This window comes from Rissa tridactyla, chromosome Z (genome assembly GCF_028500815.1).
Source record: "Rissa tridactyla isolate bRisTri1 chromosome Z, bRisTri1.patW.cur.20221130, whole genome shotgun sequence".
NCBI lineage: Eukaryota > Metazoa > Chordata > Aves > Charadriiformes > Laridae > Rissa > Rissa tridactyla.
Window position 1 is genome coordinate 12,876,034 of NC_071497.1, and position 72,089 is coordinate 12,948,122.

General features: G+C 41.9%; 2 protein-coding genes across 2 annotated transcripts; one reads left to right on the top strand and one right to left on the bottom strand.

Moving 5' to 3' along the window:
- The first annotated feature begins 1,304 nt into the window (after positions 1–1,304).
- LOC128902672 (atrial natriuretic peptide receptor 2-like) lies at positions 1,305–40,031 on the top strand. The gene is made up of 23 exons (XM_054186069.1): positions 1,305–1,458; positions 4,606–4,702; positions 7,409–7,541; positions 9,929–10,052; positions 11,933–12,037; positions 12,601–12,703; positions 14,239–14,384; positions 16,864–16,936; positions 19,195–19,342; positions 20,794–20,880; positions 21,148–21,291; positions 22,129–22,250; positions 23,864–24,005; positions 27,602–27,650; positions 28,458–28,562; positions 29,563–29,682; positions 30,263–30,356; positions 31,149–31,236; positions 32,814–32,953; positions 34,017–34,169; positions 35,081–35,179; positions 37,420–37,511; positions 37,943–40,031. Exons 2-23 carry the CDS (start codon positions 4,687–4,689, stop codon positions 38,105–38,107), a joined length of 2,448 nt encoding a protein of 815 aa, XP_054042044.1. The 5' UTR covers positions 1,305–1,458; positions 4,606–4,686; the 3' UTR covers positions 38,108–40,031.
- Positions 40,032–48,721: 8,690 nt separating this feature from the next.
- On the bottom strand, positions 48,722–49,650 carry TMEM215 (transmembrane protein 215). Its single transcript, XM_054186657.1, has one exon. The coding sequence runs from the start codon at positions 49,648–49,650 to the stop codon at positions 48,931–48,933; it is 720 nt and encodes a 239-aa protein (XP_054042632.1). The 3' UTR covers positions 48,722–48,930.
- Positions 49,651–72,089: the final 22,439 nt, after the last annotated feature.

Below are 72,089 nucleotides of genomic sequence, written 5' to 3' on the forward strand. Positions count from 1 at the left end.
GTTATAATCCCAGTAAGAAAGAGACTCAGACTCTGTGCCATTGAAAATGCTTTTTATTAGACCTCACACTATAAAATGAGAATAGGATAGATAATCTTACATCCTTTTGATACTAGGAGCCCAGAGCGGTGTAGCATTGAGCAGGATGCCAACCCACGTACAGGATGAACATATTCTGCATAGTGGAGTTTTGTATTTCAAGAACTTAAGTTTTAACTACTAATTTCACAAATGACAACACAATTCTGATAAATGGTATCTTTGGAATGCCATCATTTTAAATTTCAAATGAGCCCAGGTAGTGATTTTACTTTAGATTGGTTTTTTTTGTTGTTGAAAATAAGTGTCTTGATAGAAAATTTAATCTAATTAAAAATGAATTAGTTTAAACATCTCTATCTGAACTTCAGCTTGTTAGTAAGACAAGAATTACCCGGAAAGTTTGAATGCCAGAATAAATAAATATTTTCAAGGACATTTGAAGCTTTCATCACAGTAATTTTTTTTTTTTCAGTATATTGCTGGAAATTGCTTTCCCATAATACTTGAAACCACATAATTAGCAAGTTTTATTCAGCAATATTTTAACCATTGTTATTATTTTCTACAAATATTGCATATGTGTATTTTAGTTATAAGATTATTATAAAAACATTAATAAAACTGCATGTTTTTACCAACATGTATGATGATATTACTTTGAAATATCTTTAGTTTCCCTCTTTGGTAGTAGAAGTTGTTATTGAGTTAACAAATGGAACGGAAACCATGTAGCTTGAGGGACCATCTGAGCACAGCCAACACAACAGAAATAAATCTGCAAACATAAAGGTATTTGATAAACTTCATTTCAGTCAGTAGACATTACCTTTTTTTTTTTTTCAGGTTAAGAGATACTTCTAAGAGAAGAAGCCAAAAAACTGTGTTATTGCACTAAACCAGTCAAGTGGAAGTAGGCAGAATTCAGTTAATCTGTGCTGACTGAGTCTGACTGTGTTAATAAACTCATTCATAGTACGATGCACTGTTAAGATGTTAATGCAAATTATGTGACTGCATATAACTTACAAACAGAAAAAGAAGCAAACATAAAGCAAAGATTGTTAGGTTCGAGATGACCATGTCACTTTATTCAAATCTGTTTCTGGTTTCCTTTATATACAGAGAATTACAGATAGACCTGAAGAATGTATTACTAAGATGTTAATCCTTTCTTTTTACCACGGTTCATAAATTTATATTGCTAAATACTCCTCACTGGTTTTCTTTTTAAAATTTCCAGCACTGGAATGAAGAGGTGGTAATGTGCTTCTCAAATAGCTGGGGTAGATTGTTAAATCAGATAATCACCAACCATTCCAATCCACCCATCTTTAATTCAGGATTCCGAGACCAGCTTCATGTACATGGCCACTCTCCAGGAATTCTGAACTTGGTGATAGACAAGTAGCTATAAAGGTAATGTATGATCTTTACAGTCTTTGAATCATGATATTAATGTCATGTGAGTATTTGACAGTCCTATTAAAGAAAATAGGATCAGCCTGGTAATCTTTTGGCTGCTGTAGGGTCTAACAAGTTGTAATCCTTAGCTTCCCTGCCAGCAAATTCCTCATTAAGCACAAGATATCCTAAACCAAATCACCAGTAAAACTTCTCCAAGATGGTAATATATGTAGAGTTCTTTTAAGCAGATAATTCAAGCCAAAAAAAAGGCATTGTTTTTTCTTTTTCTTGCATGTAGCCAAACTGAAATACTCTAAAGGCTTCCATATATTGAAACCTATGATTTGGGTGAAATGGTCGTAGTGAAGCACAGGAAGACACAACACAAATGAGGTTTAGGATTTCACTACAAACATAAAATTCCAACCCAAAATGTTTGTATTAGTTTATACAAACATCTCTCTTATGAATGAATCCAAAGAGATTTTTTAATTGATCTACAACCCCTTTCAAGATGAACTGGGCACACATTACATTTTTTCATGCAATTTTGATGCAATAAATAGTGAAGTCCAAGCATTTTGACTGAGATTAGTAATGTCAGTTTGGGCTGAGAGCCAGAAGTCCAGAGAAAACACATGGAAATACTCAGGAGAGCTGAATCACAACTGAAGTTCTGTGTTGGCAATGACTTCAGAGAACAGAAATAGTCATGGATACATCTATGTCTTTATCACACCAGCATAGCTAGGCAGAGGTCTTTTTCACGTGTGTTGTAGCAGGACACTTCTCAGGTACAAGTTGTCCTATGCCTCCAGGGACTGAGAAATTGAAGTTACTGGGTCTAATACAATTCAGGTTAGAAGGGACCTCAGGATATCACCTAGTCCAGCCTCTAATCTTACAGTTTATAGGTGGCCTTTTCTTCCCCTAGACAGGGTGCTGCACCTGGGGAGGAATAACCCCATGCACCAGGACAGGTTGGGGGCTGACCTGCTGGAGAACAGCTCAGTGGAAAGAGACCTGGGAGTCCTGGTGGACAACAGGATGACCATGAGCCAGCAATGTGCCCTCGTGGCCAAGAAGGCCAATGGCATCCTGGGGTGCATCAAGAAGAGTGTGGCCAGCAGGTGGAGGGAGGTCATCCTCCCCCTCTACTCTGCCCTGGTGAGGCCACATCTGGAGTACTGTGTCCAGTTCTGGGCTCCCCGGTTCAAGAAGGACAGGGAACTGCTGGAGAGGGTACAGCAAAGGGCTACCAAGATGATTAGGGGACCAGAACACCTCTCTTAGGAAGAAAGGCTGAGGGACTTGGGTCTTTTCAGTCTGGAAAAAAGACAGCTGAGGGGGGATCTTATCAATGCTTATGAATACTTAAAGGATGGGTGTCAGGAGGATGGGGCCAGGATCTTTTCAGTGGTGCCCGGGGACAGGACAAGAGGTAATGGGCACAAACTTGAGCACAGGAAGTTCCACCTAAACATGAGGAGGAACTTCTTCACTTTGAGGGTGGCAGAGCCCTGGCACAGGCTGCCCAGAGAGGTGTGGAGTCTCTGTCTCTGGAGACATTCAAAACCCGCCTGGACGCGTTCCCATGCAACCTGCTCTGGGTGACCCTGCTCTGGCAGGAGGTTGGGCTAGATGATCTCCAGAGGTCCCTTCCAACCCCTACCATCCTGTGATTCTGTGACTTTATACACCTCCTCCCCCAGGCCCAGCTATGTCTCCATGTTTATTTCCACCACATTGATTCATCTGCCTAAGGGCCATATACTGCCCAAATTGGACAAGGTGGTGAAATATAATCCTCCCATTGCTTTTCCAGCTTAGAGCTGACAGGGACACAAAATGCATTGGTCTGAGAGTGGGGCTGCCCCTAACATCAGTGGTGGTTTTTCAGAGAGGTTCAGCAGACATGCAGAGGGGTGTTTCTACCCTGCACCAAGAAGCAGCAGCGTAGGGGAGATGAGGGAAGGAGGAGGCAGAACAGCTGCAGCAGCTGGAGATGCCAGGATCAGTTTGCCTAGCAACCCCCCTTCTTAGGCAAGGGCATCAAATTCAGTAACAATAGCAACATCAGAAGCAGCCCTGACACTTGGTGAGCTGGGTGCATGGTAGTGAGCATGAGAGCTGACAAAACATCAGCCTTAGGGCTCCGAAGCCTTCTCAGTTCATTGGTAGGTAAACTACATAGATCCGCTTGCCAGAATTTATTCCTGTGGTCTGTGCATACGGAAAGAACTGTATATGGCTTATTGCAGTGAGACAGCTATTTATACCGGGCAATTGTTGAATGTTATTTTAGGGATGTGGAAAACAAGAGTAAAGGAAGGATATAATGGAAAAATCAGTTATATAATTCTGTCTTATTCCATGAATATTGTGATAAGTAATTGTATAAACCAGTAGATTATTATCTTCCAATAATATATAGAAAAATAATAGCAGATTATATGAATACAAACTATTATCTTTTGCTAAAAGTGTAATAAGATCAGGGTGCATTATCATAACATATTCTGTTCTGTTTATATATACCCTACAGTGCTTATTTTATTACATGATTAATATATCTATTATAATGTATAATATATATACAACTATAGTGTATATTCTGCTCCTGTTGCAACTCAATCTGCATGTTATTACTATGCTGTATTCTACATGTAATAGGCTTATGCAATCTTAGTAATATCTATTTTAATGTGTCTATAATGAACAGTTGTATTGTGTTATTAAATGTATAACAAAAAATGACTCATTCAAAGAGTTTAGGTGTAAAAGATTAACAGAAACTGAGTAGTTTGGAGCGGGGGGGACATTTCAAAAGCAAAAACTCTCTTTGAATCCAATGTCCCTTTGTGTATGATCTTAGAACCACCCGCTCTTTCTAGAGAAAACCTTCCGCAAGAGAAGGATTAGTTGTCCCCTCATTGTTTCATGGTTAATTTCTGGACAGATCACAACAATATACTGATCGTGTTTGCATACCCCTAGAAAGCTAACGTTTTTTGCTCTAGGAGGTGAAAAGAGCGAAATATGCCAGGCTATGTGTCTGCATTTGGTTTGCTTTCTTTAGAAGAAATATAAACTTTGGAGATGGAACTCCCGTGTTCCGTCTCTTTTTCGGAGTCTATTCATATGCTTTTTTTCTGGCAGGTGATATTAGTGGAGGGGTGGCATGATTTAGATAACAAAGACTATGACTGTTGGCCCCTGGAAAAACCAGATGAGTATAACATGCTGGACTGTGGAGGTGAGTGAGTCCTCAACTTGCTAAAGAAAGATCATCTCTTGCTTGGGGAATGGTTGAAAACCCAAAATTGAAGTACTCAGAATACTACCTAACTCATGACGAATCTTATGCATGATGGAAAGCATCTGAATCAGTGACAACTCTCTTTCTAGAGAAGTGAAAGAAAATAACAAAAAGATACTTCAGAGGAATTATTTGTCCAATAGTCATTGGTTCTAAAAGAAAAAGTAATAGCAACAGCTGAATCCCTTCCCCCAGAAAGAAACTGAAAACATTTTATTTCTCATTAGAAAACCAAATGCAACTTAATCCAAACAAAACAGGCAGACAGCTCTGCATTGCAGCAAATTCTGTTGAGTCATTGCTGAAATTTTGTAGTATCAGTTCAAAAGTTGACTGTGTTTAAGCCCTCCATCCGGTAAGCAAAATCAGTGATTCTACATGTCATGCTTTTCCATCTTGCTCAAAACATGTTCCATGAGTACTTACAAAAAATCTGAGATCTTTAACCGCTTATTCCAGTCAGTTTTGCAAATGAATTTACATGATAAGATAATAAAAAATAGAATAATTTTTTTATGTTGGAAATTGATTGATTGAGATTGAAAAATAATTAAAGAGTAACTGAAATATGAGAAATTTAATTTAAATACAAGAAAAATCTTTTATACTGTAAGGGTGATCAAACAGTAGAACAGGTTGCCCGGAAGGGTTGTGGCTTTTCCATCCATGGAGGTTTTCAAAACCGAACTAGACAAAATCTAGAGCAACCTGCTTGACCTTGCCTTGAGCAACACAGGATTGGACCAAAAGATTTCCAGAGGTGCCTTCCAATTTCAATTATTCTGTGATTTTGTGACTCTATAACTGATAAATAACTGCTGTAAAGGAACACTTTTGTTCATGTTGTAGAAGATAAGACCAGAGACAGTGTGTTTCAGTAAGTTTTTTTATAAAAAAACAAGAACGCCTGGGAAACTAATATTGATGAAACACTCCAGAAAGTATACTGCTGGGTCACACTCTGAACTCAGTATTACAGTTAAGCATTTTCCAAAGAGTTCTGTCGGAACAGTGAAATTCAAAGACTATCTAGATTATTGTCAACTAAGACTTTTATCCCTGTATGAATTTACGATTGCTTTAAAACAACTATTCATCAAAACAGATGACTTGTTTGGAGTTCTTCTTACTAATAATCAAAGCGTGAACTGAGTACAAAGGAAACTAGTATGTATAGGTTGCATAGTTAATATATACCCTTTACAAACAGTTTTAGAATAAACTCCAAGCTCTATCCTGCCTTTATTTGTAGTTCTTCCTTGCCATCCTCTGGGCGTTGCTAAGAGCAAAGCAATAGGCATATACTGTAGCCTCATTGCTGTGGATTTAATACAAGATCTTCAAAGCATTTAGATGTGGGAGTATCTATCATTGAAAGAAGAGTTTCGTTTATCTTTGTGAGTGAGACCTTTAGAAGCAAGTAGAAAGTAATTTAACTGAAATTCATTCTGACCTTTTGCCTTCATTCTCTCATATGCTCTGAAGCTCAGCTCTCTCTTACCTTTTAGTGCAAATCACACTACCTTTCTTTGTAAATCTTTGTGTTGTAGTTTCTCTCATAGTGTTAGCATTTATAATGAGTGTTTACTTTTCAAGGGAGATGTGAAAGCAAGAGGTTATTTTAAATTTGCTTCTTTGTATTTGAAAGGGAATTATGTTTAGGGAAAAAAACAGCAGCTTCACTAACAGTGCAATTGAAGAGGACACTTGTAAAAACAACTCCAGAGTAATATAAGAGATTTTAATTGAACAACAACAAAAAAAATGAGAACCTCTTGAAAGGCAGGTTTACCCATCCTCTGCAGAAGGAATTTAAAATTTCCTTACAAACTGGGAGCTACACACTTTGATGATGTAAATAATTCGATGTGGTGTGAATTAAAACCTTCACCCAAAAATATGGAGAATTGTAGGTGAATGGAGTGGGAAGATTTTGAAAGTGTTATTTGAGAATATGGATTAAAAACTTCTCCTACCTCTTACAGCACTTCATTCCCAATCTCAGAGCAGGTAACAAGGTGTTCTAGATACAAAAGAGATGACTGGGATAAATTATCTTTCCCAGTAAGAGTGTGGAAATGGAAAATAACACATGTCTGAGTAGCGTTCCTTCCACTGTCCTCTGTTCTAGATTTACAAAATGAGAATCTTTATTCTCATTTATAAAATGAGAATGCTTTCTTAAATATATATCATTATTTTTATATATAATGTATGTCTCATGAGGGTAAGGGTTTTACCTGAATTTGATGTGTGCTAGAGTTGTCTGTTCTTCCATAATCAGGTGCACCTCAGTGAAAGCCAAGAATGAAGAGCAATGTATATTGCGTGATCAAAGAGGAAAGCAAATGCATCAGGACAAGCAGCACTGCATTATACTGGGAGTTTAGTTTAGATAAGATGACCAGATTTTTTTTCATATTTCTCTGATGGCTTGATCTTTTCTAAGTGTGTCAGAATTGTTCAATTAATGGGCATTTGTGTATGCCTATACAGCCACTAAAATGGATGACTGGTTTGAGCTCATAAAAAGCAATAGGAACAATAGATGAAAATCACTATAGAGAAAGTTTTACATTTTTATACATCTGTAAAGTAGAAAAGTATAGCATATATGTTGACCCATGATTGTCTTGTTTCTAGGCCTGGAGATGGCATGGGTACAAAGGCCTCCAGAAAAGGCTGTGAGTGGGGAATTCTTCAATGTGACCTATGCGGTCTTTGCTTCAGATGGCTTTTATCAATACGCAGTGCAAAATGGAATCCTTTCTCACAGGTATTACCTCCTATAAAAATGCTTTCATGGTAATGAGTATGTGGGGATTCTGTGTGTACGTTTTCAGTAACATAACTGGAACATATACTCTGGGGCTCCTTGCTAATTCCTTGTGTCTCCTGATGTCTCTTATAGCTCTGTTTGCCCTAGTATTTTCCCCTCCGCAATGGCTTTGCCCTCAGAGCAGCCATCATGGCTTGCTTGCCCATGTGGTCAAGGATAAGGCATGTCATTCTGTATCTGCATTACTGTCGCATTGCAACTCAGAACATCACTTCTTGCCTTCTCTGCACAAGGAATTTACAAATGAAGTTTAAGCACGAGTCCCCGACTAGCTGTGTCCTATACTCATTTTAATCGTAAGTGTGTTTGAAGCATATAGCATGGATATGAAAAAGAGGCTGGCCCAACCCTGAATCCACTGAATTATATTATGAACATTTGATTTCTATGGGATTGAAATAAGTCCAAAAGCTTATATATCAGCTCAGAGACTGTATTGGTATCTGCAGGCAACAGAGGTTAAATACAGAATGTTTATGTATCACTAAAAGGCTAATACACCCTAATTTTGCACTTTTGTCTGTACATAACAGTTCTACATCCATATACAGCAATGTCTGGGACAGAGGCTGCAGCTGTGTTTCCACACTTTCTGTGCTGTACTTCGTTGGTGTAAGCGATGTTTATGGAAAAACCCACATTTTTCCCTTCCACTCTGAGTTTTCACATTGCAAAGTTCAGACTGTAAAAGCTGTTATCCAGAGAGGATTTTTTCATATTGAAAGATGACTTATAATCCATTTGCAGTAGCAAAAAGTTGATATTATATTTTGATCATCTGTGTGTTATGGTTTCACAGTTTTGTAACATTTGTTTATCACATTTTCTGAAATTTACAGCTAGTAATAGTTCCAAGAACTTAATCATAAAGCAGTTTTTTTCACTTCTTGGAAATGAATCTGTTTTTCTAGTCTTTCCAGGGAGACCCAGTCTCTTAACTCAGTAAGGAATTTGTAAAATTCTACTCTGTGTAAATATACATATTTTGCATATAGAGACAGGTGGCAAATATTTAGAAAGAGATAGATCTATGCTGCAGTTTTTCAAAAGGATTAAACTTGCACCTCATTTGAACTAAAAGACTCTCTGGTTGGCTCTTAAGCTCCCAGTGGCTGACCCAAATACAGCTGATGCTGGCAGGTTAGCGCACGGGCATCAGCATAATTGGGTGAAGCCACGATGAAGCTATTAAATGAAAAGTACAGAATACAGGATAAATTTTACAAAGCAGCCATAAAGATAAACATGTAATGGAATTAGGCACCAACTTGCTTAAGTATTTTTTTTAACTGCAAGATTGGGCTCAAAGGCCAATAGATTTTAATATTTTATCTGTTTAGAAGTCTTGGGGATTGACAAATTTACTTATCTTAGGTTTCAAGTATGTCCATACCTTTGTAATTCTGGCCGTGAATACAATCTATGTCAACCTGATCCACTATGTGTTTATTTCTTATAGTACAGTCTTTTGTCTAAAATCTACTCATTGCTGGCTAGTTTTTCAATCATTAAAAACAAACTGAAAATGAAATACTGGTGTTGTGGCATTGCTTTGAATACAGAGATCCATCACAAGTGCATAATATTTAAACTAAACCCTACAACTAAGTCTGGCTATAACTATTGAGTAAGCTGTGTTTGAGGAAAATGATTTTATTTTTAAGCCAAATCTGCTTATTAGGGTTATAACCAACTAAAAGTGTAACTGAGGAAACAGTGGGAAAAAGAGGTGCATCACACATTTCCAGGTAACTACATTCATCTTTCAGGGACGAACTTTCAAAAGGTCCACCTTGTTTTGCAGAACAGTCTGTTCATAACGTCTGCTTTTTGCTCTATATTTTTGATTTGGGGAATTGTATCTGATATTATTGCCCAATATTGTTATCTTCCTTGGTTGTTTGGGTTGTGGGGCAAAGCCTGTAGCTGAATGATATGTATGAATCACATGCATAGATGAAGGTATATAATTGAAAACACTGAGAATGAACGTAGCCAGGCACAGATATTTCTGATAGCAGAAGTAGAGTAATGGTATCTTCTTCTGTGTCAGGTGTAGTGGTGACAAGTATCCCATCTGGTCATAAAGTCAGTCCAGGGAGAGAGGTGGAGGCTGGTACCTACTGGCAGTAGACAATGGTCTGGTTTACAGCAGTCTTCATGGCTCTAGAAGCAAAACAAAAGAGAAAGAAATAGTGTAACAGTATTTATTTCACTGCGTATGTTTTTGCAGCTATTTTTTCCATGCAGGATAAAGAACAAGCTTTCATCTGCTAGTTGCAATTTTGGGGAATGAGGAATGAATATAAAGGTTTCTCTTCCAGCAATGCTACTGCTGCAAAGCAATTCTGTGAGGAGCATGAGTGCCCTGCCAGCTGGAAAAATGCAAATGGGGAGAACTGCTGTGTCTACCATGCCAACATTCACTCCTGTCCTTTGGCCTTCATGGTTAGTGTAACAGTGAGCATCATGTGCTCTGTTCTTGCTACTGAATGAGACATCATTGTAATAACCATGTTCAGGTTTATGAAATCTCTCTGTGATTACAATTAGACCAAATCTATAGTTCACTAAAACCACTGTGGGGGTGTCTGTCAGTTTTAGAATTTTTTATACTGGATGCTGAGGCTGCAAAGCAAATGGCTGGATTTTTGGACAAGGCAGTATTCAGAATCTCTCATCATGTTTAGCAGGGCCGGTTTTATCTCTTTGTGATTACTTGACTCAGATGTCTCTACAGTCAATAGGGAAAGAAAAACAAGATTATTTCATTCTAAAGCAAGCAGGGCGAATTTTCCTGAGATGTCCTGAGATGGAATGATTTTTCTGTATTAGATCAGAGCAAAAAAAAATGAATCCAAATACAAGATAACAAAATTTGTTCATGCAGTGTAAGCAGGATGCATTCTTAACTTATCTGCTTCACTTATTGTAAGAGTCTGTTCCTCTTTGAATTAGTTTTTTAAGTTCTGACTCTAACAATACACTTTGGGACATATTTTTGAGAGGTTTTGGTTAGGTTTTTTTTTTTTCTTTTTCTATCTGTAAGGTAAACTTTACCCTGAATAACCTTCATGCAGTTGCCCAGTCTTTGTAGTTGATCTCCCTTCGGGCAGTCTGACACATTCTGCATGATCAAAGATGGTGTAATAGGAAACCTACTCTACACATCCTGTGGCTATTATTTCATGTACCCTTCTGTGTGAAGGCTTTATGTCTCCACAAGAGCTCTAGTTTACTTCTTGGCAGTCTCTGTTTAAGGAGCTGTCTTACTAATGACTCCCTGGGGGCCTTAGCTGATACCAGGACTTTGGCTTAAAAGAGGAATCCTTGCTGGAACCATCACATCAAAATGCTTTTCTAGAACCGTAGTAATGAACTTCAACGTCCCACCACTGTGGTGACCTCTCCATTATTTCTTATTTTCACAATTAGTTCTGCTTGGAATTAAGGTGTGAAAAAGGTGAAAGCATGTAGCCAATGTGCATCATCTGGCTTCCTAGTAATACTGTAAATATTTCAGTTCCTACTTAGAAGAAGTCTAAAGAGGTTGGCTGTCGTACAGCAAGAAGGCCATGAGTATCATTGCATAGGATTGAACACACACTCTTCAATGCAAGCTTTTTCCATTAATCAGGAGGAGGTTTTGTTGTATTTTGTTTTGTTTTGTTTCAGTGTCATGGCTTTTAAAATATTTTATCTTGGTTAACATGAACTCTATTTCTTTTAATTTAGTCTATGTCTTAACAGTGCATCAAAAGAAGTGCCTGAAGAAATACCTGGAGTTAGGAGACAGACTTAATCCTTTCAAACAATCAAAAAAAAATGCAAGATCTCCTAATGGCCAAAACAGTCCTCTATGGTTGCAATTGCTGGGAAATTTACATCTTAACAGCTTTACTGAGAAATGCTCTGCAGACAGGCACAGAAGAGATGCCTTCCTTCCTGATTAAGGAAAAAACAAACAGTTGCTATATCAAAAGTGAAACTGCAATAAACCCCCTTGAGTACATATTAAAGTGGGATATGATTCTGTTTCTGGTTCTAATCCAGCAAATCCTGAAAAAGTGTATTATCTTCATGGAATTACTGGCATTAAAATTTAGGACCACATTTTGGCTCAGTATAAGACAATTGCTTCTCGTATTTTGTCTTTTATGTTACATAGAACAGTGTTGCTTGTGCTTTGGTATTTTAATTGATTTTGTTATAAAATATAACTTTATTTTCTGTTAGAGAATACAAGTAATTTTAAGAAACTAAAAGAGGAGGAGTTAGGATTTTCACTGTGTTGTGGTTTACTGACATAACCAATATGTCTGATAAAGGGTAGAGGAGGAATATGTGGTCCATGGATCCCAGATGATGGCCAGATATTTACTCACACTTTGTCTACAGCTGGAAAAATGAGCCAGAGAAACTGGACTGCCAAGGTAAGGGATATTTTTACCTGGTTTCCTCTTTTCAAAGCTTGTACATGTTCCCCATCTAATTTGTTTCTCAGTGTTATGCCTGTAAGTGATACATATGAGTAATCTCAATTCCCAAATGACTTGACTTGGAAGTAACAGCTTTTCACACTGCTACTCCTTAGGCAGTTAGTAGAAGTAATGGGTATGGGAGGGAAGAAAATAGCCTCATCTGTCCATTTAAGGCCTACACTAACAATATATTGTGCTACTCATTGGACTGTGTTGTGGGTTAATATGGTCATTAGAGGGCTTCTACCTAACGTAACTAACAGGGAGGCTCATGGCAGAATGCATAGGCCTGCTTGGTGGAAGAACACACAGCAGGAGGGAAATCAGACCTAACTTCACACAAGAGTTGTCTATCTTCTGTATGTCTCCCCAGTGAAAGACACTTGTCCTTCCTGATTCTGAAAAAATGCATGTGTTCTTTCACAAGACACCACAACTGGACAATTGTTGTTATGATAGCCTGCTGTATGTAAGTGAAGTTTTAATGCTTGCTGCTTTGTTCATTCGTTTGGCAGGTTGTTTTAGTTCATGTGGGCGTGACTTCTCTCATTGCACACATCAGAGTTGGGAGAATGCAAGTTGCTCTAGAAGCAAAAACCACAGTCCTTCCTGCAGTAGGTATGACAAAAAAAGAAGATGTGAGGGAATTGCTTATTGATTGCGAAACTCAATGCTTTTATCATTCATCCATGGATACCAAGAGCAAAAGGGACTCATACCTTCCCCTTACTGTTGAAAAAAAAAAAAAAAAGTCTTCCTAAAATTCTTCTTTATGTAACACTGAACATCTGAAAAAGTGTTTGAGCTTCAGGCTGTGTATGAATCTAGAACAGTAGGATGCCACTCTGTCAAACTGCTAAAGTCAAATACCGTAACCAACAGCGTTAGGTACTTCAAGGCTTATCTGCAGTTGATAGGGATGTGAAAATATTGTTCCAGCTAGTGTGTTGTGAGGATCTGGACACTCTTCATCTGAAGAGGAGCAGACTAGCAATAAGCACGTTGGAAAGGTAGAAACCCATCTTGCTTCCCTTGTTCACATTAAAATTCAGTTGCTCCCAAATGCATCAGTCTTTTGTTCACTTTAGTGTAGCTGTATGCAGGGAAGCAGAAAAAATCATAACAATTCTCTTAGCAATGTAAAATTTAAAAAGTAGACTTTACTTAAGCACACAACCTGAAAAAAAAATATTGGGTAAATTACAACATTATCACAGTACACTTGTTAGATACTATTCTGGAAGTTTGAGGATTATTTCCCAATGTTATGAGGAAAAAAAAAAAAGACCAAAGCAGCTCCAATGTGGATGGAAGTATTTAGCTATAGAATTTGCTATTCATTTCAAGACAGCTATACCTGAGTTTTCTAGGAAACTTACAATTTATCAGAAAAGAAATTTTAAAAATGCAGCTCTACCCCTGAGGCAGAAAGTGACTTCTGCGATTATCCTGGTATTATACTGGAATGAAATGGACTGAGGCAGAATTAATACTGAGCGGTGGATTTTGTTTTATGGAGGCTTTTTTTTTTTTAAAAATATGTTACATAGTAACAGAATAATACCTTCAGCTTGTCTCAGAAGGCTGAAGTACAGCATGATAGTATTTTAGTCACAGAGGTAAAATTGAAACACCATTCAGCACATGGGAGAAGGAGTTTTGTCCTTTAGGGCTTTTGTTTTAAATCACATCTGATACTGCTGGTAATTTTCATAAGACCTTGGAGAAAAAGAAATCCTTGAAGTATGGTTTGCGAGGTTTCATTCTGCAGTACCCAGTGTCTTCTACTGTTGCTAAGGAAGGGTGACCAACTTCTGGGGATCTCAAGGGCTGGATGAAGCACAAAGAATACAAAAGACAATGCCTACCTTGAGGAATTTTAAGTCTTGGAAAAAAACAGATGGACAATGAGAAATGGAGTAGTGATGAATTGATTTATGCACAAAACAAGTCAAAGGCTCTGATGTCATTAACAATTTGATCTGACCAAAGTTATTCTGTATCACTTTAAAAATTCAGATTATTCTTTCAGCTGCCATCTCTGTATTCTTCATAATATATTCTCTCTGGTACTCTGAGGTTTCCCGGCTACGGAACCATGATGGATGAAACTGCCTTAAAATATTCTGATATGTGTTTCATTTTATATTCAGTCTGTGGAGATGGCCTTTGTGAGGAAGAAGAAGGCTGCTCTATCTGTCCGGCAGATTGTGGGGAATGCCCACTGTCTGCTGATGCTAGGATAGCAATTGCCTTACCAATATGTATAGTCTGCACTGGCTTCATTTTGACAGTCATGGTAAGTATACTGTCTCTCCTCGTCTATTTTCTTTCTCTTACTTCCATGATTTGGTTAGTTAGAGTGGAGCTCTCTCTTAGTAGTGGGGTAGATTTTCTTCTGCTTCCAGAACCTGTGTGCTATGGAAGAAGGCAGAAGGAAGAGGAACAACCTTTTGTGCTTCTTTATGAGGGAAGGTTCATTGGGCTAGGAATTTTTGTCCTGTAAGAGGGGGTGAAGAGGAATGGAACAGAGAGATCGATGGTGAAGGATGAAGAGGTATTTCACAACATGGGAACTAGGATGTGCCAGTACAGTAAGAGTACTTTTCACTCAGAATAAAACTCTGTTATGAAATTAACTGCTTGAAACCCTATGGGGGTCAGAAATATAAATTAATTAAAAAACAAATTAGGTGAATTCATAAAGGGATTAGCTCCACCAGAGACCATTAAATCTCAGAGTCCAAATACAATTTATAGTGGAAAACATTCAACTTGGGATATTCTCAAAAGAAATAATGAGAAGAGGATCCTCTTCTTTTTCTGTGTTTTTTGCTTTTTTATACACTCACTTTCTTAGTGTAACTGAACCAGCTTAGTTCAGCTCAAAGTAACTACTTTTGCATAATAGTTATCAATTATTATAACAGACTCATGAAGGAAAAACAAAAGGCAGTAAGGCAATTACAGTTTATTGCTTCACAGTGCTTCTGGGAAAGAGCACCTACATTCCTTATGTGTCTGCATCTTGAGAAAAAAAATTCTGAATTTTATAATAAGAATTTAGCAGGTGAATATGGCAGTTGTAGAATCATTATATTGACTGTGTAGGTAACAGATCATGTATTTGGGGTTTGGCCTATAAATCCTGTAAATTGATAGCCTCCTCTTTCCTCAGGGATTCCCCCTCTTTCCGTCTTGTACTGCATTTGCAGTGAGCATCTGAGGTAGGCAAGTGTGCTAAGATGCACTGGGTAGGAGATGAATGGTTGCCCACCAAGTAAGGTACTACAGCGGGCCTGAATCACAATTAGTTTTTTTCTCTATTCTGTGCCTCTCTGTGTGGCTTTGTGAGTCAGGAGGGGAAGCACTGTTGAAAACTATTTGGGCATTTATAATCCACAGAGCAGTTGTGTCAATGTGTTTATAGTGACTGTCCTGTAAAACCATATGATCTGATAGAAACGTGTAATTGGACAGATGAGAAGTTCAGACAGTTTTAAACAATTGGCATTTTAGAAAGAGCAATTGAGTTTCTTGGCCTTGCATAGGTTTATGTAAATGTCTTGTAGCAAAATTTACCAATTATTTCTGCTATCTTTCTATAGGTTTTTAGGTTTATTTTTTTCTTCTTGCATTTCTTTATCCTTATTCTTGCTAACTTCTGCAGTGGCGTCTTTTTGATTTAGATGATAAGTAAACAAGATACAAAAAAATCTTTTAATCCAATTCATTAATTAATATCATGTAAAAAGAACCATCTGGGAATCTAGTGCCTTCTTTAATCATTCAAGCAGAGGAGAGGATTCCTTTGATATTGGTGTCTGTAGCAAGCCTAGTGGTCACTTCTAGTTAATAAATCTTTGTTCAGTCATACCTTTGCAAGATAAATTTTGCGTGTCTTTTCTCAGAAATCTTTTGAAATAAATGTGATGACTTAATTTTGATTCAGTTAGCTCTCTACTTGTCATAAATTTCTACCAAAATATTGACACAATTTCCGCACCATGTTCCTTGTGTATTATCTGGGCCTTTGTTATCTGTTTCAATAAATGCCTAATTCCTAATATTAAAATCCACACTACAGAAAACGGTATAATGAGGGTAAAATCCTGCTTTGGTTTGACATTTTGGCATTGACTGGAGATATAACAGCTGTATAATTTAATCTGCTCCTATTTTGAAAGCATGTGTTTACACTTTCTATGTAAGTTTTGCACGTCAGCCCTACAGAAAATCAGCTATTAGACCTAGACCTTCTTTACAAAGTAGCCACAGAATCCCTACCTAATATTATTTATGCTAGAGTATTTGATGTAATATGGCCTTATTTGTGGATTGGGCGCTAATTCTATTACAGGTTATAAAATGTACTGCTCTTTATCTTGGGGCTGGGATGTAGTGTGTTCTTGTCATGCATTTACATACGTTTCCATGACATGAGGTGATGTAAATCACTCATCTGATGTCCAGGCTGAGATGTAAATGGAGTGCATAAGAACTATTGACCACAATGGAGAGTTTGTAGCCAATGCAAAATGTGACAGGTAATTAGATTCTAGAATACAGAATGTACATTTTTGAAGGTATTTATCATCTAAGCTTGTTATTAATACTCTTGGTTCTATTGTTAATCATAAGATATATGTTGGATGCTTAAACATCAGATTTTGTTTGGATATTTACAAGCTTTCATATTTGAAAAAAATAATCTGTGATTTAATTCCTTCAAAGTCAGTAAGGCTACAATCAGCAATGAATTTGATTTGTTTTTGTAGTGGTTTCAATATCAGAAACAAAAGATGTTTTGGGATGAAAGCTGGATTATAGAATTCACCTGCATCAAACAAGGTTAGTAACTTGTCATTTTGATACTAGGATTAGTTTCCTTAATAATTTTGAGAAATAATTTCAATCAAAATACATCTTCATGTTTCAAGGGTCTTAAAAAAGGTGAATCAATTTGTGAAAGACATATCAGAAGTTTCATCCCTGTAACATCTATGAGCTGATCCCTGATATTTTTGTTTATTGAAACTTTAGATGTCAAAGTTATTTAAAATAGTTTCCTTTTTTTTGTTTTTAATGGTGATTTGTCAATTAAAAAAGACAGGCCCATTCCAAAATAAACAGATAACCTCTGAGGTTGGAAAAAATAAATTACAGTTGCTTCAGTGGATATATCATTCTGTATAATCGGTCTCACTAAGTTGCCCTGGATTTGCACAAATATAATGAGGGATATAATGAGATCGTAATTTCTCTCAGTGTATGCTATCTGTCACAGGCTTGCTGCAAAAAGTAATTCATTGTGGGCAGAGTTTTTTTCATTTTACCTTCTGGATATAAAATATGATTTAATTGGCTCTAATTAAACATGTTAACAATAAAATCAGATGTTATTATATGTTTTACTATGCTGCACTTAAAATAGGTATGGATTATTTACTTCGCTGTTCATTGTTTTAGCATTCAGAAGGAAAAAAAATCATAAACTCTCAGAAAGAGTGAATCTGTAGAAATCTGCTGAAGTTGATAGGTCTGTGCTGATGTACACTCTCACTTTCTGTCTCTGTGAGGAATGGCTAGAAAGATGTCTGCTTTATCTGTGTTTTGTCATTGTGTTGCTAGTAGAACTGTCAAGCATTCTTGTGTTAATACAAAGTAGAGATACTTTCAGCCTTGGACTTGAACATTAATTTCTGTGTAGTTTTGATATGATATCCTCATGTGATGCTACAAAGAATAGATGTTGGCTTAGAAATTAATTTGAGTACATAAACCAAACTGAATTTCAATCCAGATTTGTGAAAACAGAAATGGAACACTCAAGGAAAACTGTTTTTCAATATAGCAAACAGGAACATAAGGAAGCTTTCAGCTGATGGTGAATTAGAAGAGGTCATGAACATCACACGGGAGGAGAAAAATAGAAAGAGACTGAGGGAGATTGGAAGCATGATCAAAAAATAACACATGAAAAAGTAATTTGGAAAATCCAAGATGAAAAACACAGTTTTCTTGGTGACAAGCCCATGAAGCAACAATACTGTTTAACACCTAGGAGTGATAATTAATAACTTAAGAGTAATGAGGACTGATAATATGAGATTTGGAAACAGACAGTGTGTCTCCTCTGGACAGAGCTGTCCAGAGATACCCCATAGTAGCCTGAAATGTGCAGTTATCTAAATGGAATCACATCATCAGTGCTGTGCCCAGGGTATGCAGCCTGTACCATGAAAAACTAGCTTTATTTTTTCAATATAACTCCTTTTATTTCGGTGCATTGCACCACACACACACACACTCCTATTCTCAAAGCTTTCTCAGGGATCTCTAATATATTTCTGGGTGAAATGCTATAGAAAGACTCCAAATGTCAACGCAATTTTGAACTGCATATGGATAATACTATGGTGTGGGAACATGGCAGTCCTGATGCAAGGTGAGATGCTGAACTTCCTCAGCAACACTTTATTGGATACTGATACGAGGAAAGTTGAGAGGTTTCAGCAATATTGAGACTAATTGGCTAAATCTTGGCTTTAATTGGAGATGATGAAATGATATGTAATTAATTTAATTTATTTTGAAATCCATTTTGTTACCTTGATCTGGTCAACAGAGATTTAAAAGCATACGTTGAGATCACTGATTTATTTTTTTTCCATCTGACTGTATCGTTGCTCTTCTCTGACTTTCCTCTGGTGTCAGAATCACTTCCCACATCCCTGTACTTTACAGTCTTCTAGGAGCTCCGAATAGACTTGTTAAAATATGGCACAGGGCTTGCTCTGCTTCCCTGGGTTCTGTCCTCAGCATCTAAATAGCAGCAAGGGCTAATCATCCCAAGAGCAGAGAAATTAAACTTGCATTAAATCCTGAGGATTAGCAGGAAAGATCTCTGGCAATGAATCACCTCTGGAACTTTTTTAGTTTATATGCAGCAGTCACATTCCAAGTGATGGCTTTCTGTCTTAACAGTTAGTAAGACCAGTGAGATGCAAAGATTTGGAGAATTCCCTGTATTTGTCTGACTCTGGAGTCTCTACCTTTGCAATAATATGCATCTTCAGGTGCCTTTTCTCATCCCACATCCCATTTAGACCGCATAGTACGGACAGCAACAGGAAGCATGATGAGCGCTGCCCCAGTACCCAGTGACTCCAATGCCAGCTGTATCACTGCTCTGAGCTCCTGCACAGCAGCTGCTAACATGTCCAGGAAACAGTACTTCACCCAGACGGGGAGATAGTAAGTCAGTATATTACTCATTTACTGCAGTACCTACTATACTATAGTTTCAGCTTGTGTTCTGATGCCTGCCGCTTTACTGTTGATAGGTAGTGCAAAAGCTTGCATTTCTCTTGTTAGACCAAATCCAGTAAGTTAATATCATCATCTGATATTCTGTACCACATACTGGCCCTGGAATATGTTATATGCCAGGCTTCTGTTTGGTTATCTTTTCTCCTTTTCTCTTGGGGACTTGTTAAAAGGATGTGGCTGCATCTATTAATGAATGGCCCTTACAGTTCAAATAGATTTGGAACCAAGGCTTTTATGCAGCCTTTTTCTAAAATGCAGGCAGGGCACAGTTAGGTTCTTTTCACTAAAGAGCAGCATCCTATACAGTAGCACATTAGAAATCTTGTCCTTAAACCAGCTGACATGACTGAAGATACAGACCATTTCACCTCTGGATCATGTTATATATATATATATATAAAACGGCAAAGAGTATAGCCGTACCCAGCTATCCAAAAATAAATAATTTTTCTCATAAAAATAATATAATTAGGGGTGGAACATTTGCAAAGAGGGAAGTAATACCTACCATTTGAATACACAGGGCAGGATCTGTGCTTTGCAAGACTGAGGAGCTTACTTAGGATCATTGGCTGGGGAGCAGCCTCCTTTTCAGCATAGATCACTGTTCACAGCCACTTTATTGATAAGACACCATGTCCAGCATAGATCTTTTACAGTGAGCATTTTTGCTGCTTCTTTCTGAATAATGACATTTTCATGATCATCATTTTCCTCAGATGAATCAAGGTCAAACACATTGATCAAGGGTGAAAGATGTAAGAATGGGGTGTTCAGTCTCATTGGCAATGCACCTACACCTGCTACACCACAGACCCTGTACTCTGTATTTATATGGTGGGTATCACTTAAATTCCTGCATGTATCTCCACTGGATTCCTTTTTTCTTCCAATATTCCCTTATTCTTCCTTTGCTGTCTATCAAACTCATCTGCTTCATTGCTGAGAATGCTTCATCTTGAGAACAAAAGGATGTTAAATACCAGTGCCGGATCTCCAAAACAGTAGACAGAAGCAGTGGATAGCAGCAATGCTGCTGTGTATGTTTCACTAGCTCTGACATTTTCTTTGCTGCTATTCCATCATCCATCTGCCTCAACTGACTCTGGCACTCTTACGTTCCAAATGTCATCCACACGTCAAGGATGTTTGAATGTAGTCACTAATGCTTCCCTTATGACAGAAACAGGGTCCTGTCACCTGTCATGTACTCAGATTCAGATTTACACCCACAGATGGACATGCTTAAATTCTGTATTTCATGTCTAGAGATATGAAGCTGCCCACTCTAGAAAAAATATGCAGTCCAATTTGTAGCCTGTCTGGCTTATGAAGTTGGTCTAAAACTCTGTAAACAGCACTTCATTCTGTTTCAGCGATGGTAGAAGAGTGGCCATAAAGAAAATTATGAAGAAGGCCTTCACGCTGTCCAAATCCATACGTAAAGAAGTAAAGCAAGTGAGGTAAGAAGTGAAACCTGAGAAGTATATGTTGTTCCATTTTTACACTGGTTCTTCAGTGGTTAAAATTTGTCCAAATTTGACTGTAAATTCACATTCCTCTTTCTTTCAAACTTTGCTTTGACACCTGATCAAAATCTCCCTAGACCTGCTTTAATTTTCTCTCTACATTGTGAGACAAGCCACTTGATTTTCCAGTTACTCTACAAAAACCAGGAGGACCATCCATGAAATTTACTGGTATGCTGTGATTTCTGTTCATTTTCACAGGGAACTCGATCATCCCAACCTCTGCAAATTCATTGGAGGTTGTATAGAAGTCCCAAATGTTGCCATTGTGACAGAGTACTGCCCCAAAGGCAGCCTGAGTGATGTTTTGCTCAATGAAGACATTCCTTTGAACTGGGGCTTCAGGTAGAAAAAAACTTTTGAAAAGCTAAATGATACAAAATATGCTATGTGCTGTTTAGGTCAAGATGTTAATTTTAGATAAAGTCCTTGGATAGACAGGCCTGCACTGTGATATGGAGAGAATGAAGAAGAAAAAAAGCTGGATTTTTAAGCAATCATATGTTTAGCACTGTTCATGCTAAGCCAATGACTTTTCAGCCCATCTCTAGTTATATTGCAAAACTGGTTTTAAACCTTTTTTCCCATGTGGCTTCATTTTGTTCCCAAATATCTAGGGCACACCCATTTAATTAAAAATCACTGCATATGTTTGTGAAGACACATTGGTGAAACGATTAGCATACCTACAAACGCTTTATTATATTTACAGCTATAGAAAATGACTTCACATTGTCAATAAAACTTCCACAAAGGCAATGACATTGGTTTTTTGGGAATAATCTTCTTGGCGCACTCCTTCTATTTCTGCCTTATGTTTGCCTTCAGCAAAGAGAAAGATTACAAGGGAGGAAACCCTCCAACTAAAGTTAGAAAGTTAATAAAAAATTGTTTCTCTTGTAAACATTTGAAAGCACTCACAAGGATACAAAGGTACTGGGAATTTCTAGAAGAAACTCAACGGTCTTAAAAGAGGCTAAAGGCCTGTGGACTCAGACAACTGAGTGGGAGTTAAGGGCTTTCAGCAACGCACCTTAAGTGTTTTGGAAAAATTAACACAGGGACACAAACTGAAAGCTATTGCAGTCATAGGGAGGCTTTCTGTCAACTTCAGTCACCTTTGGAACCACTCTTGAGTGAAGCTTTAGTGGAAATACTAGCTTATTGATTTTTGTCTTTCAGGTTTTCTTTTGCTACTGATATTGCGCAAGGAATGGCCTATCTTCACCACCACAAAATGTATCATGGACGGTTGAAGTCTAGTAACTGTGTGATAGATGACCGATGGGTTTGTAAAATTGCAGGTAAAGAGAAGATAGAAACAAAATTTCAAAACTGTCCAGTTAACTCACTAACACTCACATTCAACGCTTCTCCCAAGCACCTCCTTATTGGCATTTCATGTGGAAATGCTGACTATACCAGCCTTCACTAGAAGTGCCAGTGCTGAAACAAGTTTCATGTTATGTTATCATGTCAAGTCATTTAACATGTGCCACTGATGCACACATCAGATCCCACAAATGATGGAGTCTATCAGCATCAGTCGGTTGAAACTCTGTCTCATTCAGTTTTGTATCAGTTTTGATACAAAGAGAAAACCTGATCCATGTGCAGTGCTGTAAAGACATTTAATAATGCTGACTGATCGGTAATCAAAAAGTAGTTTCATGGAGAAAAGCAGGCTCAACTCAGTCCTGTACACAAAACTGAATTGTATTCTCCCAGAGACAGAGCTACAGGTCTGGTCTGCTCCTGGTACAGGAAGACAGCCTGTGGGAACAGGAAAACCACTGGAGAGTCTAGTTTAGTTTGCAGCTGCCAAAAGGAATGAAAGCGACGATCATCTTTTCTGCTTCCTCCCCAAAGCAGTTATCACTCTCTATAACCCACAGTTATTTTAGAACCACCAGCAGCAGATTTGTCTTTCAATGGCTCATCCTATGACTAAGGCTCCTCCACAGGGCCATGCCTGCTTCTCCAACTTGTTTTTCATACCCTGCTGCCTTCAGAACTGCCTACTTTGCTTAGAGCCTGTTCTGGAGAAAAGTATGAAAAATTGAGATAGTTGGATTACATCAACTGCATCACCTTACCACAGCACCTCTGAATTAAATGGGATCTCTGTGAAACTGTTCAGAAGTTAACTGGCAGGACTGTAGAGACTTCCAATATTCATGGTTTGTCTGGATGCAAATAACCAATGCGGGAGTTATTTGAAAAAATCCAATGACCTCCAACATAGGGAATGAAGCACTGGGATCATCTTGATTAGATGTCACTGCAGACAAAACCAGACATCTGCATTCTGTCTTCCCACACACTCAGCAAAGTGCTGTTTATATCACAAAGAAAACCGAAGTCACTTGTTTTTTTTCTCCTCTCTGATGCTGAGATACATGCTGAGAATCTCTTCTATGTTAGGCTAAAAGTATAGCTACAAAGATGTTTCACAATTATTTATTATTATTTATTTGTTCTGAAGCTAGTGGTGTGCAAGTAAAGCCCACCATCTCATTTTCAGTAGTAATTACTATAGCAACCTGGCACCATAGGTAGGGATCAGGGGACAAGTAGAACAAAAACCTGCATTTGCATGCTAATTCTTGCACTGAAGTGAGACTATTCTCTGAATATAATTTTCTAGAATCATAAAATAATTCTGATTGGAAGGATCTATATAGTTCAGCTTCCCTGCTGTTATGCAGTCTCACCCAAATATTTGGTTTCCAGATCCTATATTTGCAATTGGTTTAGAGAGACAAGACCACCGGACACACACTATTTTTAGACTAAGATGTATATTTCAAATAGGGAAAATTAATTCATTTAGACAAGGTGTGTTACTGTCTACTAATGTATGTGTTTCAGAAAAGTACCCACTGAGTAGTTTGATTTGTGTTTTCTTCCATGTTAGATTATGGTTTGCAGTTGTACAGAAAAGAAGATTCTTCTGAGGGGTCAAGCTCATACCAGCAGCATTTGATACAGATTTACACAGCTCCTGAAATCCATTCCCTTTCAGACTTTGAACCCAATTCTATGGCAGATGTCTACAGGTAGTTAACTGTTCCTATTTCTCACACTTAATAATCCCATTTCAAGTTGACGATTCCTTAATCACAATCAGGTTCAGTGTAATTCTGTGATCACCCCAGGTATATGTTTGACTATATTGTAAAAACGATTGATCCTGCAATACAGAACAGCATAGATATCACAGGATCTTCTCTTTCAAGGTAGATAACCAAATACTGAATTCACTGACATTATATAAATGTAGAATTGGTCTAATGATTTATAAGTTGAATGAGTTACTCTGGACTGGTAGATAAAAAAATCTATAAATATTTGTTGTTATCTAGTAATCCTTTTTTGTTGTCTTATGAAAAAGTAGATTGTTTCCAATAATGGCAGTACCTTAAAAGTTAATAGCATCAATTTTCCAGGATGTCATAATGCACATACACATCCCATAATTGTATAATTAGTGTCAATAAAATCATTTTGCTGCATACACACAGTGACAATATTTGATTTGCAGAGAAAAACGGAGGAAAAAGAAATGGATGCACTATTGAATAGCTCCATCCCTTTCCGTTCAAAAGCCTTTATAGGAGATCACTTTGCAATGGCTTATTTGGCTATCATGTTTAGCCTTGCCAGTGATGGGTAGCTTCTACTCAACCACTTTTCAGATAAACAGGATTACAACTGAACTTTCAGAGAATAATAATCCAATGAAAAAGTCATTGAACTAGGATTTTTTTAAAATCATGTGTATTTTTTGGTTCTTCTATGAATTTTCTGTATTAAGTGGGTAAATCACTGTGTTCTTGGTGTATTCTATTTTGTAACAATCATAATTCCTCTGTCTGCTTATTTCCAGTAGTTTGTTGAAAGCATCTGAAAGGAGAAAATGCAGAGTGATAGTACCAGGTGTTTTGTGGCCCTTTTCTCTTACTTTTTCTTGCCACATTTCCAGCCTAGAGAAGTCTTCTATTTCCTGGTGACTTTGGTAGCTAACAGAATGTAATGAGCTGTAATTCAATTAGAGATTGACATGCTGATAGTGCCACACAGTTGAGCAGAAAAAGGCATGTTTATTAGCACTGGTTTTTAACAACATAACAAAGAGTACCTATTATTGCCTTTGTCAAAAGCTCTGAGTTTTACTCTGGCCCACACTAGGCTATCACAAACTCTTACTGCCTTAAGTGACTCCTATGGGACTTTTATTAAAAAATTACTTGCAGAAACTGAAAATGTTGTTTAAGTCTTCCCCTTTTTTCAATTAGGATTCATTAAAACAATATGGACCGAAGACAAGATTTTATATATAAGATTTACTGGATTAATACACATTGTTCAATGACCTTTAAAGGTCCCTTCCAACCCACATTATTCCATGATTCTATGATTATTCCCTTGTAAAGAAATGTATGTGTATACAATGTGCTTGAACACTATTAATTGTAATCCATTCTATCAGATTATGTAAGCAAGAATTTGAGGTCTCTGTAGTATTTATATCTATAGGCTTAAACATGCCCTTAGAATTTGCTTCAAAATAGCTCAGCTAAAGGCAGTGTGTCACTGTGTTGATAATTCTAGCTATTGTCATTTGTCCTGTGCTGGTCGGTCTTTATTTTTTCAACATGGACTGATCTTAAGAAAGTACTGTGCTCCAACTAAGCAGTGATTTTAGGATTGTTTTATGCATTGCAGTTTATCATTGCCCCCCAGACAAAATGCATTCTAGAAAGTGATCCTTGGTGCTTGTCTGGTTCACACTTTGCCCCCGTTCAGGCTAGTTATCATTACTTGACTTTGCAGGCAACCTGGCCTCCTGAATACATTTCTTGCGAAGAGCTCCCCTTAAAATAGCATTAAGAGGTGATTTGCTCATATCATAGACGACTACAATGAACTTTTGACAGATCCAGTTTATGCTCGCTGAATCTGTCTTGCTCTCAGTCCCTGCATGCGCAAAATCAAGGTCTTCTTTTGTTGTACTGCAGTTCATCCTTTCTTGGTAAAAAAGAAAAAGCAGTAAGAGATGAAATCAGAAAAAGGAGGAGAGCAATGTGGAGTCAGGGAACAAAGATGGAGATGTACCCTCTAACATTAAAAGGGTTGTCTTTTCAACTGAGCTATTCTTCAGAAGCTGTTTTTTTCACAGTTTGTGCTTGATGATATGAGCAGTTGCTAAGCCTTCCTGATACATGTATGTGGGCTCACTGGCCAGGGAGCACTGTCCCAGTCTTGAAATCCTCAGTTTTTATCTGTGCAAAAATTCCATTAATATTCCTGAAGGTATGGCCCAAATAAATAATGAGTAGAAACTGCAGGAGTGGGACTTGTAATTCTTTTGTGCTCTTACAGATGAATCACTTGCTTTTAAAGTTCTTCAGGGAATGTGTTGGTCAGATGGGAAAGCTAAAATGGAAATGAGAACAGGAGCATGAAAGCAGCTCCTGTTTGAGCTGAAGAGGCTGTTTCCAGTCACAGTTTTCCCTAGATTGGCTCCTCTTGATTTGTAATCAGTGTGTGAATTTCACTACCCACTATGTTAGGACTTTTTTGAGCAGAAGCTGAATGAAATTAATACTGCTTTAGTGGAGTTACCATCATCTAACTACTCTCCTTGAAAATCTGTTTCAGCTTTGCTGTCTCACCACGGTTAGCATTCCTTTCTACTACCAAATCACCCCAAAATTAACATTCATAAACATTATTCAGAATGGTTTATATGCATTATTTTATTTGCCATTGGTGGTCAACAAGTGGACTGAAAAATAGATAGACATACACCATTATAGAGCTAGAATGACTTACAGAACCGAGCAACCATTACCAATATAACAGATTGCAAACCAATATTCCCCATAAAAATAAATGTTATTAAGTAGAGATGCATGGGGGGAAATTACTACACGATTTCAATACATAAAGAGGCAAGAGCATCTTTATCAGGATTGTTGGCTGGAGGAAGTGCTGGCTTCTTAGAGATCACTGTTGTGAAAAATGTCTAGTGAGTTCAAAAGGAAACTGGACACCCAGTTGTTACCTCATTTTTTCCATTCTTCACCCTTGATGAATGTCTTTGACCTGCTTTCGTCGGAGGAAGATGATGATGATGATGAAAATATAATTCAGAAAGAAGCATCAAAATGCTTACTGTAAAAGATCTACTCTGTACACACTGTCTCATCATTGACTTTATGGAGATTTTCCAGAACTGTGATCTATGCCGAAAAAAAGCCACTTCTCCAGATGATGATCCTGATGAACCTGTTCCTGCCCCTTGATTACAGCACAAACCTGTCACGTATATTTAATTGGTAGGTATAACGTAAGTGACTGCCCATATGCCCTCTGGATTCTATTAGTTCTTCCAGAGGAAATTTCTTTGCTGTTCATCAAACTCAAATGCTTCATCTCTGTGTGAGAGTGGACAGCTATGTCCAGAGATCAGTGGCAGATCTCTGAAAACACAGACTAGTAACTGATAGAAGCACTGTCGCCACCCTCTCTTTTGGGATAGTAGGTTTTCAGTCATAAAATGGGGAAAAGTAAGAAATCATGGATAGAGGAAATCAATGACTCCATTAACCGTTATTTCATTAAGATTTTGGTTTCTTTCATTCTGCAGTTATGCCATAATTTTACTAGAAATTGCCACAAGAAGTGACCCTATGCCAGTAAGTAAAGATGAACTTTGAAGTTTGCATGACAATTTTGGTTCAGTTTATGCTGAAGATACAAACCAAACTCTGAATAACTGCATCTTTGCCGTAACATCTTCCTTTTTCTCCTGATGTTCCTTCCCTTTCCTGCCATGCACAGGCCCTTTCAGTGGAGTCTTGCAGTGGTAAGGATATGCTAAAAGAGCAAATAAGCTGCTCTCAGTAATGAAAATGTCTTCTTTGCATGTGTCTTGTAGTCAGTAAAAATGATAAACATAAAAAGTGCACCTTGAAATTGAAATGAGATGTTCTGGATATGTAACCATGTTCTGTCTAAAATAATTTGCTTAACAAGAATTCTAACAACGAAGACCTGAAACTGCCATTCTTCCATTTCTGACAGTTTGTAGCAATAGACTAATGTAGGCCCTGTGATTCTTTAGAAGTTTCCCAATATCTTGCCAGGTTTTCATTTATATCAAAAGTTGTTTACCTCACATAAACCCTGAGATTAAAGTCTCTCAGCCATGAAAAAGCTTTTAGACAAGGCCACCCAGTTTAGACTGGGTTATATAATTTTTTCTTCTTTTTTTCTTTTTTTTGTTTTGTTTGGGTTTTTTGGTTTTTTTTTGTTGTTTGTTTGGTTTTGTTTGTTTGGGTTTTTGTTTTGTTTTGTTTTTCTTGTACTCTCGTAAAAAAGCTGATCTGGAAGTGATAGGGAAGATGTCATAAAAGTAATGATGATCATAGTAATATCTTTCCGAAGGGCAGTGTGAAAAACACAGCACTTTTTTCAACATTGTTTAATCCCTTTTTCTCTAGAAAGATGATGTGCATTCAGCTGAATATTCTTGGTGCCCATCTTTGGCAGAATTAATTTCAGGAAAGGCTGAGAATTCTTGCCCATGTCCCACGGATTACATAGAGGTGAGTAAGATACAATATTGTGTACAAAAATTCTTTATTGAAGAGAATTTAAGACAGACCACAGAATTTTTATGGCAATATTACCTTTGCTGAGTGTAAGCAACCCAGAAGTCAAGAAGTACATCTCAAAAAAGGCACAAGGAAATGCTTTCATATCCTTAATAAAAAAGTCACTCTGACAAATTGAAAGTTTCAATTGTCCCCTCAAATTGTCAGTGTAAATTGTCCCCTCAAATTGTCAGTGTAATAAATGATGTTTTTAATACTCAATCGTTTATTTTTGTGCATTTTCATTTTATTATAAAATGTTGAGTTCCATACATATTTTATATTAGTATTATCTATTTAGCTTACTGGCAAAGGACTTTCAAATAGTGAAGTATGTATCTCAGGCAAAGTATGAGTTTGGTTTGATTCTCATGTAAAAGTCTATGTGTTCAGTAGCCTCAAACTGCCTCATAAAACAAAGTACACCCCCTCCCAGTTCAATTAAATCAGAACAAGATTATGGCATCCTTGTTTCATCTTGAGAGCTATGTAATTCACCTTTGGTGATTTGTAGCAACCTAAATGTAACAAACTTCTCAAAAGCAACACTGGATTTTAGTTGGGAGTTAATATTCTTAAGAAGCAGTTGAGTTTTTAATCTCTTATTAATTTTGTGTACAGATAAGCCCTCTGAAAGCAGTATGTGACTCCAACAGCATTACACTGTCTTAAAGCATAAGACAAGAACTTAAGCAGTGTTTGGCATAACGAATGTGAGCATCTAATTTCTGATTTCCCCCAGTAGCATTTTCATGAACTAACATCCTTCATTCAGCATAAATCTGTAGAATGCTGGAGATCTCAGCATAGCCCTGACACTTTTCACCAGCTGCAGTTAGGGCTTCACATGGACAGTTTGCACCGAGAAAGTAGTAGTATGAATTTCAAACACTGCCTGTGCTTGGAATGACAAAAGGCTGTTTGCTTTTCTCATTCTATTTCCCTGCTGCAGTTAATCAGAAGGTGCAGAAAAAATAATCCAGCCCAAAGGCCTACATTTGAACAAGTCAAGAAAATGTTACACAAGATGAATCCTAATAAAGTTAGCCCAGTTGACATGATGATGACTCTGGTAAACCAAGTTTTTTAATTCAGTCCAAGTGAATATGCTCACTTGCAATAACTTTCACCTCTATCCTTCATGTTTGTTTTTTGATCTCATACCCCCTTTTTTGATGAGAACAGTCATTCTTTCACCTCTGTGGGCTGATTGTAGCTGCAGTTCTGCTTGAGACTCAGCTTTCCTTCTCATTCCATTTCTATCAGTTTTTCTTAACTTCCTCAACTTCTTTGGGACTGAAAACTTTTGTTCCTTCAGTCAAATGTCATTTGTGTTTTAAAGAACTTGCAGGAAACTATATTTCCCTTTTCCTGTGGCTCAGTGGTGTCTTATAGTACCGGGGGTATAGAATCCCTGCATGCCACAAATAACATGTTTACAGATGCATTTTGAGCAGAGTATCCTAAGCCCATCAGCAGTGAAAAGAGACTCCTGCCTCCACATTGCCTCATACAGAGCAAAGATGCAAAAAACATAGCATACCGTAGCAGGATAGTTTATGAAACGTCTTTGCGAGCTTTTGATAAAAGACTTAGATACCTTTGATTTTGGTAACAAAGGATTGTTTTATGCTATTGTCTATGTTATTTAGATGGAGAAATATAGCAAACATCTAGAGATACTAGTTGCTGAGAGAACCCAGGATTTAATGCACGAAAAACAGAAGACTGATCGTCTGTTGTATAGTAAGTTATACAGCAAAAATACTCAATATTCTGCTGAATAATATTTTCATTTTAACAGACCGATTACAAACAGAAAACTTTTGATAGGTGATTATGTAATAGATAACATTTAGTTGTCAGTTAATTAATTTACTTATTCCTTGCAAAATTATAAAGATATTTTGCTACTTTTCATATTTTACCTCTAAAAATCAGTGCACTCATCTAAGACCTATTACTCAAGAATCCCCAGTGCTTTCATTTTTATCTTGCTTGGCAGTTCTTCTGTATAGTTATAAATATTGGGGAATTGCTTTTGGGATGAGGTTACTTTTGATAGCAGCATATCTTCTGGAATTCCACAAGAAAAAAGGTATAAAGGAACAGGTATAACACATAGGAGACAAAAAGCCTGTGAAAGTGCAAGATATTAGAAATGAAGAAGATAAAAAAAATCAGAGGATAGTAAACAAACATAACACAGGAAGAAAACACTAGCAAAGCGCTGACAAATAAGGAATTAGTAATATCCCAAGTCTCACTATTAGAATCTAACCTTACTCTGACTTGGAATGCTTATATATTGGTTTGTTTGAACTAAAAGTTGTGGGTTATCTGAAAAATGTGGATTTATCAGTGAGATTTACTGTGAATTCTCATAGCATAGCAGATTTTGATGCTAAAGATTGCTTTCACCTTCAGAATATTTCACATTTATGAACATTGCTTTTATACCTTTAAACAAATGTGTTCTGTTTATTGTGTGCTTTTATCCATGACAAAAAAGTAACAATGCTCTACTTTCTACAACAGGTATGTTGCCAAAACAAGTAGCAGATGATCTCAGGCAGGGAAAACATGCACAAGCTCAAAGTTACTTAAGTGCCACCATCTTTTTCAGGTAAACAAAAATAAAAAATAGGACTAGAACTGACTCCTACTGAAGAAACTTCTAGGTTCCTAGTGGAGGTGAAACTCCTAACTGAGTACAGAATTTCTATCTAAACTGCCATTTATCGTACAAGGTGGCAACATTTAACTCTCCAAATGAGTGCCTTTCAAAATTCTCACACCTCTCAATTTTTCATTATAATTACTTAAATAAAAAATGAGATTACTGTGGAACACTAACGTAGCAGCATGTCACTTTATGTGTGTTACTCACACATGCATGTATGTTTCATAAGATAGGCCTAAATAAAGGTTCCAGTATTTGGCTGTGTAAAAGAAACTTGTCTATCCTTAGAGCTCACATGGATTTACAGTCTTTGACTTGTGATGTGTGCATGAACCAGCATATAAATTGCATGTCTTTGCTTCACTTCCCTATTAAGTTCCCTCTTTGCATTTGTACATAACCCCAAATTGAAGACTACTTAGTCTGTTGCAGAGTAAAGTCTAGCTGTAAAAAAAAGTTACTGCATTGGTAAACAAAAAGACTTAGGTCAGCCAGTCCTTTTAAATGGTAAGAATCTGTTTTCAGTTTAAGTTAATGCTTGAGGACAAAACTATTCTGCAAGATCCTAAGTGAAAGAAATACTGAAAAAGAGAAGGTTGAGGTTGGACCTGGACAGGCTGGAGAGTTGGGCAGAGAGGAACCTTATGAAATTCAGTAAGTGCAAGTGTAGGGTGCTGCACCTGGGAAGGAATAACCCCATGCACCAGGACAGGTTGGGGGCTGACCTGCTGGAGAACAGCTCAGTGGAAAGAGACCTGGGAGTCCTGGTGGACAACAGGATGACCAGGAGCCAGCAATGTGCCCTCGTGGCCAAGAAGGCCAATGGCATCCTGGGGTGCATCAAGAAGAGTGTGGCCAGCAGGTGGAGGGAGGTCATCCTCCCCCTCTACTCTGCCCTGGTGAGGCCACATCTGGAGTACTGTGTCCAGTTCTGGGCTCCCCGGTTCAAGAGGGACAGGGAACTGCTGGAGAGGGTACAGCAAAGGGCTACCAAGATGATTAGGGGACCAGAACACCTCTCTTAGGAAGAAAGGCTGAGGGACTTGGGTCTTTTCAGTCTGGAAAAAAGACAGCTGAGGGGGGATCTTATCAATGCTTATGAATACTTAAAGGGTGGGTGTCAGGGGAATGGGGCCAGGCTCTTTTCAGTGGTGCCCGGGGACAGGACAAGAGGTAATGGGCACAAACTTGAGCACAGGAAGTTCCACCTAAAGATGAGGAGGAACTTCTTTCCTTTGAGGGTGGCAGAGCACTGGCATAGGCTGCCCAGAGAGGTGGTGGAGTCTCCGTCTCTGGAGACATTCCAAACCCCCCTGGACACGTTCCCATGCAACCTGCTCTGGGTGACCCTGCTCTGGCAGGGGGTTGGGCTAGATGATCTCCAGAGGTCCCTTCCAACCCTACCATTATGTGATTCTGTAAGGTGGTTCCACTGAGAAATTATTACAGTGTATTTAGGATTAACAATCTGCAATCATTAAGACACTGGATGAGTATGTTTTTTTGTTGTGTTTTAACAGTGACATTGTTGGCTTCACTCAGCTTTCCAGCAGCAGCACACCTTACCAAGTGGTAGATCTCTTGAACAAGCTTTATACCACTTTTGATGAAATCATAGACAACTATGATGTCTATAAGGTGGAAACAATAGGAGATGCCTGTAAGTTCCTTGAGCTGTGAACACTGATGGGCCATGGGTATTTCATCAGGATAGAGACTGATTTGGTGACAAGGAAGAACAGATGAAGGAGACTTGGGAAGCTTATTATCACTGGGAAGACCACACAAAACAATTAGGGGAGAAGTCCTAGCAGAGCCCTGACAAATGAGTTGAATAAACTACCGCTGCTGTTTATTTTGTTCCTATGACCTGTATGGTCTGACTTAAAACCTTGGCAACAGGTTAATCCCAGCTGGCAATTTTCGTTTCACAGGAACACAACTGAAAAACTTACTGTCTACATGGGATCATCAAAGCCATTCAATAAGCTTTTTTATCTCTGTCTTTTTTGCAGAGACCATGACAGCCTTCTCTCTCCTAATACTCTGTAGGGACTTGGCTTCCTCTTCTTTTTGGGTTTTTAGGAAAATGACTTTCTATTTGCTATCACGGGAGTCTGCTGGGGACTGTCTACCATTAAAACTGAGTTTCATCAAAAACATAGCAGAATCTAGCAGGATTGTTGGATGAGACAGACAGGAAATCCTGTAAGAGATGTGGAAAAAAACCCACTCTTTTTTTTTCTGTGGCATGGTTGAGCACGTTCTGGATCATAAAATTCCTGAGCGAATGCACCTGAGGGATTCTGGAGAGATGTGTCTCTTCTATACAGTAAAAGTCAGTGCAGGAAGCATAGGACAGTGTCTAGTGGGAATCATTGTCTGTCTTTACAATATCTGCCCAAAGACAAAAGGTATTGAACAGCCACTTTTCAACTACCTGTTCCACTTCGAGCATCCTCAATGGAGGAAGGGAGGAAGAAAGGGTAGGAGGGAATAAGGAAAAGAACGAACGAAATCCAACATTTTTCAGAGGTAGTGTAATTACACACATGAGCTGTTGCCCTGTCCTTCATTTGTTTCTGGCTTTCTCTGCTCAGCAGGCACAATTGTGCTGCAGGATATAAAGGAATAGGGACTTATTTTTTTCTGACTTGGGCAGCATCCTTTGGTAAATCTGTGTGTAATGCCAAAGGTTAACACAGTTGCATTGTTGTGTTAAGATATGGTGGTGTCGGGAGTACCCAAAGAGAATGGAATCCTTCATGCCGGTGAGATTGCAAGCATGGCTTTAGACCTTCTGGATGTCTGCAAGACTTTTAAGATCCCGCACAAGCCCAACACCCTCCTAAAGATAAGAGCAGGAATGCATTCAGGTATGTTGAGAGGCCTGCAAAAGAGTCCTCCTTTGATTTGACAAATGTTTCTGTAGTGGAATTTCCTCTCCATTAAAAATTAAGTTAATTTCTTGACGTGATACAGAACACCTCTCAGAGGTCATCCTAACAGTATAAATTATTAGATACCTGGAATATTGGGAACACAATGCAGAATACACTGGGACCACTACATGGCCCCAGTGTCTTGGCTGATGTGAGTGAGGACTGCCATTCTGTATCTGTTACTTGTCCTTTTCAGCTGTTTTCTTAAACCATTGAGTTGCTTCTTGACCCTTTGTTCTAGCCTTCACTCTCAGACTCCCAGCTTCCTGATCTAAGCTGATGTGTGATTGAAACTCCTTCTTGATAGACAGCCAGAATTGGACATGTGCTGTGCAGACCAGCATCTGCAAATTAAGTGGCTTACATTGTCTTAGCAAGAGATCATATCTTCTATATTTTAAAACCCCTAGGCTGACATGAAGGAGTCAAAACGCTCCTTTTCTGCCTTCAGCAGGAGCAGGTTACTTTGTGGTCCTGGTTTTTCATGTGACTAGAGAGTGTTGCGTGCACAAGTACTATTGGTGGCCTTCCTATCTCACTGCCCCTCAAAATATTCTGTTGTTGTGTTGAAACATGATTCTGCAGGTGCCTCAATTCGTGCACACTACCTCCATCCTGTCATCACTTCCTCCACTGTTCTCCTTTGAAGCCCTTTTGCAATTCCCTCCATGGCTTTGGAAGCCATCTGTAAGTCAGATGTATAACCCATATAAGACAATACTGACACTCCATCTTTATCTTGTTAATGAATGACATATAAGGTAATGCAGGAAGCAGCCATGAGGCTGTATGACTGATTATGTGATTTAAAACCACAACATATCTTGTTTTCTCTTCTTTAACAGGTGCAGTTGTAGCTGGAGTTGTTGGAACCAAAATGCCACGGTATTGTTTATTTGGAGATACTGTGAACACAGCTTCCAGGATGGAATCTACCAGTGAAGGTAAGGAGGAACAAACTGCAGATGTGGTTTTGACCATCCCTTAATGAGTTCTGAAAAAATGTTATGCTGAGTTTTGAGTCCTGTTTAAATGACTGCAAATCCTGTAAGGAGGGTTCAGTCTGCCTATGCGCAAATTATACCAGTGATATTTGTAACAAGATCCCTTCATTGCCCAAGTGTCAGAGAGGGATTTTTATGGCTTTGAAGTTCTCTACAATAAAAAAGGCTAAGAGAGGTAAGTGGATATGTTCACTGTTTCTATTCCTTCCTGGCACCCAGATGGTTTTATATTAAAAATATTTTCATGACCCCTCTTTTTTGCTGATAACTTCCTGTAATGGGGAACACAAGAGATGGTAGTACACCATGGGAGCTGTGTCTGTCTTTAACCAGTATAGAAGACTATATATGTGTCCTCCAGCAAAGAGATTAGACAGAAATATCTAGAGATGAAATCATGGAGATACCCTCACTTTCACTTCTTTCTAGGAGATAAGAGCTCCATGTTTAGTTAACAAGCTTCATCTTTAGCCAATATGAGCATTTGAAACTCAACTTCTGAAAGAACGAGGGAGCAATTCAAGGTCAAACAACCTTGATGGCTTCTTTTTGTTTCTTTCATTCATGAGATAAAGCTGAAATGCTTTGTAAATGGATTTGAATTAGGCAAAATCCAACATGTTTTCAAGTTTAATTTCATGATAAAAAGTGATGCTTTCAACATCTATCATCATCCACTAAAAACAAAGCAAAAAGGCAGAGGAGTGGTCCTACATGATAGCTTTGAAAGTTTAGCCTGGGGATTTGAGAATCAACTGAGATCCATTCCTTCTTACCACTTTATACTTTTTCCAAAAGCAAATGGTAGCCTGAGTGGAACACGTATAACTTCATTTTTCTTCTGTCAGTCCCCCAGATAACTCCTTTCCTTCTCCTCCTCCTTTCAGGCTCCTTGTATCATCTCATCTGAATTGCTTTAAAACTAATGCCTTCAGAATCTGCTTCCGTCATTCTTAATATTTCATCTTTTGTTCTGTATGTCAGTCTATATCTAATATGGCACATCAACACTATAAACTTAAGTGTAAAGACGGAACTTCTTATCTTTTAAGGCTTTCTTTTATCTCCTTCTTTCTCTGGCCGCGTATAGCTGAGGATCTCAAATTGCATTAACATGTTTTAACCCGAAGATGATCACTTTAAAATAGATCAATTAATTACTAGCAATGTAAATTAAAATTGCTATTATATGGAATGCAAAAGCTAGTGTCTTGTTCCCAAGCAAGATGACCAGGTAAAATATCACATATCTACTGGAAAGGATATTTCAGTGATCTGTATCTGGATATGTTGAAATGTATATTTCCTGGTCTACAGGGAGTGTTTTGAGACTTTCAATAAAGAACTGTTAAGCAAACAAACAAAGAAATTACAAAACCATCATTTTCTGATGTAAGAAAAATCAAAAAGACAATCTTAGCCAGTCCTACTATCATCTGGGACCTTTTTCAAACAAAGAAGCTAATGATTTACTCTGTCACAGAATGTTAAAGGCAAAAAAAAAACTGGGGTTTTTTTTGGCAATTTTCCAAATTTTGGCAAAATTTTGCTTTCTGACAAAAGTAGGAGTACTCAGAATTTGTTCTGTCTGTCGTCCTCCTTTGTCCTTCCTCTATCATTTGCAAAAGGCACGATGCCCAGGGTTTCATGAAGGTAAATTCTCAACTAAGGAAAAACGACATTGTTGAAAAAAAATAGTGGAATTATAGTAATCTTGTCTCTTCTCCCTGTTTTTATTTACGGGTTTGGAGGCAGAGCAAGGATGGCAGTTTCTTTAATGTTTAGGCTTTGCTGAAAACTGTATGTGCGTAGAAAGCGCTGGCTCTTCATTGACCGGGAATTAGAACTATGTATAGTTTTCCTTGCAAAATCAAAAGGGTGCTCATCGGTAACTCCATCCAGGCAGCTGTGAAGAGTAGACAAATAATATTAGATGCAGGATGTGAGGAGTAGTGTTTGTTGACAGCCACGTATTTGTCCTGGGATGCCCTCACAAAGAGGACAGGATACTGGAGCCTGCGTGTGAACATTTCAAATAACAGAGGAATGACAGCAAAGACATGAAAAAAGCAAGGGGGAGTTCATTAATGAATCGTGAAGTATTTGACACATGGAGGGGGATGAGTCTGTCTTAGATGTTTAAATTGTTACAAGAATATAACAATTATCTCTCTGTCCAGCTCTTAAAATACAGTGCAGTTCAAGTGCACACCAGCTGTTGGAGCAGATTGGAGAGTATGTGTTAGTATGCCGTGGGAATTTACAAGTCAAGGTGCGTATGCAACATTTATACTCAGCTTTTCAGGGAGGAGAGTGTGAAAGTACCCTGGAGTCTCTGAATTTTAACCCATGCAGTCCTCTATGCCTGAGTCCTTGGGTTAGACTATTTCCTGCCACTGAAGAGAGTGGCAGGCTCAAGTTTTAAACCAGGACCAATTCCATGGGCTTGTTCATGGGACAACCCTGATAATTCAGAGATGAAAGACTTCAACTTGGAAGTACTGAGTGACTTCAAAGAATCGTTTTAATCAATAGTGCTGCCCCTGTCTTTTAATGAAAATTTTTATGCATCAGTTTTCCTGTATGTAAAATGGCTGACAGGCACATCAGTCTACTTTCAGGACTCACTTTGAGTTGTAATAAGAAGATTATTACACAAATGATGGGTAGTATTATAACCTCATGACTCATTTTCTTCCTCAGGGGAAAGGAGACATGGTAACATACTGGCTTGAAGGTAAGAAAGCCCCTGCCACCCAGAAGACAATCACCAGCACTTCTGTGACTCTTCAAGACCCCAACAGAGCTTCGTTTAGTTTGATACCAGGTGTTCTTCCCTGTGATCCTCTCTCAAGTCCTGCTTACTAGCCACTCACTAATTCCACCATTCATCTTGCATTCAGTCTTTAGATCAACCTGCTGAACTAGAAAGTAAGAAAAGAGATAGTACGCCCCTTTGGCCCCGTGTATTAGCTCAGACTTTATTCACAGGTATCTCTCTCCCATCAGTGGCAGAAAAAATACAAAAAAGCTAAAAACTTATCTTGAGGAATTATACATGACTGTCCCACCAGCTACTAGGGCAGAAGGCAGCTCCCAGTGTTGCTTGTGGGTTTGGTTTTGCTGCGTATTTCCCTGCCAGCAGCCTCTATCACTTCAAAACGAGCTGGCTGGACATTCCAGCAGTTTACAACTGCTCCTACAGGAAAGACGGGGACAGTGTAGTGTTTCTATTTAGTGGCGTGATAAACCTTGTTGGTGTGATTGGTTTTCTGCCGTGAAAGGGAAAAATGAGATGTGTATTGTGTTAGAAAGCAAGGCCCATTGAAAGAGGAGGATGAAGCAGTGCAGTCATAGTGGATGCAAATCGAAAGGAGAATTTGTGCTCCTGATTCCATTTCATCCCCGTTGCCTGAAGCACAGAAAGAAGATTTAAGAAGACAGTAAGGGATATTTCCACAGAGTGAACACTTAGTGATACCTGCCATCTTGGTACGGAGATCTGAAAAATCTTGGAAGAGAAATGAAAGACATTGCACGCTGTTGTTAAACAGAAGAGCATCCATTACAGCTGCCCTTGACTTTGGCTGCTCTGGGATTTCTCTTAAAAACTGCTCTTAACATTAGCTTGTAGTTGCTTTTACCAAAGTGGTGGGGAACCTATGACTGCTGGCTAGCTCTCTGATTGTGAAATCAGGCAGCCCTCTGAGTCACTGTGTAATTTAGGACACAGTTTAGAAAAGGTCATTCCTGAGCAAGCATTTCCTGTAAAGAGAGACCTGTCACTACACGTGAAGTAATCTCTTGATGAGCATGTTTCTGTAAGCATTGCTGGTGTTGACTTTCTTTAAAGACAAAGCATATGTATGGTGGACCCTTTTATATTTTTTAGGGTTCTATTTATAGCAATAAATTACCTTTCAGGCCTAATTTTTTTTAAGAGTTTAGCCAGTCCAGTTGAACTGTCTAACAGAACTAGATATGTGAAATAGAGGAAGGAAGGAAACCAACAGTCACAGCAGTTCCACGATAATGTGAACTGCACTGGCCAAAACTAACTGTGAGGAGGTGAAAAGGAAGGACTATGAGTGAAATAGCACCATCCACCACTCCTTATTCTGCTCCCTTACCCTCCAGTCTGTCCCCAGTCATAGGTACAAGCATAAAAATATGCATGTAGATGCAATTTTTCTGGTATAAATTTTGTGTAGCTTAAACAAGCAGCTGACTAGTTGTCCATGTTCCCATGGAGCTAGCATAATTTTAATGCTGAATATGTGTTGTGTGATAGTAATAGAAGAGTCACACTACAGTCCTTCAGCTTCTGTGGGAAGTAAATGCAGTGGTAGTGTTAGATTTTTCAGAGATGCCAAACAGATGTAGAAAGGTAAATCTTTCTGAATTATGGAAGACTTATTTGAAATCCAGAGAAAAATATAGAACATTTGAAATTCTGTCTCAGAAGTCTGTGGGAATACTGCCACTTGAATGGGACCAGAATCTCAGCAAGGGACATACATCTAGTCACAGGAGATCCCAACTTAGAGTCCAGCCAAATTTTTTAACATTAAAATTTTTAACTGACTTCACTTTTTTTCTAAACTTAAAAGATTCCTTTCTCTATTTTTGAATTTCATATTAGTACATGGTACAGTACAGTTACCTTATTTGTAATCTTAGCAAAATAAAACTTTCAGTTATCCAGAGTCCAGAGATGTCCTTTAATACACCATTTCCTTTATCCAAATGGTACCTATTGTGAAACTCTCGGCTCTATTATTGTGCTGCATGATGTATAATACACTTTACAGTATTCTTTTAATGAGTATCATTTTTTACATTTTCATTAGAAAGATGTACATCATACGGTCTTCTATCAAATGTGAATGTGAAAGCATGTGCTTTGTTCTATGTTCATCTGCAGCAATACTTCCGTTTTAATGCTTCTGCTTTATTTTAGTGTTGTTCCTAGAATTAAAAACTTTAAAATTATTGTCTTCTGAGTTTAAAGTCTTCTAACTAAAACTGAGTGATAAGTGACCATCAGCAAGCTTGTTGGATTGACAGCTTTCACCACTGAAATGTCCTTGGGTAGTATTCAAATTCTGCTGCACACTTGGTGACTTCAAGAGGCTTAGTCTGGTGGTTATCTACAGAAGAGGTACAGCTTGAGGAACACCAGTGTCAGCCTGCCTCTCTGTTTTCTTATCTCTTGATCCTCTCCTCCAACACAGCATCTCCAGAATGAGAACTAGATTATTTTCTAAGAACTTCTGAATCTGTGGTATCTGTCCTGAGACTTCAAGCAGTAGTCCTTATTAATGTCAGTTTGTCTGATGAGCGTGATGCTATGACTGTTCTTCATCCTGAAGATAGAAGTACAGGGTAATGAATGTTATAGATGCAAATGCAAGTGTCCTCAGTCAACTGGCAAGTATTCAACATTTATCTCAGGCATTTTGACAGATGTAGTCAATGTCTACAGCCGTATTTCATTGTCAACTACCGAAGCAACAGGCAAGTTTCAGGAACACAAGCTCTATTTGGTTACACAGATTTTACTAGAAGTTAGATACAACACAGCAATCATTAGAGATTGTATGACACAGCAAATTCAGCAAAGGTGCTTGCAGCACAAAACCTGTGAGATGTGTTTTGCTTTTACCTCCTGGGGATGACATACTGCAGATATCATTGTTTTCTGTATTGTTGTGGCCACGCAGGCATATGTACATATTGTAACATATCTATAGAATATATATATTAGAGAGAGAATGATATATTTGTATATATGTAGAACATGTCTGGCTATAAATACAACTCTATAGGGAGAGGTTAGTGCAAACCAATATTCAGTATAAGGACATGAAATTATTGACGATTGTTGTCTCATGTTTGAATGCTTCAAGCATTTCAGCTTTTGAAGCCACCAAGGGAACACAGCATGGTGCTCCACAGAACTTCACATACAAGGGCGGGTGGTCTTTATAGCACTTGCAAACCAAACTGCTGTCCCATTTCACCACTTTCACCAATCAAAATCCTTGTGTAGGGCAGCTCTTGTGAGTGATGTTACTGCAAATTCAGATCTCCAGAGAGCCCTTATAGCTCCTGCCCAGGAAATGTAGCAAGGAAGCTTCTTGTGGATGACACTGTAGCTGCTGACTAAAGTCGTGATGAGTTTGGCAATGCAGGTAAGGTTATTTACCAATAACTGGTAAAGCTGAAGTATGATATCCAGCATGGTGCTTATCTGTGAGATGCTTTAAATCCGCGGAGATTCACATCCCCAATGTGGAGTTAGTCAGATAATCTAGCAAGTACTCTTTTCTAAAGTGGCACTCCCCACAGATAAATATGTGATGTGTCCCTCCTTTTCCAGAAGATTATGTCACTATCAGAAAATGGGAAAGCAATTTTAATAATAGAGCTGAAGAACTGATACGTACTTTGTAGATCACTTCAGTTCTTCACTCAGTGGCCATTCATTGTCTGTGGTCTTGCAAGATAATGAGGATACTAATACTGTATTCATGATGTGGTGATTTCATGGAAAGATTGTGCATTTTGATTATTATATATTGTAGCTGTATATACATACAGGTGAGGATGCAGGCAGGTACATTAAATAAATCACACAACGCAAAAATTGACTTATGAAAGTCTTTAATTAGATCCATAAACCTTCACTATATTGTTTCAGTTTGAATGTTGAAGAACAGATTGAATAACCACAATATTTAAAAAAATCCCAACAAGTAAAAAAAATGGTTAATGTATTTCCAGGTGTAAAACTCCTAGATTTTATTCAGACATTGGCATTGGAAAAAGACTGTGTTTTGCCACCAAAAAATTAATCTTTATCCCCTAGATTAGGTAGCAAACATCTTTTATTTAACTTGTTATCAACGTGTGCAGAGGATATTCAGTTCCATGGTTCTTTTTGTGTAAACAGAAAAGTTATCTGCTTCTTCCTACAGCTAATTAGTCTAACCCGAAAAATGAATTTGTTTAAACAAAAGTGGAACAAAATCGGGCGTTCTTTGCAAACAGCATGAGGGCATAGTGTGATTGTTGAGCCTGACTGTGCAGTCAGAGGATGCAGGATCTCTTGAAGATCTACGTCTGAAGAAGAGATTGGTATGAGCTTCCCCAGCACGTAGAACATCTCTCTCTTCCACCCCACTCAGACCCCCAAAAGTTATCAATAGCCCTTCCATCTGAATTGACCTCAATAGTAGGAGTCTTTGGTTTTTAAAGAGTGTCTTTCTGGGGCAGTCGTTTCAGACCAGTAAAAAGACAAGGCTATGAAAGATTATTCTGCTTTTTCTCCAGCTGGCTACCATCTGCTTTTCAGCTAATGAGCACTCTGTCTTCCTAATTTCTGTCTGAATTTTCCTCGACTTCACACCAGTCAGTGTAAAACATTGGATTGTGCATTACTACATTCTAAATTGGCATTCAAAGATAAAATCATTTGCAATCCAGTGTTCTCTCCAAAGAAACTAGAGGAAAATTCCCTCTCCTCCAAATTTAAAATTTGCTAAAATGCGCTTTCTCCTGTAGAGATATAAAACAACCCGTTAGAAATGTGAGAGAGTGGGTTTGTGTGGGAACCCTAATGACTGAGACCTTCCAAGGAGCATGCATGAGTCTGCATGACGTTATTTAGTCTCCCGCAGTATACTAACCACAGCCCTCTGGTGCAGACAGGGAAACAAGCTGTGCCACCTTCTCTATTTGTGCCTCATCTTCCCTCCACACTAGGTCTTAAGGGCATATGCATCCTTTTTGGAACTAATTTCTAGTGCTGGATTTAACCGTTTTCATGCAGTACTAAGTTTGACCTTGAAGCTCCACATTAAATTTTTACCGTTACAGCTCTGGGTATTTTGTCTTGGATTTCAATGGTGATGGAATTGGTAATTCCTAGCCATTGAATGCCAAATATCAAGCTACTCTAGTAGCATCCTTATGTTTATGAGTCTGCATAACTGCTAATGATAATCACTGCATTTCATAGTAAAATACAATGGCGTGCAAATAAGTGTTTTGATGAGATCTGAAAACTAACCAGCGTTCCTGGCAGCAGATCCTTACTACATACTGATCTTTTTCTGTAGCTCTTGCATCCTGCCTCCAGGCAGAAAAACACTTTCTGTCCCTACCTGAGGAGCCTGTTCAGGCTGAGCTGCCAAAGAGAAGCTACACATATGGAAGAATGCACTAAATATATTTCCTATGTGACCAGAATGTAACACAATTAATCTAACAAAGTAATGAAATACTGTCTTTGAAGCCTTTTTGGTCTCTTTTGCTTTCATGAATAATATCTCCTTTTCTGTTCTTGCATCACTAGAACAAAGTACAGAGCCAGATTTTCAAAGTATTTAACCCTTTTCCACTCACTAAGTAATGAAACTATAGGTTGAAAAAAATACTAGTACTGAATCTGTCAGAATTGACCAAGGGGTCAAGGCTTTTACCAATGGTTTGGGGAAATGCTGAATGCAAAACATTGGAAAACGGGAGTCTGCCGTTGGTAATGGAGCCAGGACTTCACAGGGGCTACAATGAACCAGTCCTGGGACATTTAAACTCTGTATGGCCTGTTGGAAGAAATGTGTGTCCTTAAAGAGCCACAATGGAGTTCTTTGAAAAATTATCTTCTCCTAAACTACGGAAGGAATTTTGGATTGCAATAGGCCTGAGACAGAAAATTTGGGAGGGGCTGTTGGAAAAACAGAGGGGTCCTCTGAGCAGATCTCAATATCTTGCTATGCTTGTGCATTCCATGACCTGCTTTTGCAAACATATTAAATGAATGTATACCTATGCACGGTGCAGTGTTTGTAAGTAAAAAGATTAAGCATGAACACTTCTCCATGCATCTGACAATAGGATAGTCAGCGCTAATCCTTGCAACCATTCTGTACAGAAAGTAAACCGTGATTTAAAAACCAACGATAGCTGGATCTCCTTGCCTGGTAAAGACATAACAGGGTCTGGAATTCCTCCACTGAGAGGACTGATAAACTAAAAGTAGTGCTTACTGACGAAAGTTTGCCAGGCAGCATTAAAAGTGAATTCTAGATCCGCTCTCTGTGTTGTTTCTAAACCCAGACATAAAAGGGCCCATAGTACCAGAGAAGTAACAAACCTGCCGACAGCCACCCCAGTAGGGATTGCATGTTCAGACTGGCTGCGGAGTACAAATGGGCTCAGCGTGAGCTGCTGGGCAGCTGATGCCCCATGCTGTGTGCTAAGAATGTGTCAGGAAAACTCCTCTAGTCTACATACTAGGAAACTCCTCTACAAGTTTTAATACCATTGATATTAGAAACTTACACAGAAACCTTCCAAGACTCAGAAAACCTCCCATGTCGTAACTGCGTTCTCTAGCAATATGGCTTTACTGGCAATGTGTTGAAATTCAAGTTTCCGAGTGCAGATTGTGCTCTGCATATAAATAGATCAGTCCCTAAGTGCTCATGGAAATCAGGCTGGAAGTGCCTTTGAGGCCTGACAGTCACCCGTCCCCTACCCATCGCTACAGCACCTTTAGTGTGAAACGTATTACACAGAGATGCAAAATCCCAGGCCTGTGCTGCAAGAACTGACAATTTAGTTGCGTGTTCTCAACACAACAGCTTACAAGGGATGGATGATGTAGGGTCAGATTCCACCACCCCAGTCCAGAGCAGGAGTTCACTCTGCAGTCTGGTGTGTACCGGGAGAAATGCTGAGAGGGCTGTCACTCTGCTAATTACAACATAATAAATAGCTACTGGAGCCAGTGACGTGGACAGGTTGGATGGGATGGGGAGGAACTGTCCGTGGAAGAGCACCAGGCTGCTGCAGAACGCAGATGAAGAATACAACACTGGTCCCGAGCGACATGCACCCTGCGCACACTCACCTCCCACTCCTCCGGTTCCAGGCAGAGAGGACCAGCTCCAGAGCTTTAGTGCTCCAGGGGGACAAACTGCACACGGATTAAAACTCCCAATTGTCTGTTAAAGGCTTTGCAATGTATGACTTGTATGACTGTAAAAACGCTATTCATGACAATAGAAAACTAAACACAGCAACACAAAATGGCCCTGGGTACGACTGATCTGTGTATTGCATTGTTTCTTAAAAGAAGGTAAACTCCATGGCAAATGCTATTCTAAAAATAAATTTTATATATCTTAGGAAGATTCTCTGAATGGCCAAATCACTGGTCTTCGTCAAACAGTAATATATGCTCTGCCGTCCATACCGTAGGAGTAAGCAATATGTGGCCATTGACTTCAATAGGACCAGGCGTTGACCCCACGAACCAAGCTCCACCACAACTGCATGTGTCGTTTGGGGGACAGCACTGAGGAGAGAAGTGGGATTTTGACCTAGAGGTTTTTTAAGGGTAGCAAGGGCAGGAAGAAGCCCTCATCTCCAAGTCATGGCTTGGAATCACACCCCAAGCCCTGGTATCCTGAAGACAAATTCAGAGCCAGGACTAGAAACTGCCTCTGAAAAGCAACGTGATTATTCCAGCTTTTTTCCCCAAGGATTAGCACTGGTCCTACAAGTTCTAGTGGCCATCAGAAGAGACCACATGAGCTGAATTAAAATAAAGCCCCAGTAATTCTCTGGCCTGGGCGTGGAATCTGCATAAAAAGCTTGAAGCTGCTGTCATGCTGTCTTTCATCAAATAAGCAGTAGATTTATACTGGCAAAACTATAGTGTATGAAGAAAGCTCATGTTATTCAAAACAAAACAAAACAAAACAAAACAAAAAAACCCCTTTCACTTTTATATGGACAAATTCTTATTTTAAAATGGCCAAATTCATCCACTTCCATTTCACTCTCTGCTTAACTCGCAGAAAAGAAAGAAAAAATCAGAGATTTCAGAGGCAGTACTAACATATTTAACTTCAAATTCCCACATATTCTCAAATTTCCACATGCTCAATAATAAACTTTAGTGGATTATGGTGGATTAGCCCAGAAATATTGCTTAAACTTGTATTTTGTTATGAAATCTTATGTCAGCTAAATGAAGAGAGGATGGACATTGCCTATAAATATCATCTTTTAAACATACATTTTTTATATCTCTTTCTATATTGTGGGAAATTTCCACTCCCATTACACTTTGCTTTAATACAAACATTCTCTTGTTTCTACACTGAGAATGGAATACAGCACATCACTCAGATCTGCGTGGCTGCATCTCAAGTCATATATTCACCATTCCATTTGTCTCCAGAGTTTGCTGTCTTGCCTTGCAAAACCCCATATAACTTTTGAGAGAGAACATCTAATCCTAGACAAAATGGAAAAAACTTGACCTCTTCCTATATATATTTGCAGAACTGTGCAAATCTAGGTTCCCAGCGGACTGAAGCGTTGCTCTCTTATGCAAGGCAAGCAATTGCTCACAACCCCAGCAAAGGCAGTATGCGGCTACCTACTAGCCTGCTTTCTCATGGTGGGTCTGATCTTCAGGGATGCTGAGCACCCGTGGATGGGGGCACGCTGAGACCCTGCTTCCTTTGGGAACAGAAAGCAATGAAAGACCCCATTCGTCACCACGTACATCGGCAGTATTTTAGCTGTTGGCTTCAGAAGTCATGAAATAAGGCTTCCCAGTGCCATCAAAGAGCCACTCTGTACATTGCAGAATAAGGTCCTGCAGTGACTAAGCCTGCAGGACACAATCTGCCTGACAACAACAGAATGCTTTTATGTGGCAGTGGGAGTTGAACGTGTCAGGGAGAGGGTCTGTTTTTGTGGAATTCCTTTGCTCAGAGATAAAAGTTGGGCTGTACAGGGCGTGTGTGTTTGTTTCTTCCCACGGTACCGCTGCGTGCCACAGCAACAAACCTGCCTGTAGCCACCTACTGGGATGTTTTACCTGACTCAAACTGGCTACTATTTTTTTAATTTCTCCTAATGGCATCCTGATGCACCACCAAAATCTGACGACAGTCTTGTTTGGTCTGAAAGAAACCAAACTATCTTATGTAAAAAATTATATTTCCTCCTTTTGGAAACCTCTTCAGAGGCTGGCTGCCTGTAATGACTGGACGTAAGTTTCCAAACAAACAAACTAGTGGGTACATAAAGTTTCCATTCACTTCCCAAACAATTCCATGGGCAGCAAGGAATGGCTCATTTCAGTGGAAAATTCCTTGCTACTTTCTACACATCTCAGGTTGCTACAAAAGAAGGGCTTTTTTTCTTCTTTCCTACCCTGGTAATTCAATACATTTATCTGGTACAATTTATGGTTGACAAAAAACAGCTAAGTAAGAACAGTCATTAAGAATTCCATCACAGAGAAACTTTTTAGAGTTGTGAGAGTTTAGTTACAGGTGCTGGGATGTTGTGAGATGCTAGAAAATTACCCTCTGCTTTTAGTAACCATTACCTTAAGACCTTGACCCTTAGAGCAGCTGCTTAGCGTGCACACCGTATTATACCACGTCTCTATTACCTACATCGTGGAGAACAGATAAGATTTTACACACAGCCTGGAACACGCAACTCGCTGTTGAACAGAATAGCCAGGATTTGCATTTCTGCATGTAAACTGGAGGTTCAGATTTTGAATAGTTAACCCTTGTTACTCACTTCGTATTTGTCTTGCTACATACCTGTAGGCTGTGAACAAAGACATCTGGCAGCCAGGTCCCCTGTTCCCTCCCCCCAGCAGAGCATGGCTTTGAGACCCCTGAGTGGACTGTAACCATTTATCACCCACAGAGAAACACCTGGCATTTTAGAAAAGGCACACAAAAGTGAGATTTTCAGAAGACTCAGATCCAGCTCTGAACACAACCCATAGAAGTCTATTCCCTAAACTACTTTAGAGGTACTGAAACAGTTTTAAGACCTGAGTCCACTGACATCTGCTCCTCGTCTCTGCAGGAACTGTGTCATGATCATGTTGTAATCTCCTTGTCAAATACACCAATAAAATCCAGAAGTGTTAGAAACATTCCAGTGAACGCAATACCAGTGGGGAATAAAGCTAAAACCTGTACCTTGCATGCAATTGATGATGGATTAGCCTTTGAGAACTCCCCTGAGCCTATCTGGCTCCTAACATACTTTCAGAAGAGCCCACAGGGTCAGCACAAGGATTCCTTGAAGCACAGGAAAATAAAATCCTGCCAGGAAGAAGAAGGAAGAGAGACAAATCACTTCTACACTCCCTAACATCAGCCAGCTCTTGGAGTGCACACTGACATCTCTCAATCCCTCCCAAAACGAAGTGACACTATCGCCAAGACCTATTCAGCCATGGAGCACCACATTCTTTCCTACAGACAGCTCCAGAGTTTTGATTCAGCTCTTGATCTCAGCTGTCAGCCACTGCTGCCCTCCTGCCAATGTGTCCACGGGCTTGGGTGCAATAGGCAGCAGGAAAACAAAAGGGAGGGAAAGAGTGAAAATAAATCTAAAATGTAATTTCTTTTTTCCAAAATGAAGAATTGAATTCTTTAACCTTTAAACATGCTTGTTTACTTACAGAAAGAGTATTTCAGGCACAAAAGGTTTGAGTATCAGTCACATACCAGGTTAAATTGTAATAGTATCAGGATTGTCCCATGCAGTGCAGTCAGCTATATTATCCCCTATCAAGAAGTTGAAGTTGCAGTTTTTGTATACATACATATATATAAAGTATGCACCTTTCACACTATGGTCTCCTGGTCTGAGTTGACTCCAGTAGGGTTTATGTAACAACAGTATCTGTCATAAGGGCTGTTCTCCTTGTAAGAGCAGACAATGATACTGTCTTTAGGGGCAACAAAAATGTTGTCTTCAATGTCAGGGCAAGCAGGGCTGTCCCTGGTGGGAGAAGAGCTCTTCTTCTCCAAGGCACTGTACACGGAGCCATCTCCCACGAACACATTCCCCGGCATCTCTGGGTAACAGGTCTCCAGGTATCTCAACATCTCCTCCTGCTCCACCTTTCTGATGAGGCTCTTGCATTCTCCCATGGTGGTGGTGGTGGTGGTGGTGCAGATGGACACAGAGTCCTCACCCCGCAGCACTCTCCTGTCCTTCTGGTATGCTTTCTTGGCCAACTCATCGCAACTCCCTTTGCCAGACTCCAGATCCGAGGGGGTCCCCAGCAGCTCCATGACATCTCGGTCCTTGACTTGCTTGCAGCATGGACATTTGTTCTTGGGCCATTTGGTGCAGCCATCGGTCTTTCTGGTGAGGGCGATGGCGGCGATGCCTGGCAGGCAGATGGCCGGCCCAATGGCCAGCAGCGGGATGTCCCCCAAAGTCTCTCCCTTGATGCCGGACACGGTGAACATGAAGCCGAACACCAGGAAGACGCTGACCAAAGCCACCACCAGCCCCGTCCGGGGGTTGATGTCGTCGGGTCTCATGGTCCGCACCATCCTGCTGGCGTGCAAGGGACCGCTCTCCTTCACGGAAGCAGCCCCTCGGGGCAGGGGGCTGATGCTCCCCGGCGAGTGCCTGAAGTTTCCTCGGGCACCGAAGCGCAAAAAGCCCCCGACGGCCGGCACCGCTCGGCGCTTCCCCCGGCCGGGGCCGCAGCCGGAGGGCGGGACGGGTCCGGGTGCGGGTCCGGGTGCGGGGACGGGTCCGTCCTGCCTCCTCCCTCCCCCGAGCCGCTCTGAGCCGCGCTCCGCCGAGCGCTCGGGCTAAGGCGGCAGCGGCCCCCCCGCCGGCAGCCGGCAAGAGGCGGGTTGGGGGGTGTGTGTGGGGGGGAGACCCAGGCGGTATCTAGCAGCCGGCGGGCGGGCAGCAAGCGGCCGCAAGGGACATGTGCCCTTCCTCCTCCTTCTCCTCCTCCTCCTCCTCGCCCAGCCCCGCCGGAGCCCCGCAGCAGCCGTGAGTACGTGCACCGCCCCCGGGTGCCGCCGGGTAGGGGGGAAGCTTTTAAGAGGGCGGGATGGGGAGGCTCGGGGGGGCGGGGGGGTGTTCCCCCCCCACTTGATGGCCACCGCGGGTCCGCGGGCAGCTGCCGCCACCCCGGCCGGGGGACCGGGTCCCGACAGGCGTCCTTCCCCGGGGGGCACCGGCCCCGGCTTGGGAAAGCCGGGTCTGCGCTCCCTCTGCACGGGCCCCCCCTGCCCTCAAAGCCCCTGCTTTCGTGGGGCTGGGATTTGCGGAGTTAATCCTCCTCCGGGCAGAGAGCAGTCCTGCCCCAGGCTCCACTTTCCCGAGTCGGGTGCCAGCGGAGAGCAAGGCTTTGGGAGATGCTGTGCTGCCGCCGAATTTCATCCCGCAGTCGGCCCCGGGACATAAAACCTCTCCCGGTCTTACCCCTCCCCGAGACCCCAGGAATGAATCTGGCTGTTGGGATGCACCTCGCAGGTTCTCCCGTGGTGTCTGAGGCCCACCATAAACCGGCTGTGATGGTGAGGTTCAGTCTCTATGCCTTAATACACGCAAGTGATAACCCCACCATCTGAATGACTGTAGGAAAGGATCTGAAACGTGTGGGAATGTGGAAAGGCAGGAGGAGGTTTACAAGCAGCAGCATTTTCAGGCAGGTTGCTTCAACATTTGACGTGCCACTGACATACAGGAGCTTTCACCTGTGGCAGAGATACTGGGAGGTAAAAAGGAGTGATATCAGAAAGTGCCCAACAGAATTAAGACAATAAAAAAGGACAATCTGAAGTGAATTGTGAAACCATGGTTTCTTTAAGTTTTCCGATTAGCATGATTCCTTTTCCTCATCCTGGAGATTTGGAAAGCTCAGAGAAGCCATTTTAGAAAAACCCAAACGCCCCTCATCTTTCAGCCATGAAAAGTCCTGGGTTTTATTCACCCCCCCGACAGTACAAGATGAACACAGCACATTTATGTTGTAGACTTCCAAGTTGCCTTGCAGAGAGCAAGACCAAGAATATTCTCTCATGTACTGGGCACAAATCCTGCCTTACAGCACACTTTCTTCATAAAGGGGGTGTCAAGCGATGGCCTGTGCTGTCTTAATTTGAAGGAAGAGTAAGTGTGGGAGGAGAAGTATGCATACTGGGGAGAGGTGTTTAAGTCGGTGCAATGACCTGGTTTTCAGATTAAAAGTTTGTAATGGACCACGATCATCATTTGAACTTGTCCTCCAGAAAGTTGTTGTCATGGTTTCAGCTGGGATGGAGTTAACTTTCTTGCTGGCAGCTGGTGTGGGGCTACGTTTTGGATTCAGGATGAGAGTGGCGCTGAAGTTACACTGATGTGTTTGGTTGTTGCTAAGCTGTCCAGGCCTTTTCTGCTCCTCACATCACCCCACCAGCAAGCAGGCTGGGGGTGCACAAGAAGTTCGGAGGGGACACAGCTGGGACAGCTGACCCCAACTGACCCAAATGATATTCCACACCATATGACGTCATGCTCAGTATATAAACCTGGGGGAAGAAGAAGGAAGGGGAGGGACGTTCAGAGTGATGGCGTTTGTCTTCCCCAGTAACCATTATGTGTGATGGAGCCCCGTTTTCCTGGAGATGGCTGAGCACCTGCCTGCTAATGGTTTTCTTCAATTGGAAGAGCTTTTTACTCTTTGATTCTCTCCCCCATCCCAACTCAGTGGAGTGTGCGAGCGACTGGGGTTAAGCCACAACAGTTGTCCAGTAAAATCCACATTGAGCCTCTCACCTGTTGTTGAGTGGGCTGAAACAGGAATAATTTGGACTCTGTTAGGAATACCCTCCATCTTAAAAATCAAAATCTTCCAGATAGATTTCAGCACAAGTTAACTACTGCTTTTGTCAATGTGCAGGATTTAGCAGGGTGAGCAATGACTTGTAGCTTCTCGGCTTGTATTTTTTGGAGTGAGAATTTGCGGCTTGTTTCCATCTGCTGTTATTCAGATACACAGGTTTTATGTCCTCACATTAGAATGAATAATGGCTTTTTTACCCCTCTGCTATGTTCTGGATGAAGGGAAATTACTAACCTTCAGCCAGTCTGTCCCACATAGCTAAAATGTTGTAAAGGATATGTTATGAGCAGGGTTATGTTGGTAAATAGTGCCATGAAACTCACCGTTCCTGTTCCCTGACCTTCCTTCACCTCCCCTCCTACATTTGAATAGTCTTTGAGATTTCCTCTTGGGTTGGAAATTGGACTTTTGCTAAAAAACAAATGATGTTGCTTGGGAATAGCAATTAGCTGTAGCTGTATGTATCAGCAGTCCTTCAGAGAAAGGAAAACTCCATCAGTGGATGTCACGGAAATGTAAATATCATTAGTGGCATCAGTGGAGGGGAAAAATACTGTAAGAGCTGCAGTACATGTCAGAAGACCTAACAGGAATAAAAATGGCCCTTCAAATTTAAGTGACAGGGTTACTGAGATGGAAAAAGAACATCTACTTTGGAACGGAAAGCTGTTACTGGGCACAAAAATACTTATAGAAAATGTCAGGACAAAGGTGGAACTAAATGCATCCAATTTGTCCCTTTGTGAGTGGTTTCCAAGACTAACAGTATGAAGATTGTATGCTTCCAGGGAGAGGGGAAACCAATGACCCTGTTCCAGGGAAGCATCCTACAATTGTTAAAATTGTCTTTCCGAGATAGAAATCAAGAGATCAGCAAGTATCCACTTACACAATTGAGCAACAATGCAAATAGTTGAATTTTTTATCATGTTCATAAGTAGAGAAAAAAAAATTACTCCTTTGAGGTAAAGCATGTTTCCCTTGTGGTGCCTCACACAAAAGGTTTGGATTAGCTAGCACAATGACTGAAAATCCAGAGTATTAATTGAACAGATGATGATGGTGATTAACAACTTTTTATTGCTATTAACCATAATTTAGACTGTTCACTCAAAGCAAAATTGGAGCTGAATTTAGGGGGAAAAAAAGTGTTCTACACTGTGATTTTGTCTGCTCTTTTAGGACTGGTTTAATTGGATTAATCTCTGGAAGAGACTTTTGGGGAGATCTAGGATTCATTAAGAGAAGGCTGTGAATGGACATCCCTTACCAGGGCAGGCAGAATGCAGATACTGGAGGTGTGTCATATGTCATGCATAAATAGGGATTGTTACATGGTAAGCCGGTTAAATGTTAAACTGGACTGGGACACTAATTTCAGCTTGCTCACCATGCGTTTCCCCTATATACTCAGTTAAATACAAAACCCTTCTCCTGTCCCACATAACAGTTTAGTGGAACTGATAATTGGGTAGGGTATGTAATCCTCTCACTGTTTGAAATTCGTAACTGAAAGTAATGGCTACTGTTGGTACAATATGTAAGCATTACTGAGGTTGAAAGCTGCTACACAGCTGTCACCTACATCAGCTCCTTATGGCCGTGGCCTGGAGGCTGGAAAACTGCAAATTAGAGCTGACTTCAAGTTGAAAATAAAGATTTAAAATAAAGACCTAATTCAAAGTGCAGTGACTATTGTAGCGTTAGCCATGGTAAATATCACGGGTGCCCAAAATTCCTCAGCCCCCTTCTTTGTCTTCTTGATTCATCAAATGTAAAAATAAATAAGTTTGAATGTCTTTGAATGATCAAAACACTGTTGAGCATTAGCTAGGAAGGTGGGAACTTTATCATGTCAAAGATCTGAGACCCTTTCAGCAGCCCTGGTCTCAAGGAGTGGTCTGAGCCCAGTGCATCTATGCAGGAACAATTCATCCTTACAAAAGGGTCGGATCCCTCAGATAGGGGTGACCCCATCTTCTTTTTTATCTCCACTACTTGTAGCACTTGCCACCTCAACAATGTCCTCTAGCCTGTATTTGCTGACCAGTTGTATTGATGCTAAAATATCAAGAATCAGCCAGCTTGGGTTCTTAGTGTTTCAACTTGATGTAATGTTTTAGCTCAATGGCAGGCTCTTTCCTAATTGCCATAGAGCAACTAAAACCGCTATCTAGATAAACAACTTTTGACGTGCTACATCATTTCTGTTTTTATGTAGGTTGGATAGTACAGATTAAAAAAGAATGGAGCAAGATGGATGTGGTGAAAAGGGTACCAGTTGAGTGACACTTAGATAAATTTTCCTGGCATTTCTTGCTTAAACCCTTCTCTGAACCTTTTGTTTTGCAAATCTGATTGTCCACTTCAGTCTTTGTGTAAAGGCAAAGCCTTTCTCTGACCAGGCAGTACTGTAAAACCCATGGGAAAGTGTGTGTAGCACATTTTTTAGCATCCTAAAGGGAAACAGATCTGGGAGGTTGAGTTTCAAATTAATATGTTACAACGGAGAGCTGGCCTCAATGTCCATACCAAGACTCCACAAGTCCTTAGTAACATCACTGGTAAAATTAGACTCTCCTTTCCACCTTCAAAGCTCTGTGGCAATGCTAAAACTTGGCTCAACTTGATACTCCTTCCGAGTGTGGGATCATTTCAGTTCTACCTATAATTTGGGCATGAAACACAGGACTTGTTTTGCTGACAAGTTCTGTGTGGGTTGGGATGCTCAAGTTTCAAACTTTTACAGCAATGGTCTTGTGCACACATTTGAGCTACTTCATTAGCTTGAGTAGACAAACTACTCTCATTCTACTGAGGTCACTGGCACTTCAGACCTGCTCAAGAGCTGCTTCACAAAGTCCTTCCAGTTTGCTATCTATAGCAAGTACTCCTTGATGAAGGTGGGTGCTGATGCCACATCCGTCTCCAAGCCTTCTTTAATGTTGTTTTTTCTTGGCCACATCCGTGAAAGAAAATACGTGCTAATTTCTTTGTGCTGTGCAAACGTGTGCTGTGATCGTCATACACCTCAATTTACAGATTTATTTTTTTTCCCCCATTTGAGAAAGCTTATCATTCACCCAGGTCCACACACCAAAATTACCTTATTTGTATTTCTGAGGAAGTCTGTCTAGCCAGACCCTATAACTTTTCCATCCTTTCTAACTGCTCTCAAAGCCCCAGGCAGTTCTCTGTCTTTTCATGTCCTCAACCACAAGAAGTTCACCTGAGGGAAGATTTTTGGACCCTGACTATTCACTAATGCCCCTTGGTCTTCACAGACAATCATTTGTGCTTGACTAATGCTTGCTGTCCGATTGGCCATAGGTCAGATGTGGAAGGACTCTGCTGATGAGAGAGCCCGATCAAGAAACAAGTGGCAAAGGGAAGTAGCAGATGCCTGAAGGGCTGGTGCTTTGCCACCGAGCCATCATCCCAGGAGCAGGATTCAGAAACCCTGGTAATATGTCATGCCTCAGTCTTGAGGTCACCTCAGGGACTTCAGCAGGGTTGCTGTGGAACAGGTACAGGCTGTTGTATGAGTCACAACATTAGACAGTAAATTTGCACCATAGGAGCAAAACCCTGCCCATATAATTCAACAGGAACTTTGTCTATCTGCATCATTCTGCCTGACGTGCTTTTTCCCTTTAGGATGTTCTGGTTAAATATACTTTATTTCTTCTATGTAGAAGTGCTCAGACAAAAGATGCAATAATTTCAGGGGAGTCAGCCACAAGTACTGTGTGTTATGCATAATGGTGAATAATAGGAATCTTGTTTTGTCCCAAAGAACACAGCAAACGGAAGCCCACACTTCTTGAAAGGGGTGTCTAATTGGAGTCTCTCATCTGTGGAGAGAGAGAGGGAAAATAACCCATGTCAGGTTGTCTTGACCTAACTCTACAGAAGAAGCTAATGATTTTTGTTGTGCTCTAACACCTTTAAAAGAGTTTTAAGCATAATTGTGTAGAAATGACCGCATATTAGGGCACTTAAGATGACATTCTCCCTGGAAGCTTGCTGACATGCTTCCTTTCTGTTTAGGAGAAGTTAGTCAAAAACTAAGGGAACTAATCAAAAGGGTATGAGCAATTCATGTTACTTGCAGGCTCTGGAAGGCTGGAACTTCCCAAGCCAACTAAACTTGAAGCAAATGAAAATGGGGATGGTTATCATAAAATCCTAAGTCTATAGCTCATTTAAACAATGCAAATATCTCTTTTTAAAAAATCATCCCATGCTGTGAATGTGAAAGACACAGTGAAACCTTTTCCATAGCAGTCCTGATTGCCTGTCCTCTGATTACTTTGTGCCACGTCTACATCTTTGCCAAGATGTAGCAGCTAATCCTGAAAACCATTACCAGGCATATGAATGACAAGAAAATAATCAGGAGCAGTCAGCATGGATTCATGAAGGGGAAGTCATGCATGACCAACCCGATAACCCTCTACAATGAAATGACTGGCTGGTTAGGTGAGGGGAGAGCAGTGGATGTTGTCTCTCTGGACTTCAGTAAGGCCTTTGACACTATCTCCCATAAGATCCTTGTAGACAAGCTTGGATGAGCAGACAGTGAGGTGAATGGGCAGGCTGAAAGGGTGGTGATCAGCAGCACAACATCTAGTTGTATGCTAGTGACTAGCAGTGTACCCCAGGGGTCAATACTGGATCCTTCAACATCCTCATTAATGATCTAGGTGATGAGGCAGAGGACACCCCCACAAATTTTGCAGATGACACAAAACTAGGAGGAGTGGCTGATAACAGAGGATCATGCTGCCATACAAAAGGACCTTGACAGGCTGGATAAATGGGCTGACAGGAACCTGATGAAATTCAACAAGGGGAAATACAAAGTCCTGCACCTGGGCAGGAACAACCCTAGACACCAATATATGCTGGATAGTCGCCTGGCAGAACAGGACCTGGGGGTCCTGGCGGACACCAAGTTGAACATGAGCCAGCAGTGTGATGAAGAAGGCAAATGGTATCCTGGGCTGCATTAGGAGGAGTGATGCCAGACAGTTGAGGGAGGTGATCTTTCCCCTCTACACAGAGCTGGTGAGGCCACACCTGGAGTATTGTGTCCGGTTCTGGGCTCCTCAGTACAGTAAAGTCATGGAGCTACTGGAGAGATTCCGTTGAAGGGTCATTAAGATGATCCAGGGACTGGAGCAGCTCTCCTATGAGGAAAGGCTGAGAGAGCTGGGACTGCTCAGCCTGGAGAAGAGGAGGCTCAGGGGGATCTCATCCATGTATATAAATGCCTGCAGGGAGGGCTCAAAGAGGACAGAGCAAGGCTCTTTCCAGTGGTGCCCAGTGACGGGACCAGAGGTAATGGGCACAAACTGAAACACAGGAGGTTCCCTCTGAAGTTCAGGAAACACTTTTTCACTGTGAGGGTGCCTGAGCATTGGCACAGGTTGCCCAGAAAGATGGTGGAGTCTCCATCCTTGGAGATACTCAAAAGCTGTCTGGACATGATCCTCAGCAAACTGCTGTAGGTGACCCTGCTTGAGCAGGGGAGTTGGACCAGATGACCTCCAGAGGTCCCTTCCAGCTTGCACCACTCTGTGATTCTGTTATGTCAGAGAAAATGGCGGATGAGTGTGAGCGTGTGTGTGTGCACAGGATGAGCAGCCCCTCGCCACTCTGTGCAGGGGCACTGGGTGGAGGAGAAGGGCAAGCCATGTTTTGCTGGAGAAAGGGATGCAAGCAGCTCTCTTTGAAAGGGGTGAAACCTGCTTGATGCACCAGGAGCTGTCTGGGGGGAGGAGTGCAATGTGACACAAGGCACAGGGCAGCTGTGTCCCTGAATAACGTGAAATCTGTTTGTGAAATCTGTTTGGTTTTTTTTTTCAGGAGGCAGCCTGTCTGATCCCTGTCAAATGCCGACGGCTTCCCTCCCCCGTCTGCTCCACTGGGACAGTCTGCCATCACATGGCTGGAGGCACCAGAGCTGCTTGCTGCAGTCCCATGGTGGCTCCCCTGCTCTCAGGCACATCCCTGGCAGCTGCCCTTCCCGCTGCCTTTGGGGGAAACCTGCCGCTTCACCCGCCGCAGCCCCGACAGCCAAGTGTCTCAGAGGGGTTTCCTCCAGCAGCTGCTCCAGAGGCTCCTCAGGAGACATGTCTTGCCTCATCCCAGCTGGCTGCTGGTGGTGGCCACTGTGAAGAGCTTTCAGGCCTTCTCTGAAGTCCCAGGGGAGAGTGACGTGCTATGAGACAGGTATCTGTCAGCTCCACCGTCCCAGGGAGTGATACCCAGAGCCGGCAGTCAGGGCAGCCGGGGATCACACCAACAGCGTGCACGTGTTGCGCAATTCCCCTTCTCACGTTCGGACTTCAGGTGCACCAGAAACCAAGGTAGGGAGTGACAAGTCTGTCCAGGCTTCCCTCCCACACTGTGAGCTGCTGGAGACGGCCTGCAGAAGAAAGGCTGTTCGAGTTTGTGCCCACAGGTACCAGCCATGAGGATTTTTGGGGGAAGGAGGGGAGGAAATGGTTTTTAGGAAGATGTTGCTGTTCTCCTCTGTGGATAATGCACCAAAGGGGTGGAAATGGGTAGTAGCGGTAAGGTCTCTGTGGTGGACTGGATTAAAATCAGGAGATGGTCTGTTGTCCGAAGGAAAATGCCTGCGCATCACCATGGCCCCTGCATGGCACCGGCTGTCTAAAATTCAAGAGCTGACTGGTACAGGCACCACTTATAAAAGCCCTCATTGCCTTAATGGTGGCTAAACGTGTACCTGATTGACCTTAGTGCCCTACCGACAACATGGGCAGTTATGGGGGCAGCTTCACAGGTTGTAATATTTCCTGTCCATGGACTCGCTGCCTTTTCCTGAAGCTGCACCCACAGTATCCATTAACTAACTAAGCCATCGCAGATGTTGAGATGATGATGACCATGAGTCAGTCCCTGCTTTGTGTCAGGGAGCGGTGTTTAAAGATAGGGTTACATGTTCATTGTGCTGGGGGCGCAGCTGCGTGAGCTGTGTGAATGCTTTAGGCATAAAATACATTATAGTGTTTACTAGGTGAGGAGATGTGTAACCACAAAGGGTGAAGGATGGTGATGGGGGACAACTTTGACAGTGTTATGCACCTTTCAGTGTAATAGGCTGTTCTTGTATTTCAAAGGCATTCGGTGCGGGGGGGTGGTGGTGGTGGTGTTAAAGTTTTTATTGCTGTACACTTGGACTGATTGCAACACTTAGAGCTGGTAAAAACCTTGGATGCTAATATCAGCGGATATCAAATGGCTCCTGATTGCAAGCGTGGGTGTAAATACACTGCTAATTCACTCCCTTTCTCTAGAACAGACCTGTGTCTCTGAAGAAACAGGGAAGGATGCTGTAAAAACAGCTACATATGTTGTGGAGGAGGCGCGGAGCACAGGAAGGTCTCCAGCCAGCCCCCGGGAGAGAGGAGTTGGTGCAAACCAAGAGCACAGGCTCGAAACATCCAGACCTGTCCTCCTGCACGCTGCCTGAGGTGGGGCAGCCCGGACCACCCGGGGCAGCTCCCTTTGGACAAGGACGTTGCTTACCGTCTCCCACGGATGGACTTAACCTTGCTGCTGGGTTTGGAGGGCACCAATATTTGCCCAGGGGGTTTACTATTGCTGGCCCTTCCCAGCCCATGAGAAGCCACCTGCTGGTGAGGCCCCATCTCTACAGCATCAGGCATGAGGCGCTGTATTTCCTCCACCGAGGGACGTCCAGGCTACAAAGAAGGTGCCTGGGCCACGTGGCAGGCTCCTTTCTTGCTCTGCAGGCTGCTACGAGGTATTGTGCAATACGTCTCTGCCAAATTTTTTATTTCACTTCCACCAAAGAATACATCTTACACTGGCGTGGTGGTAGGGGAGGCCCAGTAACACAAGTTTTATAACAGGCTTTTTTCTCCCCACTGCAAAGTACTGGCCTTTTCTGCAGACTCTGTTGGTGTTTTGGGCCCCCGGTCCTCCACACGTGCGGGCACTGTCTCTTGGGCTGGGCTTTCACATCCGCACTCCCAGAAGCCCTGGTAGAGCAGGACAGCTGTCAGACGCCTGTCCCCAAGACCTGCTGGTGAAGATGCTGCTAAAGGAGGAGCCGATGTGTCCCCCCCTTCCCCGCCTGCCGCACCGCAGGCAGATGGGCACGGCTTGTGCAGTGTCACTGGCCCAGGGTAAGCACCCTTAGCTATCCTTGGGCTTCCAGCTGATCCCAAATCCCCACTTCCCAAGACTCGTTTTCATTTCCCATTCAGGAAGCAACCTTCAGTTGAAGCTGTGGGATGTGGGCAGCAAAGACTTCTCGTCTAGACAGATGGCTCATCCCAGGCACAGACGCTTGGCTTGGACACCCCCTCAACCCACCTCCCTACGGAGAGCGAGCGCAGGTCAGTCTGGGACCCTCATCTGCTGCCCTCACGGTCTCTGAAAAGGAGCAACCAGCCATCGGTGTAAGTACCTTGTGCTTTGACAGGAAGCTGCAATGTGGCGAGATGAGTAATTAATTAGCCTCGTGCTGCCACAAGCATTTCCAGTCCCAGATGACAACAGACTAATTAAGAACCTCCCTGTGGTGTCTATTTTAGATAACCATTTACTTTGGTACAAATTAACAAAGGCTTTTCTAATGGTTTATTTCACAGGCGACTCATTAGATGAATTTATGGGGCACATAGCAGGAACTTGAATAGACATTCTGAGTTCCTAGCCACCAAAAGCCCAGACAATTTTTGCTGAAGAGTGCTCTAATTTTATCAAGGCAAAACACTTGCTTCCTTCTGATTTTTTGTGTCATGTCATTTGTTCTCAGATTTTACCTTCGCCCAAGTCCAGACGCTTTGAAAACTGAAGGTGACCTTGTAAGTGCTGGTTCTTAGGAACAGATTAATGTTGCAGCACCCTCGTATGTGATTTGTCCAGCAGAGTCCTTTGGGGTGCTTGCAGAACGAGCACCGTGAGTGCTGAGTGCACCCTGTTATCGGTGTCATCTGTTTTGGCATCTCAGTGGAGGTCGAGGAGCCAAACTTCATGCTACCCCTGTGATCCCTGCATCTGTGACCATGGGAAACAGTGATGCATGTGCAGCTCCAGGGGTTTCGCAGGATCCCTCACAAAGCCTAAGAGAATCAGAAAAGGGCCCTGCGTCCCTCAAATGGCAGGCAGGAGCGCCCTTCCTTTGCACATGAGCTTTCAAACGCTAAGCTTGACCCTGCCTAACAACTGCACAAACAGTTTGTCTTTAGGGTGCTGCAGGAGTCTTAGATGTAGTCTGGACCAGAGCAGGGATGTGGGTTGGCAGTGAACCCAGAAGCAACTTGGTTATCTCTGCTCCAGGATCTCTCCTAATGGGAAAACACGCGCAGGAAGATTTTTACCTTCCTTTCCTGCCTCTGCACTGCCACACGTTTGCAAAGTATAGCTGTGAGGGTGAAATATTTAAGCTTGACCCCAAATCAGGAGTGAGCGGGTGACAACAAAGACGGCAGACTGTACCTTTTGTAGCAAGGGATTGCGCAGCTTGGGAAGGGAATCCGGGTTTTGGACAGGAGAGGAGAGTGAAGAACGTGAGCTGGAAGATCTCGGTGGGGGAATAGGGCAGCACCACAGCAGCAGCAAAATCCTCTCTGTGGCTTTCAGCAGGGTACATACAGCTCTCCAGGCGACTGAGATCGGGTACTTCATCAGCACTCAGAATTAATTGGGAAGGTCTCTTTGAAATGAATGTTTGAGCATCTAATATATTTTCTTTTTCCTCTGTGGGGATACTAGCCAGTTCCCTGTTTTCAAATACCGTAGAAACTTAGCTTAAAGCCTCAGAGATTAATTTTTCTTCCACATTTCATTGAAATTGGATTGTGGTTTTGCATACAGAACAATTTCGTTGGAGAAATTGCTAAAGCTAGGGATGCCTAACTGCAGGTCATCTGCTCAGAGCCACCTGCTCAGAGGTGTGCAGATCGTTTTTGTTTGTTGATGAAGGGGAGCGTTTTCATGCTTTTCTTCCTAAAACACTGTCCCAAACTACAATCCCTAGATTCTTGTCTGGGTTAACTCATAGGCAGTGAAAACTCAAGACATTAGCGGGGTTATGAGTTTGCATTTCTCAGCACCTAATTGCGAGCAATTTTTGCCTCACTCTCCCCAACCCCCCGCAATTCTGCATGAGCAGAAATGGGAACATTTCCCCCGTTTCATGGCAACAGAGCTGTGCAGTGGAGGCTCCACAAAGCCACGTGCATTACAATTTTCATCCCCTGTTGCAGGCTGGCGGCGTGTGAGCTTTTCCTTCCCAGTCCCCTCCGACCCTTTCTTGGATGCAAGCAGCTACGGCGAATACTGAATGTGACTTCGTCGGCTGTAGCTATCAGCCCTCCCCCCTCCTAATCCTTAAGGCTGTGGATGATTTCCTCTGTGGCCGGACGCCGGGATGCTGGTGACCCACTTCCCGAGTCTGAAGGCATCGTGGAGCACAGGGTAGCCACAGCGCCCCACAGCTCTGTTGAAGATGAAGTGCTGGCAGCCGGGAGGCAGCAAGGGTTGAATGCGATTGCTTCTGAGATGCACCCTGCGCGCTTCTCCCCAGCAGATGCTCCTGCCATTGCTCCCTGACAAAACGTGCCCTCGACCCACAAGAACAGGCTCCTCGCAGGTGTAACCTGGCTGGGGGTGACCGGCTTCGATTTCATCCTGCCAAGGAGCTGGCCCCGCACTCTCTGCCAAAAGCCTCCAAGGACCCTATTAAGCTGGGGGCTCCTAGACCTTTTTTTTTCCTGAGGAGCAGCTTTATATAAGTGGGCTGTGCCTCATCGATGCAATTTGCACTGTTGTCCTTTCCTGGCCCATCCTCTGAGCATTTCATTGTGGCATCCTGAGGTCCCTGGCACTGCTGTGCTAACTCCTACCTGGCGCCGTCCTCCCTCGGCTGAGCTCAGCCTGACGGAACAGTCGATTTATATACTGGGGACACTCACGTCAACGGCTGTGTGCAGCTGCAATTGTCACTCCTTTCAAAACCATCAGCTGGTTGCTTTTCTTTTTTCAACTTTACATCGCTGTTTCCAAGAATATTGGGTGGTTTCTAAGGATGCTGTGTGCATAAGACCCCGCCCCGCCAAGGTTATAAACTCACATATGCTTTGGTGTGTTGACAGTTGGGGTACTTGGGCATGTCACTGTCCCTGAGAGTCTGTCTAGCCCCTGAAGCTGACCTGATGTCTGACGCTGATTTTCCAAAGCAGAAAATCTCCATGGGCCCCTGAGTCCAGGCAAGGTCTTGTGGGTGAGCTCAGTCTAAACTCCAAGCGACCACAACTCGCTGTGCTACGTATTTCTGTGCCTAGGCTTGCTCAGCCTCAGCAGAAACACTGAACCGTGCATTGTACCTAGTTATGCAGCTTATCTCATTTTCAGACTCTCCCTAAATACTTGCAGTCAACAATTGTGTTCAGTTTGTTCTGGACTCCGGGCTCCCTCCAGGGACAAGGCTGTCCCAGGGAGAGTGTGGTCTCCTGCTAAACACGCTGGAAACAGGCGATGAGGCATGTAGTCCTTGGGCTTGAACTGGAGAATATGGTGTTATTTCTCTAGTAAGGGTACTGGCTCCTATTGTACAACCCTGTCCTAAATCCCACCCTATTCTGCCCGAGGGAAGCCACCAGCTGCTGTGTTTTCCCATGGCTTGTTGCAGGGTCACTGTCTTCAGCAAAGCAAGTTTCTCATGGTATTTTAGCATTCGTACAGACCCTGTGTCCCTGTCAGGGTCTTTTCCGTCGTTCCTGACCAGGTTGTGGCTGCAACACGTGTAATCAGGCAGTGGGACAAAGACTGCATAACAAAATTCTCAGCAACGTTTATTTGAGAGATTCAGCCACTGTGATGAAAGGCCCTGTCCTGATCCTGTTGACTGTAATGGACATTTCGCTAATAACCTCAGGAGACCAGGATCTGACTTTCCCTGATTTGTGAACAAGACCACTGTAGCTTTGGGAGAAATGAAATCCCTTCCCCTACTGTTTGGATGGGCATCATGCTGCTTCTTTGGATGATGTTCTCACAACTGGCAATTACCTGAGACATGGTGCAGCGTGTGTCAGAGGAGTGTACTGTGGCTATTTCTCTCATCGTCGTATATTTAGCCCTGAGCCTGGAAGATGGCTTGTACTAGCCCGAGCAGAGCTAAGGTTACCTCCATGGTCACAGCCCTGCATTTCTGGTCTGCGCAATCGCTGGTGCTGCAGAACCCAGGTTTGAACTTCCATTTCTTTTTATTCTTTCCTAACAGACTTGGTAGAGGAAGGGGTGTTGAGATGGTTTCTCTGTCTTCCCCCGAGTTTTATATTTCTGGAATATGTCTCAAATGTACTTACGGAAAAGGAATGCAATTCAGCAGTCTGGCTGCGCTAGCAGAGCAAATGTTTTGCTGGTGGTAGCTCTTTCCCCCTTCATGTTAGCACTGAATTTGTTCTGGTGTTCCTGAAATGCCTTTGAACACTTCATTTCTTTAGAGTGAGACGAGATGGTCCCTCGTGTGAAAGTTAGCTTTGGGAAGAAAGCACTAAGCCTCTTACGAGAGAAAAGCTGTGCCTGTGTTTAGACTCATTCCATCACCCTCTGTGGCATTTGAGCTGATTCCTCTCTCTATGCCTATCACCTTCTCATTTCCTTTGGCTGGGATGCCTCTTTCTTTCTGCTGAAATGTTTGGAGGGCAGGCAATTCCCTGGCTGCCTGCAGATGAAACGAGATCAGCTTTCGGTGTTGAGTTGTGTAACAGCTGCCCACTGTCACTACTGAGACAATTTTGGGACGGTGTCATCGGCTTTGTCAATCCATATGTCCCAGGGAGATTTTTACTGGATCAAAGCTTAAGCGCACATTAACTGGATCAAATTCTTAAATGTACATCCGAAGTACATTTGTACATAAATGTACAACTGAAGTGATGAATGGGATACCCAACTTTCTTTAACCAAACAAAACTGTAATTCCTTGATGTAAGCTGAAAGTTTCCATGAAATCCAGCTGTCCATAGGTACACGATCTCTGAAAGATTTTCCCATGCTCACCCCGGTCTGTATATGAATGTGTGTGAATGAGCAAGAAGAATTTTAGTATTCTCTTTGCAAATGTTGCTTTGTTTTTTAATAAAGCTTGTAGTTGTCAGGTTTGTGCTTCTGAAAAGCATATCACAAAAAGACCGGTATGAATAATATCAGCGTTTCAGCTCGACAGAGCAAGAGTAAAAAGGCCTGGTGGAAGCTTGCAAAGGTATACTGTAGCTTTCTAATAATAAAAATGTCTCACTCGTCTTAGATGTGGGACGCCATGTCCTGGAAGATGGCCTCTTGTTACCTAACAGCAGATCCTCCTCCAGTGAGGGCATGCCCTAAATTGCTTTTTGCAATTGAATTCGTTTCTGAACAAGGCGACAAGACCCCAGGGCTGGTAGGTCGGCACCACGCAAGCTGAATCAGAGCCCAAGTGGCTTCTGCTAGAAGGATCAGCATCAGCCTGTCCCGCCTGCCCGTGCCAGGCGGCTGGTGGGCTGCCAGTGCGTGAAGCTCAGGCAGCTTGTGATTTACCTAGGTTTGCGTAGACAGCTAGATAGCTGAAACACCATGGGCTTCAGAGAGATCCTGCTGCTGAAAAGAAAGTCTCGGGACTGAGTTTGAGCATATTTCTCTTTGTCTAAACACAAAGCACGATCAGTTCAGCTTTCTTCACTTGCTGGGTTTTTACTAGTCGATTTTTTCTACAATATTCTTCTTGTAGCCTAATAGTGGCTTCACTTCATCCATTACCTTAATATTTCTTTAACTGACTCAATTTAAAGAAGAAACCAACCACATCTGGTGCACAATTTGCTGAGTGATTGAGACGTGGGCCTGATCAGTAGCTCATGGTCTGACATTAGGTCACTTCTCAATAGGCTTCTGAGCATCCACAACATGACAGCTGCCTTCAGGGTAGCCAAAGGAATGAAAAAAATAATGCTTAGTTATTTGATTTTAAATAAACATCTCGTGTTGTAAATAAACTATTAAACGTACCTTAGCCAGATGTGCAGCATTTATAAATCAGTATAAGCAGCTCTCTTCCTCTGATGAAGTCAGTTGGTGTATATTGATTTGCATCTTCCACTGATCAGACCTGTCTGCATGAGATTAACCCCTTGAAATTACCTGGTCTTTGAAAAGTGAATTTGGCCTATTTCTTTGCAGCACTGGAGTAGGAATTTTAATAGGAAATGTCAACCGAGCATTCTGGATGCTTTTGGAAAATGGGTTTCGTTATGGAAGTTCCCATCCCTGGAAGTGTTCAAGGCCAGGCTGGATGGCTGAATTTGAGCAACCTGGTCTAGTGGGAGGTGTCCCTGCCCATGGCAGGGGGGTTGGAACTAGGTGATCTTTAAGGTCACTTCCAACCCAAACCATTCTATAATTCTATAATATTTTTTTTCCAGGAATAAGCTGTTTTCTTCAGGCTGGATAAATTCCAGCTCAAGTAATTACACTCTGCCTTCTTCAATTCCCCCAAAGGTCCAATTAATTCAGGCATTCTTAGCGTAAAATTGTTACATGCTGCTACTGTACATGGCTAAACAGCTGTTGTACTTCCCCCCAACGACGAATACATCTCAGTGGTGCGTGAACTGATTGCCTTACATCACTCTGCTGTGGTGTGCCCATATGATTTCAGTGTTCACAGTCCTCCAAGAAAAAGCACATTGGTTACACATACTTTTGTCATGGTCTTTTTTAACGTGCTCATCCTTCTTCACTGGCTTTCTTATTCAGAACACAAGGTGGGAGGAGGCAAAAAGTCCTGCTGGTTAAATTTTCTTCTGGATCTTGATCCACCATAGGTCGGGAAGGTCTCGGAGTGAAAGGTGGCATGCTGCCAGAGGTGTTGGGTGCACCAGGAGGCTTTACTCACATGGCACATGTTCTGAATACCTGAGAGGACACCCGCTACTGAAGTAATTAGTTGCATCCGGGTTGCTTCACAGACCCGTGACACTGATGCTTTAGTTCTTCTTCACCTATAGTGAAAAAGGGTTTTAAAAACCGAGGGAGTTAGTGGAGATGAAAAGCCTACAGCTGCAGTAGGCTTTTTCTTCTGAAAGTTTTTACCTCTGCTTTTTTGACCAGCTGTCAGTGTGATTGTTGCAGCAGGAGCGTGCTGCTTTGATGCCCACTGGTTCCCAGCTCCAGTGATCCACTACAACTCCCGTGGTTTGTAAAATCAGCTTTGGTGTTCGTGCCTGACCCTTGTTGACGGACGAGCTCCAGCTGTCCCATCAGGGGCTCAGAGCTTGTGAATGGAGAGCTTTCCAGGCCTTGTCCAGCTTTGGAACGCTTGCCACGTCATAACCACCGTGGTGGCCAGGCTGTTTCAACACCAGGGTTGAAAGGCACGGCTTCTTTTGTAGTTTGGACAGCTGAAAAGCAACGTGCTGCCCAAAGGCTGCACAGGGTGGTGGTGGGACCTGTGCACAGCTGAGGCATCAGGAGGGCTACAACAAGTCGGTGTCCAGAAAATAAAGATGAGCACGAGAAGGAGCAGAGTGTCGGGGGGGGAAGTTTCTCTGTCATGCACTTTGCTGTTTGACCATCAGGGATCTTTTTGGACATACTGTAGGATTTCCAGTAGTGTGTGTGTGTGTGTGTCAACCCCCAGCACCCAGGTCTGCAAGACACAGTGGGGACAGTTTGATTTGTGGAGCTGCAGTAGGTCAGGGTAATCCACACTTCTGTCTTTTCTGTGCCTGTGGATGCATTTATCTCTCAGCCCACGAGGGGGTCAGTTCACTTTCTTGCATTGCTCGAGGGATAGGATTTCAGCTGGCAGCTTCTGGGTTCGGCTGGCTTCGGCAGGTGGAGCAGCTCTGGGAGGGAGATGGTTCAGCGTAGGGTGTCCTGTGTCCGTCTGTCTCTGACGTCCGTCGGGGTCTCACTCAGTGCCTGTTTACAGCTTCCTTCCTTCCTGGCTTGTAGGGGTAGCTGTCATCTCACCAGACCCCTCTTCCAACATCCTCTGGCCACAGCCCGAAGCACTGGGCACGGGCTGCAGCCATGGAGGTAGCATGTGCCCGGCCACCGGAGCCCCTGCCATTCCTGTGTGTGCTGCCAGGCTCAGCCAGCTCACGTTTCAGCCCAGCTCGGTCTCGAGGCGGACACAGTCAGCACACGTCCTTCCTGGGGAAAGGCTGTCAGCCCTGAAACTTTGCTTCCTCCAAGCCTGTAGACTTCCAACACATGATGTGGAGCAACTGACCCAGGGGTAAAGAACTAGTTAAAACCATTAGGAAAACGGGTTTCATTTCACATGTGTAACTTGGCAAATTGACTCTCTCCAGAGTTCCTCACGCATAGAAGAGGAATCATACCATCTTTTTCTTCATCTGCCTGTCTTCATAAACACACCTGTATGGCGCTTGGGTACCATGATGTTGTAAAGTCAAAATGTTTCTGATTACTTGGCACTAGGGATGTGGTCTGTTTGCTCTTGGAGGGCTTTTCCTCAGCACTCAGGAGGTGTGAGACCAGCGCTTCTCAGGGCCAGGACCACACTTCCCTGCCAGGAGGCAAGTTGGCCAAGCTAAAGTTTGGCTGGCTGTACCCATGGTCAGGTCCTGGTCAGGTCTTTTGCTGATAGCAGTGGTTGTGAAGGAAGCTGGAAGCAAAGACCTGCCCCTCCTTTCCCTGGCGACATGCTTTGAAGCTGAGCTCTACTGGTGGCCCCTCACCACACCGCATCACAGCCGCAGGCAGAGATGTCTCTGCTCAGTCTTGTACCTTCTTGATCCCGATTTTGACCCTACCTCTGCCTCTGGCCCCAACCCTGACCCACACTTGCCTCTGCATCCCAGCTCCTGCTGGCGAGGTCCCTGCTCACCCCGCTTTGCCGGGAGGCTGGCCCTCGCCGCGCCCCGGCTCCTCCTTCTTCCCCACTTGATCCATAGGTTTGCTTTCTGTCCACGCAGACTTCCAGAGTCTCGTGGAAGTCTGTCCCATAGAGGGGAGCCCAGTGAACCCTCCGCATCCTGGGTCTTTCACCAGGTCTCTCTCTGACACACTGCTGTGGTTTAACCCCGGCTGGCAGCTAAGCCCCATGCAGGTGCTCACTCCCCCTCGGTGGGGTCGGGGAGAGAATCGGAATGGTAGAAGTGAGAAAACTCATGGGTTGAGACAAAGGCAGTTTAATAGGTAAAGTAAAAGCTATGCACGCAAGCAAAGCAAAACAAGGAATTTATTCACCACTTCCCATCGGCACGCAGGTGCTCAGCCATCTCCAGGAAAGCAGGGCTCCATCGCGCGTAACTGTTATGTGGGAAGACAAACGGCATCAGTCTGAATGTCCTCCCCTTGCTTCTGCTTCCCCCAGATTTATATTACTGAGCATGACGTGATATGGCGTGGAATATCCCTTTGGCCTGTTGGGGTCGGCTGTCCCGGCTGTGTCCCCTCCCAACTTCTTGTGCACCCCCAGCCTGCTCGCTGGTGGGGCGGTGTGAGGAGCAGAAAAGGCCTTGGCTCTGTGTAAGCACTGCTCAGCAGTAACGGAAACATCCCTGTGTTATCAAGGCTGTTTTCAGCACAAATCCAAACCGTAGCCCCCATGCTAGCTACTATGGAGAAAACTAACTCTGTCCCAGTCAAAACCAGCACACAGGCTGTCCCCTTCTCCTCGTTATTAGGTGCCTGCATGAATAACAACAAAGTTCTGCACATAATCTCAAACTGGTTTAGAGGGGGAGCCTCACTTCAGCTGAGGTGGTGGTCATACCTGGTGCCTCCACACTGGTGTGCATCTCGTCAAAGGCAGGATGCAGGGCTGTGTCTGCTGGCCTCCTCCCCACACCAGGGGCAGCAGCCGGAGTCTTCCCCTGCAAAGGAGAAGGGGCGTAAAGAGCTGATGCTGCAGTACCCTGGTGCATGGGGTTGATGCCAGGGGCTGGCAGCTCTCAGGGCCCAGATGGTGGCTGGTGCCCAGCAGAGCTCTGAGGGCTTAGTTTTGGGTTACGAGCTGCTCAGCCAGAGCTTAATTTGCTCTTTACCTTGTGCCAGACAAGGAATCCTTGTGGGGAGCAGGCACTGGGACCAGTCTTTGCCCCTGGTCCAAGGGTGTGGGGATATTAAATTGCCATTTTCAGGGTGACCTCCTGCCTCTGTGCAATAGTCACAAGAGTCCAGTGGGGATGAAGCTCCCCTCATCCTCTTCTTCAGCTTTTCCACTCTGTTGTCTTGGTTTTCTTCATCCCCTTGTCCTCTCCTCCTTTTTCCTTAGCGTCTGCATGACACAGACCCATATGGCTTTAACAGAATATCATTAACCTGCAGCACTACAGAAGGCTGATGCTTTCTTAAAAAGATGCCACTTTCTATTTTTACCGTCCCTGAACTAGAGGCGCCTCAGACCAAGCCGAGGGGGTCCGTCCCGCTGCTGTGTACTGCTCTCGGCTGCTGTCCTCCTGCCGCTGCTCCAGAGAGGGCTTGGGCTCCAGCTGGTGTCTCTTTGGGCTCTATTAAAAATTTGTAACAATACTGTGCCTATAAAAGGTAGGAGGAAACCTGCATTTTCAGATATGCATATGCAAATGAGGGTGCTGGGAAGAAGAGTATGGGTTTTTTGCTCTTTTCTGTATTTCATATTCCCTTCTTCCTGCACCCTTTTCTATTTTTTTTTTTTCCTTCTGCTTTCAGAAGTGCTCCAAGAAGGAAGGTGACTTGCCTTACGACACGATCTATTTGATGTGGTACAACCCGAATGGGCTTGTGCTCCCCTCTCAGTGCATCGTGAGTTTGTCTCATTCACATGGCTTTTTTAAGCAAAAGTCTGATAACAGTTTGTATCGTAAGAAAAAGAAAAAAGGAGTCTCCATTTTTGTCTCACTCAATTGGGGTTGTATTTTCCTTATTTAATGCCTGGATAAGCAAATATTCACTGCATTTATTTCATGGTGTTGCCTTTCTGCTCAATGATAATGATATCCTTTTATGTTGTACTTTGGCATGTAAATTTGGGGGGGACGGGATGTGTAATTTGTTTTACCTTGCAGGCTGATTGCAAACCTTCTCGTCATTTACCAGCCATTGCGCTGGCAGCAGTTTAATCACATATCCCTCGTAGGCACTGAACGTCCAGCACTTCTGGTGGGAGGCAGGTGGAGCTATCTGTAAACTGCATTGTTGTGAATGTCAAAATAAGTTATTTTGCCTGAGAATTTTAAAAAACATCTAACACCGTGGGATCCAGCTGGACACCTAACTTTCCAAACTCGGGGAATTCTAAAAATAAAATTTGAAATTAAATAAAAATCAAACTTGGAAACCTTCCTAAGTCCCCGGGTTTCACCTTGAAAGGCCTTCTTAGCTTCTCAAATGTCTAAAGCTCAAAGCATGTGGATTGTACTGGTGTGACTGAAAAACTCGTTTTTTGGGGCAGTTTTTCACTTGGGTGTTCAAATGCTGAAGCAGAGGAATGTAAGGCATGGAACCAGATTTGGACATTTAATATATTCTCCGGTGAAAATCACTTATATAACGTAAACGTATATAATCAACGCAGTTCGTGCCTTGCGGCATCAGCCTGGCTCTGAGAACTTGCCACGATTGCAGTGCATGCTGGCTCCCAAAACTAGGCTGTTCCAAATTGGGTGTTCAGATGTCTAAAGCATATTTCCTCTAACGAAAAAAGAAAAAAAAAGAATTAATTGGGCAGGTGGCAGAACTCTGCTGCTTACCTGTAAATACTCTGTGCTGATAGAGAGCTATGGTTGGAGTGGGACCTCATAATTTATTGAGATTTATTTCTCTCATGGCCTAACTGTTCACAGGTAGGTAAGAAAAGGGCTTCTTTTTTCCCTTGTGGTCTCTGCTGGACCTGGCACACCCTCTTTATAAGGAGCTGCTATTACAGTAGGGTGTCACTTCAATCCCTGTTCACAGTTGTTATTTCACAGTTGTTGGGTTTTTTTCACCACGAGATGATCAAGACAGATAATTTTAGGATGACTCTGGCTAAGACTTCTGGCAAAATCATTGTGCCCTTTGTATTTCTGTACAAATTTCCAGGTAAATTCTTCCGTACAGAGTTCTGCTTTTTGCCTCAGGATCATACTCCAGTTCCTTCAGTCC

Coding starts and splice junctions, on each gene's coding strand:
- LOC128902672 (XM_054186069.1), top strand. Junction 12,038..12,600: donor AGAGAAACTGGACTGCCAAG/GTAAGGGATATT, acceptor TTCGTTTGGCAG/GTTGTTTTAGTTCATGTGGG. Junction 24,006..27,601: donor TCTATGGCAGATGTCTACAG/GTAGTTAACTGT, acceptor TTCATTCTGCAG/TTATGCCATAATTTTACTAG.
- TMEM215 (XM_054186657.1), bottom strand. CDS start 49,650: ATGGTGCGGACCATGAGACCCGACGACATCAACCCCCGGACGGGGCTG.